This window comes from Nuphar pumila, chromosome 5 (genome assembly GCF_984573655.1).
Source record: "Nuphar pumila chromosome 5, dmNupPumi1.hap1.1, whole genome shotgun sequence".
In the NCBI taxonomy this organism is placed as follows: Eukaryota; Viridiplantae; Streptophyta; class Magnoliopsida; order Nymphaeales; family Nymphaeaceae; genus Nuphar; species Nuphar pumila.
The window spans coordinates 126,835,409-126,907,497 of record NC_143253.1 but is presented as its reverse complement, the minus strand read 5'-3'; the positions used below and the strand labels follow the sequence as shown (position 1 = coordinate 126,907,497).

General features: G+C 36.5%; 1 protein-coding gene across 3 annotated transcripts; it reads left to right on the top strand.

The window, feature by feature from the left end:
• The first annotated feature begins 26,165 nt into the window (after positions 1-26,165).
• On the top strand, positions 26,166-63,543 carry LOC149838603 (uncharacterized). Of its 3 annotated transcripts, none has more exons than XM_090006689.1 (7): positions 26,166-26,273; positions 26,360-26,558; positions 26,918-27,000; positions 27,393-27,560; positions 35,638-35,748; positions 62,886-62,948; positions 63,090-63,543. In XM_090006689.1, the coding sequence occupies exons 2-7, from the start codon at positions 26,438-26,440 to the stop codon at positions 63,165-63,167; spliced, it is 624 nt and encodes a 207-aa protein (XP_089862815.1). In that variant the 5' UTR covers positions 26,166-26,273; positions 26,360-26,437; the 3' UTR covers positions 63,168-63,543. The 3 variants fall into 3 exon arrangements, with proteins under 3 accessions (XP_089862815.1, XP_089862812.1, XP_089862814.1); XM_090006686.1 differs by having other exon boundaries at positions 62,886-62,952; XM_090006688.1 differs by having other exon boundaries at positions 26,180-26,265; positions 62,886-62,952.
• Positions 63,544-72,089: the final 8,546 nt, after the last annotated feature.

Genomic DNA, 72,089 nt, shown 5'->3' with positions numbered 1-72,089 from the left:
TTAAATAAATCAATTCGGCTTGAGCTGAGCCGAGCCATGATCAAGTTCTAACCCGAGCTAAGTTTGTACACAGAGCATTCAAGCTCGGCTCGGATGAGCCAATCTTTTTTTTATGCAAAGCTTGGCTCGAGCCCGGTTTGTGTGCACCCCTAGTGGCATGGAAGGACCATGCATTGCCCCAACTGGATATGGAAGTTGACCACAATCATATTAATACTAATAAAATCCAAACTAAATATGTTCCTGTTATCTAGTGAAAATTTACATATCATTTACATACAATTTCTTGGGCCTGTTTGTTTCATGCAGTTTTCATGGGAAACTGCTTTAAATTCTTTTTTTTTTTACCAAGAATGAAATAAATATTAAATCATCATGGTGGAAAAGTGTCATGCTCAAATCCTTCCATACCTCCTTCCCTATCAAATCTTTCTCGCGAAAAAACTGAGAATAAAACAAAGGAGCCCTAAGAGTTACCTAAAATACGCAATGATTGAGTTAAACATGATAGGACCAGTAACAAGGTGTCTGATCAGGTTTGAATCTTGGGGCTCTGACAAAAAATAAAAAAAGGGTGTCATTGAATTTAGTCGGACAGATATGGGATGCATGATCCATACCCAAATCCAACAGACCATATCAATATGGGATGTGTGATCCATATCCGGATCCAACAAACCATATTAATCAGTTCTTGACTTCTTGTTTGCAGGGACCCCGTTTTTGGCGTGGCCCTATCTAATGTTGACGTGCAGAAATATGATCCAAGGAACCAGATTCTCTAAAATAAAGAACAGCCCACAGTAGCGAGATAAAAGTGAAATGTTGCCAGCTAGCTGGCAATAAGGTATTGTACGGACAGTTGGTGGACACTGTTTTGAGAGCCCGGATCGGGTGCAATATGATTGCACAAAAATTGTGCATTAACCACCGGATAGTACTCTCTTATGGGCAGAGGATTAAAAATCTCAAAGGTTCTCTCCCTTAGCCTAGCAAAAAAAAAAAAAAAACTTTGAAAATTGCATAGTTTGCCTCGTTGTGGGGCCACGTAAGGCAGAGCGGTAGTGGCCCCCATCCAGGGTTTAACTGGTTGATGGTGGGTCCATTAAGTAGCTCGATTGTCAGCGAGGGTTCCTTGTCATAAAAAAAAAAATCATGCAATTAAGCCCTTAACCAAGGTTGTTAAATGCGATGAGGCGAAGGGAGGCGTTGAGCCTGCGCTTCGCCTCTGAGGCGTACGCCTCTCACAACTGGTATGGAAGTGAAGCGGTGGGGGGGGGGAGGCAGTAAGAGAAGGACCACGCGCCCAGCTGGTACGGAAACGAGGGATATGCCGGTCGTCCGGTGGTCGGAGAAGACTGAGCAGCAGCTGCAGCACAGCAACTCCGGTGGTCGGTGGTCACAACTGGTCGGAGGTTGATGAGGGGCGCATCACAGCAACGCCTCAGTACCTTGAGGGTGCGCCTCGCCTCTGAGGCGTACGCTTCAGGTATTGAGGCGTACGCCTCTCACAACACTGCCCTTAACCTTGAGCCCCAGGGTGGGTTGGCTTAGTGGGGTGTGGCCTTGGCTGCTAGACGGGCAATCAAGTTTCGATTCTCATGGGTGTCGCCCCTCTGCGCAAGCCAACGCGTAGCATAGCAGGGGTCCTATCCTCAGAGTTTTATGCAGCGGGCACGATGATCGTAGGTATGGCAGGCTGAGACAGTGTCATCAGGTCTTCCGGATGGGTGCGGTTTCTTCGGGTTATAAAATTAAAAAAAAAAAAAAAAAACCTTAACCATGTTGTGTTGTTCACACTCTTTGTTTATTTTTTCCACTAACCTATTTGTCATTTTGTATCGCACAATGTCCTTTGCATAAGATTTTACTCCTTAATTAATGGTGATAGTCGGACAATGCTTGTGGGAATTTGAAAACAATGGTCATAGATAGTTATTCTTTAATAAAATTAAATAGGACAAAGTAGGTGGTAGAGCTGCAAATGGATACCATATAATTGGATACCTAATTCGAATCCAGCACGTCATTTCATGATTAGATCCTTAAAAATGAGACCCCAATGTGGATTCAGACTTGTTAAGACTTGCTAAATCAGATTTCTTTTGGATATGGATCAGTATTTTAAATGAGATCTAATTCTGATCTGGATGAAAATCTGATCTGTTTTCACTTTTTACATTTAAAAAGGCTTAGTTTTTGTTTTTTTGATTGGATCGTGTATTACCAATATATTTAATATCTGAATTCAACCCTACCACGTCAAATCTTATCAGATCTGAATTTTGATTCGGACCTACATTGTACATTTTTGGATTTAAATTCGGATCTAACAAGATGCAGCCCATATCCATCCATATAAGGATTCAGCTTTCTTTTGAGGTTATGTAATCTCATAATATGTCACCTGGACACGCCATTATTGGTCATGTATTTAGTGACAGATACCCATGACCAGTGCAACAAATGGGCCAATTCGGCAGCTTTTTCTTTCATTCCTCGTGGTATGAATAATAATTTATTATTTTTAATCGTTATTACCAATAATTTCAATAATGAATACATTTTTATGTACTAAGATGTTAAAATTACTTTTTTAATCAATTAAATAATAAAATTGTGTCCTTGATCCTATTTTAAAAAAAAACTACAAATTCATGTCTCGAACTCCTATCAAATACATGTCTCTATTTGGCTTTTCCTTTTTTTGAATTGTGTTCATGTCTCTATGTTATAGAATACATGTCTCTATGACTTAGAATACTTCTCATTTAGGGGTGTCAATGGGTCGGGTTTAGTTCGCACCCAAGTGGGACCAAACCCATATTTGATTTAAGATGCTAGTACAGGGTTCAGACTCGGATCCAATCGGATCTACTATAAAAAAACCATACCCAGACCCTCTATGGATTAGATGAACCAGACCCAGACCATACTCGGTAAAATAATATTTTTTTATCTTTTTTACATTAAAAAGTTACTGATCTTATTCGGAACTCTGGTTGGGCCCAGGTCTGGTATGAAATTTCATAAACCATACCTAGCTCCATATAATAATCAGATCCTTTGAATCTGACCCGAATTCTAATCGGGCCTCTTTATTTATCACCAAACCCAGACCCCATAGGGTTTGGTATGGGTCAGGTTCGGATCAAATGCCCAACCCATTGACACCCCTATTCTCATTGGTCAAGAAATTGTGTGAGCCATTGTGCTCAAATTGAACAAAATTGGACAGCACCTTCAAGCAAGTGCAGCTTATTTTGAAGAGCATATTGGTACGCAAGTTCGAAAATATAACAAATATCATAACCTTCATTTTAGGAACATCTACGTTCATGATATTTGTCATGATTTTCTCTACGCAAACCGGGAACTCGAAACAACGTAAAATGATGTAGCCTGTAAACAATGTAAACAACGTTCTCGATATTTGTCATGATTTTGCCTATGATATAACAGCAAGACTTCTCTGTAATTTGGAAATAGTACGCTGTAGATTTGTTTAAGCGACTCTTTGGCTACGTACATGTAGTCTGTGATGGTATAACCTTAATAAAAAGCTAAGTTACAAGCATGGTTGATATTATAAAATCATCGTGATAGTTTCAAAGGCCTAATGCTAAAAATGTGATATTAGTCTGATAATATTAGTATGATTAAACATTGCAAGATAATATCGATCAGTATGATTAAACATTTTTTGCAATACATATGCTGATATTTTCCTAAAAAAAACAGAATTTTCAAAATATTGCTAGATTTGCTACTGTTTTTAGGTATACATTCTCGGTTTCAGAAAGGTGTCGTACCTAGAGTTGCAAACAGGCCAGATATAGGAAGAGAAATTTGCAAAATAAGGCTGTCCCAGATCCGAACCCGACCCGACTCCACAATGTATTTTGGAATCTGAAACCCGACCAGTTTGCATCCCTAATCGTACCCTTGTCGATCCGAGACAACACTGGTACTAGTATTGGTATTACAAGTTCTAATTGAATCTGCACACAAGGGCTTTAAAGTCCTGGTTAAGTGGATCGGCTTAAGGTGTTCAAGTGGTTCGATGTAGCAAGATATATGTGTCATTTGCCTCAAGGTGGAAACCAATGGAAAACTATCCCCAGTGGTGAGGGGGAGTACTAGCAGAATTTTACACTGCGAACACGGAAACAAGGCCACAATCAACATGGCAATTATTTGCCCCAAACAGTGGACTTTCCATGTCATCGAAAAAAAAGAAAAAAAGAACCCAATTAAATCTAGGTTTAAATTTGCCCAAATCATGCTCTTGTATGTTAACATATATACTTATTTTTAAAAGGGGTAAATATTTGGTACTAATGAAGGTATAGAACTAAAGGTAAATATTTTTTCAATTTTTTGTATATTCGCGAACAAATGTGAACTTGTTCATTAATTTTTAAGCTATGTGATTGCGACATGTAAGCAGGTTTTCCAAAAGCCTCAAAAAGCAATGGTCTATAATACACCAAAATTTTGATGGCTCAAAAAATCACGTTCTTGTATTAAAAAATTATGATTCAAAGTCTGACCTTTAGCAAACAAACCATGTTGAACACATCTATATTGGTCAGTGATTTAGTAGGCACAACTTGTATACGTGAGTTTCACCTCAATAGTTTTGTGTCTTCATTAATATCAAATATTAACCCTTAAAAAAAAGGATATTTTGTACCTACAAATGAGTTGAGATCTCATGATGCAAGTTGTTTTTATTCAAACTGACCTCATAGATGTGTTGAGTATGATCAAATTTGTAAAAATTGACACTTGAATCGTGTTTTTTTTATTAAAAAAAAACCATGTTTTTATAAGTAAAAAAAATGATGCATGTATAGCCATTGATTTTTGGATTGTCGAAAAAACCTGTATCCAGGCCAGATTCTGGCAATGCAGAAACCAGTTCTCACTAATAAAAACATGTAGATTACATCCATGGTGTTAAATGTGAGAAAAAAAATAATGTTGTTCCCTAATTCGATTGTAAGGTTACACATTAACCCCTTAAAAATAGATAAAATAAATTATGTTATATATGAATGAATTGATCATGACCGAAAATCTAATCACATGGTTGTGCCATATCGTTTAGGGGTGTTTGAATCCTTGGGACGCCCGTCTGTGGGATGCCCAGCTTATGGGGCCCACTGTAGGGGCGGGACGAGGCACAATCCGAGCAGAGTAATTAAGTGAAGGCGGTCACTCAGGTGGTAAGGGCAGACATCGGTCAGGGTCTGCTATGGGTTCGGTGGCACCTCTCCTTGAAAGACTCCATCTCATCGTCATTGGTTTTTTCGGCGAACCCAAAACTCTTCATATTTTTTTTCTTTTTTTTGTTTTTCTGATTTAGTATTTTGAGAGTTGGTTATGTTGTTGAGACTGTTGGATTTTAATTCATATGGTTGCACCAACAGAGACTTTAAGATGGTGACCGATTTTAGGGGTTTTGAATTTTAATTCATATTTTTTTATTTATTGATTATATATATATTGAGTGAACTATGCTAAATTCAATATTTTTATAGTGGGCTGATTTTTTAGGGTTTTGTATTTTAATTTAATAACTTTAAAATATAGTAATATTTTCAAAATATAACTATATTGTTGAATAATTGAAACTAGCATGATTTTACTGTGATGTTTATACTTTTAGCAGCAATCTGTTATATTTTGACTTGGGACATCTTTTTTAACCTCACTATTCTTGTTTCTTATATTTTTTATGCGTTAATTGCCTTTTCTTTTTTCAGGATCTGCAGATAAAAACACATGAAAAATAAAGAAAAAAGGTCAAATTATTTTCTTGATTTAAATGTTTGTCAGTAGAATGGGACGTACTTCTGTCCCATCGATTCTTATTACAATATTTATTTCTGTGCATAATAAATCTATAGATATGATTCACACTGACAAGGCTGTCTTAAATGTCGGTATCAAAATTATTGCAATTATCTTTTAGCTAACAAAAAGTATACCAATACCACTTCTCCAAACTAATGATGAGGAAATTAGTTAGGCTACAAACTTTTATGAGGATGAGCAATTTAACTCTCTAGTCTGTACTGCAGTTCTGTACACAAGTCAGTGTGTTTATAATTAATTATTTTTTTTAGGCCATTTACATATGGGCACCTAATGTATGACAAATTTACCTTTATGCATATCATGTTTCAAATATTTAAGATAAATTACTGACTGACCTTTTAAGAAATTCCTCGTATAACAAACTAAATTTCTTTCTATTCACCTACCTCTAGTTACTCCCAGAAAATGAGACTTTTGGCCTTTTTATTGGCAAATAAGATGGTGGTTTTGATGGTTATTTTTTTGAAAAGTTGGTATATAAGTATTGAAAAGTCATTGTACTTTTACAGGTAATTTGACACATTTTTTTAAAAAATCCTATAATTTTTTATATTCTTTTCATATTCAAAATTATAAATATCAAAATTTAAAAAAACCATTTTACCTTTTGCACATACCAACTTCTTCTATATATGTTAACTTTCTCCTAAATGTGACTGTTTTTTGCAAAAAAATCTTTATTCTTATATTTGTATCTCTTCGATAAGATGTCAAAAAACTGTGTTTTTACCATTGTTAAAAAGCTTAGACGCAGACCTATAATTTTTATGTTTTCAAACATAACCGAAAACCCTTCTAGGGTTTTCATTTTTTAGTTTCAAAATCATAATAGAAACATTTTATGCACCCTCTAGGGTTGCGTATTTTTTGTCTATTCTATGCTATTTTTTGACCACCTGTACCAAAATTTAAAAAAAAAAATAAATAGATCGAGACTATTAGCTTTTCACTGCCATCAAAATCACCTTAATCTAATGGATGGTTGAAACAAATATCATCTAAAAGATAAATTGTTTCTCCTAAACATCCAAACAATGAACATATGTGAGAATAAAGAAGTCCACATAAAATATAAGCGAACTTGAAGAATATAGTTTTTCTTGAACAAACCATCTTCTACATGCAAAATATGCTTACCCACAATCATGGTCTAAGGCTACCACGTGGTACCACATGGCACATCCACACAGATTTTTTTCTTTCTTTTTTTTTTATAATGAAGGAACCCTCACCAAGAACCAGGTCACTTAATGAGCCCATCACCCGGCATGGTAAAACTCTGAGTTGAGGACACAACCACACAACCTTAAGCATCCCAACCTTGTTAAAGCAATGGCAGCCCCCATGCACCAGTGGGATTCAATTTACATGGAATTTCATATATATCCTAAACTAGTTCCAATTAATAAATGCACATAAATGCTTGCTAGTCTTGTGGGGCCTTGTGGCTACAATAATTTTGGTTACCTACAGTCTTCAAACAATGCCATAATCAAAGTGGGACAATGGTGTTTGGATGATGCACCTTCCTTTCATTGTAAAGTCTCAACTCCCAATATGACTCGAATCAAATCCATGTGATCCCATAATTTGGATGTTATATTTATATATTGAGATGAGTTTTTGGTCCCCATTACGAAGACCACTGAATCATACAATCATTTTTGTGAGAAATCTCATCTATGAACAGTACTAAGTGGTTAGAAGTTAGGGTTTTAGGGCGGTTGAGTTTTACAAGCTTTATAGGGTGGTTGAGTTTTATAAGTTCTTCAACGTGAGGTAGGACCCATAGGCTTATCGACTCTTCACATGGAACTCCCCATCATGCTGCACGAATTTGTTAGCATTTGCTTCCCAATGAGTTGCACAAGGACAAGGGTTTCATGGTTTTTGACCACGGGACTCAGATGATGCCCCTTTTAATGATTTAAAATGTGCTGACCGTAATTGTTGTAGCCCAATGTGCATATGAGGATGGGCTGCCTCATGTCCCGTGTAAATTAATCACAAAAAAATATTAAATCATAAAAAAACTCTCTCTTCTATTTATTTCAACACCCCAATAAAAGCCTAGGTACTACTACTACAAAACCTTTTGTCTCTTCATTTAGGGCGTGCACATCGTAACACCCCCCTGGAACGGTGGAGATGTAGACAGTATTTACAATTTTTTTTTGAAAAAAAAATAACCACTACAAGAAAATAAGGTTTTACTGGCGCAGTGTTTGCGCCAGTAAATCATACATTCGCCAATAAACCATTTCACTGGCGCAGATTTTGCGCCAGTGAAACTAAATTTGCGCAGGTTTTGCCATTTTCACTGACGCAGCTTTTGCGTTTTGTAAAAGCGGCTTTACGGGCGCAATGTCTGCGCCAGTGAAACCATTGCGCAGTTTTTGCACCCGTAATAGCTGCTTTACTGGCACAATTTCTGCGTCAGTGATACTTTTTTTACTGGCACAAAACGGCGCCAGTGATAATATTTTCACTGCACAGTTTTTGCACCAGTGAAACATTTAAAACTTTTTTTTAAAATTGTAATTGAACAAACCACAATAATCGGTAATTTTATTCTGCAGTAATGAAAAAGAAATTGATTGAACTGCTCAACGTATCAGTTAGACACAGTTAACCACATCAAACTAACCGTATCTAACTAATATGGTTAAGCACATTCATACAGTTAAGTGTATAACTCAAGGAGGAATCAACTGTAAAAATCATATAAATGTGCCTACATTGTAAAAAACAAAAGGATCTTCCCACCTTAACCTCACTTCTACCATCCTGTTTGTCTCTACCAGCAAGCCTTGATGGTTCTTCCCACCTATTTTCTCCCAGAAGAAAGACTCTATGCTCTGAAATCTCAGCTTCCATGTCATCATTATCCTTTATAAGCATTTGCTTAATCTCTGCAACTTCAGTGACAGAAGTGATGGATGCTTGGGCTGATCCATTAATTCCATCGTACCAATACAGATAAATCAAGAATTGTAGACATCATTCAATGTATCTCAATTGTGAAGCACCAAAAAAAGAAAAAAAACCCAAGCAACAGTTTGAAATAAGAGAATATGCAATTCAGACAGCAATGAATCAAAGACACACTAGGAAAACATCTAGAGTATTGACACTTGACAATTTGTTGAAACTTGTTAACATCCAGTTTTTCAAACTAGGGAGCACCCACCAGTGTAACATGAACCCAAAGATCCCTCGATGAAGACTATGCAACTTTATAATTAATCCAACTGGTTCATTCAACCATAAAAAGCCCAAATATGACACAAACTAAAGGTTACATACTGACTGAAACTAGTGCAAAGGTGGAATAAAACAGAGAACAACAATCAGGTCCCCATCAGCTGTACCGTGATGCAATCGACACACCTTCCCAGCAATTAATTTAGTGATTCCTTCCCAGCAATTAAATATGTTATAATCTTTTTAAGGTGCCTTAAGACCACCACAAGTGTACCAAAACAGCAATTTTTAGGATTTCCAACATAAGCATTTGTAGTTCAGCATCTATGAAAGTGAAATACACTAGTCACAACAACATACATGCTGCATATGTAATTAGGTAATTAACTTCAAATTTTAAGCATATCAACTCATATCAAAACAAACTTTTTAAATATTATATATTTTTATTAAAAACATCATCTCGCTCCACACGAGCTCAACTGAGGAATTGAATTTAAAATTTTTTAGTTCTGCAATATTGTAAAAGAAATTGATTAAGTTTCTCAGCATAACAGTTGGATGTAGTTAAGTCTATCAAAACTACTTTGCATAATCTCTAGCAAGCTGAATCGGCTAATGAAATATATGAATAGAAGGCACATGAACCACTTATCTATGTGTGTCCTTTAATGAACTTACCTAGTGTCCCCAATCACAGTCAACTCCTGTTTTCCTTCATGTCCATAGGTATCTTGATCAATCCCTGTACCACCAAAGTCATAGAGAGAGAAAGAGGATCTTGAGAATATGGTGATTTGATAAGAATTTTTTAAAACATCAATTGCTTTGATGTTGGAGTTCTTTCAATAAAGCCAGAAAAGAGAAAAAAAAATGGGAGAAAAATAAAGATACAAAAGAGGAAAAACTAAATACCTGAAAGAGTTGAGACAGCTTGCATCGCCTTCTGCTTTGTCTTGTCATCATGTAAATCCGATTTCACCACTTTCTGCACCAAAACAATACCAATGAATTAAAATTGGCAACCAATGTAATAAATCACTGATACATATAAGAAAAAAGAAACACAAGTTTGTCTAAATCTTCTTGAACACTTTAATATTTAAATTTTGTGATGAAAACCAAGATCCACAAATATAAGAAAGGATTAAAAAATAGAAGAGAACAGGCAGAAACAACGATGATGATGATGAGGGTGGTGGCGGTGATGAGATATGATGATGAAAAGAAGACTTTGGAAGATGCTAACTCTATGGTGATTTGTTACAATTAGCACATTTGAGATGCAGTTAAAAATTCCAAACAATTAAAGATGCAATGTGACCTGAAAAAATTACACTAAGCATGCGATATTTATACAAAGCTAACCACCCACGGAAGTCTCATTTCTTTTTCACCTAAACATTACATCTCTCATAAAACAAAGCCTCAATCTATGATGTTTCTACAACATTTTTCTTTACACATTTCTATAAGAAATGATAAACATGGAAAAAGATGGTTCAAGGACAGCACACACACACACACAAATAAAACGGTTTATTCTAAATTCGGAGAAATAAAAAAGAATCAAGTTAGAACGACCCAAAACAATACTAAGCATGAAGCCTTTTCTAACATGGTTTATTTTTTAAGCATCTAACCCATATGATGAACGAAGTCGGAAGGGGTATACCCTTGACTCCCCCTCATTCATCTCTCTCTCACACACACGTGCTCCTGTCTTTCTCCTCTTCGTCATTTCTCTCTTTCTTTCTTTTTTTATTCTTCTTCTTCTTCTCTCTATCTCTCTGTCTTTGGCGGGTGGGTTTCATTGATTAAAACTTTTGAATTAGGGATTGATTGATTTGAACAAACATGTGTTTTATTTCTGCTGGACAAGTGTTCTGTCTAAACTTAGAGAAGCAATTAAATAGACCCTTAATGCTCACAAATTCTAAAAAAAAAAAAAAGTAATGTTCAAGAAATCTTAACATGGTTTCTTGTTTAGGAATCTATTTCCTATGATGAACCAAATTAAGAAAAACCATGAACATAGACGTCTTTCAATAACTTGTTTTTATTGAATTTTATCACTTCATCATTGATAGTTGTCACGGATTTGGCTTACTTATCAAATAATGCCTTGTGCAAACTATGTTGAATCAAGGTATCTTTAATCCTTCTTTGTTATAACATAAAGTTTTTTTGTCAACCAATTTCTTCATCTCAAATTTAATATTCATCATCTTTGAGGTCATATTGGTCTTCCTTCAAATCACTACTCTGCGAACTAACAGCTATATTAGTTTGTTTGCTTTTTTCTCAAGCATATTACCAAAAATTATAAGAATAAGCCGTAATACACTCTCTCAAACAAGAAGAGATCAACGGTGCAATAGGATGGGAAAGGTGAGGCGACGCCGGAGGGCTCTCCCTGTTGGCTGGAGCAGTGTTGTGAGAGGCGTACGCCTCAGTACTTGAAGCGTACGCCTCACAGGCGAGGCGAACGCTCAAGGTACTGAGGCGCACACTCAGTACTTGAAGCATCGGTGCCTCCTCCGATCTGTGGCTAAAACCGAAAACAATTACACAATGAGCAGAGGAGGATATTCCGGCGAGATTTACGGTGGAATTTCTTCTCTTCGTGGCCTGAAATTGGATTTACTCGCCGGAAAAAAAGCAAAAGCTTCCAGCGAGTTTAACGGACTGAGTTCTTCCGACCGTTGCCATAACCTGCACAGAGTCACAGACCTGTTGGGAAGCAGAGCTGATACCCTCTGACGAGGTTTCCGGTGAGGGGCGGGGGGACTTCTTCTCTCCGCGACCGGAATTGAGACCTACTCTCTTGATCATGAAGCTTACGCTTCAACGCCTCGAGGCTTACGCCTCGCTTCATAACATGTTCAATGCCTCGCTTCGCCTCATCGCATTTAACAACCTTGGGCTGGAGGCCTCTGACTTTCGGTTGACGCTCTAGAGACTCTCCTTTCTCTCCTTCAGGCGGTGCCCTCTCGAAGGACTTACTACATGAGCGTCGCCATTCGGCTCATGAATCGTCAAGGTTCCCTCCTACGTCGTTCTACCGTAGCCTCCCGGTCTATCTTCGCGAGGACATTGAAGTTAAGGTGGAGAGAACGTCCATCTCACTCTTGAAAGTTGCAATGAGGTAGCTCTATCAAAGCTATCCTCGAATTTGAACAAGTGGTCGATCTTGCACTGTCATACTTGGCATTTTTCTAAAATTCAAAATTTAATTTAATAGAAAATTTAATGAGAATTTGGTAATAATTAATTTATTAATATTGTTTAGTTAATATTTTTGAATTAATTAAATTGGATTAGTATACCAAGTTGGATCATGGGAGTGGATCCCATATTGGATCATGGACTTTTAGATATAATCTATAATGTAGGAACCTATTATTTATAGAAATTAATAATTGAATTTAAAAAACAAAATAAAAAAATAGTAATCAAGAAAAAAGTTAATATGATTGACTTGTTTTGAGAGTCTTCTAGAGAGAGGGGGTGTCCCTTAGGGGATGGAAGAGAGGGGTGCCACTAGGTAGTCCGGTTTCCTTAGGAGACCTAAACCCAAATACAGAGGGTGAGTCACCTAGAAAACCTTTAGAGAGAGATTGAGTTTCAACAGGAAACCCAACCCTTCTCTATACAAAGAAGGTTGAGCCTCCTTATTAGAAAATACTTTTCACATTTTTTGAAAAGAGGAGAGACAAAAACACATTTTAGAGAGAAAGAGAGCCAAAGGAGAAGAAGACCAGCCAACCCGAGAGAGCGTTGAAGCCTAGGTAAAATTTATTTTTTGATGTTTTTTGGTGACCTGCTGTAGGAGCTAATCATGCTTGTTTTTCCTTTTATTTTTGTGTGTTTGATCGGATACAAGGTATGTACCTTGACCTTGGATAACAACCACTTGAGTTGGGAAGAGATCTACGATCTCTTTCTTGTTATGATGATGTTTCAGAAAAGCTTTATTGTGTTTTGAGTTTCGTTCATGTGTGCGATAATTTATTCATTTGTATTCACATCAAGGTACAAGATTTTACATTGTTTAGCATGTTTTGAATTTAGTATAGGTCGATCAAGCATGAAATCATGTTTCTACAGTTCGATCTAGGTTGTATTAATTTTTAAAACTCTATTTCTCTTTTGTAGTATTTGTTTTATTTTTTAAGAGCGATTTAACCTATTTTGCAGTGAAAACATTTCAGATTCATATTTAAATTCATGTTATATGTTAGATTTGATGTTTACAATATGCATAAATGTATATATGCATGGATATGATGTGTGTTTGATGAATTAAAAATGTTGGATGTGTTTCTTTATGAAAATCATGAAGTTCTTGATGTGTTTCTTGATAATTGCATGTATGCATAAATGTTATGGGTGCATAGATGCTTTCTAAACTTGATGTTTGATGGATTTATGATTTATTCTTTACTATTGGATAATGTGAGATTTTGTATGAGAACTATGAGTTCTCATCCATTATTTAATATTTTTCATATGATGAGGCCTAGGCTTAATTGAGTGACGTAATGGTGGAACTAGCTTGCTGGAGGTGGCAAAATTTATGATTGATTATTGTGTTTTAAATGTTGAGATTGATTTAAATTTTAAGAACTTAAAGTTAAACTTTATTAACTTTAGTTATGGGTTGAATGATTTCATTTTGAATATGGTTTGATATGAATGGATAGTGTGTTGAAAAGTAAATCTGTGATGGACCCCAGATCCATGAGATGTTTTTCTGCATTAAAAAAAATTGTATTTCATTTTTGTTTTGACAAAGGTCTTGTCTTTGGTGTCTCTTTCATGAACTCAGTTCTAGTGAGCTATTAAATGCTAGCACTTACGCATCAGCTGACTTTGTAGAATTTAGTCTGGTTGGAGTAAGATTATAGATCGATCCTGACATTATTCACTTCCTTAAAAAAATTATGTATTTTTGGGGGTGAATTTGGGGTCATTACATACACCTATCTGGTTGCATGCACTCCATCGACAAGCTCTTATTTTCTTTCTCGGTAGACTTCTTTAGAAGTTTGGTCGGCCTTTTCCAATGGTGTATTTTTGTCAGTTCCATGACCATCCCGTAGGTGGCTAAATTTACCTAAAGCCTGCTTCAGGAGGCGCTTGTCGTTAATGGTATTTCTATCTCCTCTAGGCTACCCTTTTTTGTATTGTCTCAAGTCGAAGAGCTTGAAGAATGGATGATTATCCAGTCCAGGAAAGACAACAAATTGTGTCACCTACTATAAAGAGTCACTCGATCGAGCATTGTTTGGGGTGGCTGGTTTTGCCAATGTTGTGAGTCTATGAACTTTCGATGGCGCTTCAATTGTCTCGGGTGTGCCATATCTCACAGCTCTAATAACCCAAACTTAATGGCGTGTGTGGGCTCCCACCACGCCATCCCCCATCCAGGTCCCCTAACCCTCTTGGAGTGTTGTCGGGGGTCGCAATCTCTTTCAGCCTCCTTGGCACCATGCAAACTGGAGGCGTACACATAATGGGCTCACAGTGGGTGTTGTTGGACCAACATTGCTGCATCACATCATCGAAACCTTCTCTAGCCTAGTCATTGTGGGCTCATGCTTCACCAAAACTCGGATCAGTGCATGCTCAACCCTTGTTGTCATTATTGCCTCCTTTGCCACATCATCGGTTGGAGTTTGCAGTGGTCGAGGATCTAACTGTCGCCCCCGTCAACGAACCATTGCCTTCAGTGGTTAGGGTGATGGCTTGACACAGAACCATATGTGCATTGGACTCGATCGTTGAATAGTCACCCCTAATGATGTGGTCTTTCAAATGCCTCAGTATAGTGCTACTTTTCTTGATAGTGATTGGCCTAATTTTTTAGGACCATTGGGGGATCAAATCAGTCCTCTCGACTTACTACCAGCCAACCACCATGACCTTGATTTTGTGTATGAGGGGGGTTTGTTAACCAACACCACTATCTTGATCCCCTCATCTTCCATAATGCCTTTCTTGCCTCCCTATTTTAGCCCCCAACCGGATCTTGTATGAAGCCAATTCGGACACCCATGACCCAGACCCCTCCCTTGAGACCCACAACATGATTCTTTCTGCCCCCCTCGACAGCACCACGTTTACCCCCCCCCCCCTTTTTTGTGCCCTCTATGCCTTTTGTTCCCTATGTCATACAGGGAGGCTTAGCATCATTTCCTCTTCAATGGGACCTTCAAGTCTTCTGCACTGAGCCTATCCTCCCTCCCCTTGTTTCCCCCCTTTCCTGGCCTCTCTTCATCCCTCCCCCCTTTGCATTGCCATGTATATTGTCACCTCCTCTGAACCCACACTATGTTGTGGACCCTGTGTCCAACTCTACCCTTCCCACTTTCTTTCCTTCTACCCCAAACCCCCTTACACCCATGGCAGTTGGGTCTAATGACCCCCTGATCTGCTTTCTTAGAGGCCCTATTTTTGAGGTCATTACATCTCTCATGTGCCAGCTTCTTCTGGCATAATGGGACATACTTGAATCTGACCTCCAACAGAAGATTGATTCAATGCCCACTTCCCTCAAGAAATCAAGAAGCTTTTACGTTCTATGGGAGCTCCAACGCCAGTTGCCGAGGTGTCACATGCTGCTTATCCAGGTAGGCTTGGTCTCTTTTCTGATGACCATGAAGGTCCTTGTGTGGAATATTAGGGGCCTTGGTGGGCTTGAAAAGCAATTATTTCTCCACAATCTGATTCACGAGGGAGACTTCGACCTTGTTAGCATTGTGAAGATGAAATTGGAATCCATTAAAGTACAACTGGTTTGTGGCATTTGGTGTGATTATGAAGGTTTCCATTTTCTACCATCTTGTGATAGATCTGGTGATATTCTTCTCATGTGGCGGAGAATGGGTCTGTTGATGTCTCTTCATTATGGTCGGTTCCATGTAGTAGCTTATTTTTCTGGAATTTTGAATGGATGCTTGGAGTTTTTGGTGTCATCTATGAGTCAGTCATTGGGGCTCAAAAGGCACTCTTTTGGACAAAGTTAAAATCGTTCATCGGATCTTTGTTAGGACGAGACTCTATCTCAGTCATGATAATGTCTATCATGACTGAGATAAGGATAAGCACTGAGTGGGGATAACCTTATCATTATCCTCAACTAATTTTGTGGATTTAGACTCTATGTATTTGTATAAATATGGCTCTTGTGTATCTGTTTTAGTAATTGGAATAAAATGTGATTCCTTCTTTCAGTTTGCATTACTTTTTCTTCTAAGACGTCTTCTTCAAATAGCATTATCGATTTTAATATGGTATCAGAGCTTCAAGTCTGATCCACCTTTGGGTTTTTTTCTACTGTAGCATATTATCTGCAGAAGAAAGATTAGTAGTACTACTTTTGTATCCTTGTCTACAGCAGTCGCAGGTTCACTTCTATTTTGTCTTACTTCTCTCCAGCTCCTGCACACCTTCTTTTGTCATGTTATTGTGGCTTCCATTTGCATGTTCAGACCTGCCCTACTATTCATGTTTCTTTGCAGTGCTTGCACATCTTCTTTTGTTGTGTTACTATGGCTGTAGTTTGTAGACATTGCACTTGCAATCGCAGTCACGCATGTAGAACTCTCTATAGCCAACCCTCCCTGCGTAAGTGCTCTTCTCTGCGCCAAAGTCTGCATGACCCTGCATGCTTACTCTTTCACACCGCATGTCAACGTCTGCACACTTCTGTTCGTCGAGGCCATAGCACACTCGCTTCCTATTTTCATTTTTTTGGGGGCACTTCAAACCCTTTTGGATTCTTCTTCTACACATTTTTTCTCCCATTAGCACTCGCCAAAAAAAAAAGCCGATCACTCTCTCCGCCTTATTGTTAGCTCATGGCTGCAAAAACTCCGAGATCCTCCAATACCGAAGGAGATTTGTTGATGGAGTCTATTGTTAGCCCATACTTTTTATATCACTCTCACAATCCAGGAACGGTACTAGTATCCCAAGTTTTAACTGGGGAAATTTATTCCACATGGAAACGGGTCATGTGCATGGCCCTAAGTGCCAAAAATAAGCCAGGGTTCATTGATGGAACAATTTCAAAATGAGACATTCACTCTACCTTATTTGTCGGATGACAAAGATACAATGACATGGTTCTTTCATGGATCTTAAACTCGATTCATAAGGACTTGTCTTCATGTGTTATATATTTTGACACAGCTTTTAATGTTTGAAATGAGCTTCATGAGTGATTCTATCAATCAAAATATACCACGCATTTTTCAAATCCAATTTGATATAATCAATCACAAACAACATCATTCATCCATTGTCGTTTATTATATAAAGCTTAAAGGAATGTGAGATGATTAGCTTCATGTCTCATACTCGAATTGCTCTTGTGGAGCAATAAAAGTAATCTAAGATATGCAACAAAGAGACTGCCTTATGCAATTTTTGATGGGGCTCAATGATGGTTATAGCTCTATCCAAAGTCAAATCCTCTTGATCGAACCTATGCCTTTTGTCTCGAAAGAATATGCTCTCATCATTCAAGAAGAAAGGCAGAGAGATATGCAAGTTCTTCCTCCATCATCAAATAAACACCACATGTTGGCTGCCACTATTGAGCGTAAGGATAATAAGAGTGTGAATTCAAGAGTTTCTCAACCAAGATTGCATCCAAATCACCCAAGACCCAAGTGTGACTATTGTGGTAAGTTGGGTCACGTCAAGGCTAAATGCTACCAACTTCATGGTTACCCAAATTCAAGTGCAAGGGTGAATTCGACAATGCCAAGAGAAGAGGCTGCCCCACCACCGCTCACACCTGAACAATATAAACATCTCATAACCCTCATGTCATAAGGTAAATCGGAACCCCAAGCCAATCTAGCAGGTAAAACTCTAGCTTTTCTATCTTCTTCTTTCTGTTGAATAATAGATACTGGAGCTACTGACCACATAGCTTCTAGCCTGAATTTACTATATTCTCTACAATCTATCATTTGTCAACTAATAGGATTACCCACCAGACTATCTGTTTCAGTCACTCACATAGGAAGTGCAAACATAAATCCATAAATATCTCTCATTGATATCTTATGTGTTCCCAGTTTTAAGTACAATTTGATATCTATTAGAAAGTTGACCAAAGATTTACAGTGTGATGTCATTTTCACTAATGACTCTTGTACTTTTCAGGACCATTGCTCGATGCAGACGATTGGAGTTGGTAAGATGAAAAATAAACTTTATATGATTGAAGCCCAGCGTGGAGTCGCTCTTTCTAATTTCAGTCTTGCTCATCTTTGGCATTATCAACTTGGGCATATTTTAAGTTCCTATTTTTAATATCTCATTAATTCTAATAAATTGAATTCTTGCAAATTTGATGGAATATGCTCAATTTATCCTTTGGCTAAACAATCACTTTTTTCTTTTCTGAACGGAACCATTAATTCAACATCAACTTTTGAACTCATCCATATTGATTCATGGGCCGGATATCTAACTCCATTCCTATCTAGTGCACATTATTTTCTAACCATCATAGATGATTATTCTTGCTCTACTTAGGTATACTTCATGCGTTATAAATTTGAAACATTTTTCCTTATCCAAGATTTTTTTCCATGATTAAAACTCAATTCAAAACTCAAATCCAAAAGGTTAGAAGTAATAATGTGAGTGATTTTTTTTCAACCAATATGCAGACATTCTTTCGAAATCAGGGTATAGTTCACCAACACAGTTGTATATATACTCCTCAACAAAATAGAGTGGTGGAATGCAAGCACCGAGATCTTCTTAATATGGCTTGGGCCTTGCGCATTCAAGCCAATCTCCCTATAAAATTCTGGGGGGAATGTATTATGATTGCCGCATACCTCTAAATAATGCTTTTCGTATCAAGGATCTCAGAGTACTCAAATATTTCTTGGTAATCGAAGTTGCAATATCCAGTAAAGGCATTTTCTTATCACAACACAAACGCATTGGACATCATTGGAGATCACGGGTACTTAGGGGCAAAGCCATCAATTTTTTCTATGGAGCAATACAAAAAACTTAATTCAAAGGAAGAAGAGCCATTGAATGATCCAACTTATTATTGAAGACTAGTGGGTCGATTGATATATCTCACCATTACAAGGCCTGGCATAGCCTATTGTGTCAATATTTTAAGCCAATTTATCCATACACCAAGGAGGCCACATCTTAAAGCTGCACATAGGATTTTGCGCTATCTTAAGTTCACGCCAGGTCAAGGCATACTGTTGTCATCTGATAGCAAACCTCAACTATTTGTCTATTGTGATTCAAATTGGGCATCATGTTCAGAAACTCGAAGATCTACCTCAGGTTATTGTACCGTGTTGAGAAAGAGTCTAATATCTTGGAAAATAAAGAAGCAAACAACAATATCAAGATCGTCAGCTGAAGCAGAATATAGATCGATGGCACTTACAAGTTGTGAATTAACATGGTTAAAATATTTATTGCCAGATTTATGAATCAGGCATCCCCAGCCTATGTTGATGTTCAGTGACAACCAGGTAGCATTGCATATTGCGGCAAATCTGGTGTTCCACTAAGGCACTAAACATATAGAGATCAATTGTATGTTATAAGGGAAAAGATTCAAAACGGTTCAATCAGAACTCAATTTGTTTCGACAAACTTGCAGTGCACAAATATGTTTACCAAGCCGTTAGGACGAGATCAATTTCTTCAACTCAAGAGCAAGTTGGGCATCATCAATCTCCATGCTCCAACTTGAGGGGGAGCATGTTAGAACGAGACTCTATCTCAGTCACGATAATGTCTATCGTGACTAAGATAAGGATAAGCACTAGGTGGGGATAACCTTATCGTTATCCTCAACTAATTTTGTAGATTTAGACTCTATGTATTTGTATAAATATGGCTCTTGTGTATTTGTGCAAGTAATTTTGGAGAGTATGATGGACTCGCTCCTTTATGACAATTTATCGACCTTACCCAATCAAACACCTTTCCATAAGAAAAGCCTAAAGTTTGAAAGTTTTGACAAAAACTTAATTTCTCTTCGAAAGTTTGTTTTATAAACACCTCCTCTTTAGGGAAGAGAGGAGTATCTTTTTTTATTATCCGTTCAGGTAAGGGTCAAGCCTGAGTCTCTCATTTAGAGAAAGGAGAGAAGAATTTAGTCACGGATATATCAATCGGATGTCAAGCAATCTCTTTCACCAAAGATTTCAGAAACATTTTGCCAATTTGCTATTAAAAATAGTTGTTCATCACAAAATTTTATTGCACAAAGAATTATCTCATATTACCTTCAGTATTTTTTTTCAAAAAAATAAGACTTTTGCGAAGAAAGAAGAAAATTCAAACTCTTTTCTGTTGGTCAACCAAAAGGATGAAAGAAAAATCCTCGATGTAACCGGTAAAAGAAAATTCAATGATGTTGAAAAGTTATAAGTGAATTGGTATTGATCATAGCTATGACATATTTTTAAAGACAGTTCTTTGGTAATAAATCAGTAAAAATATCTCGAGCATAAAAAGAATCCACTCAACCTCAATATCTCTTCAAACATTCAAGTTGTCATTAACTATCTGCAAAAGGTATCTCTCAATCATCATCAAGTTGAAGACTGGTGGATGAGTTAGACCCCCGGTGCCAAAGAAGACTCGAAACGTCTTCAAGTTGAAGCAGCATGTGACGTGCCCTTCCAGAAAAAGTTCAAATCATCGTCAAGTTGAAGGCTGCTGCAGTAAACCTCCCACCAATCCCTAAAAGATACTTGATTTATGTTATCATAAAAAGATTTCCAACCAAAGAGACAATATAATCAATCTAATTCTTGGGACTAAAGAAGACTCCAATCATCTCCAAGTTGAAGGAGTATGTGATGTGCCCTTCCAAGAAAAATCAGAACATCACCAAGTTGAAGGTTGATGTGATAAAATTCTCGCTAAATCCCAAGAGAACTCAATTTTTATGTCTCAAAAGAATGCAAAAGATCATAAAGAGATTTCAATCAAAAAGACCATATTATCAATATAATTATGGGAACCAAAGAAGACTTAGATCATCTCCAAGTTGAAAGAGCATATGACGTGCCCTTTAAGAGAAAATCAGAACATCGCCGAGTTGAAAGCTGATGTGATGAAATTCTCTCTAAACCCCAAGAAAGCTCAATCCCCATATCTCAAAAGTATGTTTACTCTCTCAATGAATTTTACCTTATTTAAAAAAAGGACAAAAGGTGTGAAGAATTGAGAGAAAGGGGGAGAAAGAACCCACAAATTTGAATTATTTTTTCTGTTTTGGCATAGGGATGTCAACAAATTGGATTTTATCTGATATTCAGACCGAACCCATCTATGTTTAATCAGATCCAGGAAAAGTGGTGGTTGCTTACCACTTTTCCAGCCTACCCGCTAGCTTACCACAAGTAAAGGGGTATTTTTGAGTTGTTTTTCACAAATCTGACTTTGCAAATGTATTCAACGTGGTCAATTTGCAAGGAAACAACACTTGGATCATATTTTTTATAATTAAAAAATATGATTCTTTAGGCTTGAATATTTATGAAATCTTAGACCGTTGATTTTTAAACCTTATAAAAACTTGCCTGTGTGTTAGAATTAGATGTTCTAACGGTTGATTCCAATAAAATCAAACATGAAGAATGTACACTCATTTTTAAGGAAAACATAGAGAAACCCTTTGAAAGTTGGATAGGCTAGTTGTCGGCTAGGTATTGTTGGATATTTGAAACTTTTCTGCTCTAATCAATGGGATAGAAGGACAAAGGCACGCATCAATGACAATTTCTTAAAAGCATCAGTTTGCCCCACTAAGATTGAACCCAGGTACAGTAAAGCTGAACACAACCTTGCTTCTGGGATACAATCAAACCTACACCTCTCGTGCAATACTAACCAACCCTAGCACTAAGTGGGCTAGTCACCATGCCACAACTATCCAAAACAACTTCTCAGATAGAGAAAGAAAGAGAGAGGAAAAAGAAAGTTGCCTTATAGATAACATGTGGTAGCTAAGGTTTATATTGACCCAAGGTGCATGGATCCATAAAGGCTCATAATGGGTAAAACAGGCAACATGCACCCATTAAGGTCCAAACAGCTTCATGCGCCTTTAACATCTTATCATGGGCACCATGAGCGTTGCTATCATCCCATCATGGGCACCATGAGTCACTAATGTCCCACTATAATTAGACACGTTAAGGCTAGGTGTCACCTCCTAGAGAGGTCATAAAAGATCTTTGACTGCCTTGGTCAATCATCAAAACATTTTTTGAAAAAAAATTTAAAGAGAAGATTTTATAAAGTATGAAAATGTCCAAAATGAGTGATAAAAGGATTGGTCGAAGTCAAACCATGACCAAAATTTAATTGAATTGAATCGGGCCGAATCCGAATTTAAATCTAAGTCCAAAGCCAAATCCAATGTTTAATGTTTAAAGTTTATTTGGCAAGCCCAAGATCCAAGTCTCTTGAAGGTCTTACCCTCTAAGCCAACTCTTCATATATTTAACTCAAGGAGTTTTTCAAAGCTGATAAATGTGAGATTAAACATTTTTCATAAAGTAGATTTTTCTCCTCCAAAATGCTTTCTCAAATAACTAGGCGAAAGAAATGATTATTTGGTTGAATAACAACACTAGTTAAAACCATATTCAATTAGAATAAAATGTAGATACATTTTGATTTCTTGATATAGAATTGGATGAATATTCAAATTCGTTTATATGTAAACTAGATTTAATATCACTTTCCACTATCCAGATTATGAGTTTAGTTCGAATTTGTTTACCAAACATCCAATTAGTTGGATATGTCATTGGCTACATTCGACCCAAATGCTCGTGAATCTAGATTCGACCCCATAAAAAACACAAATTTAGTTAGATCCTTAAACCCACATTATGAAATATGACCATTGATTGAGCCTAATGTTGTCAAAATTGGTACCGACCTTAAATCAATTTTCAAAACAATTCAAGTAGTACAAGAAAAACCTCTTTTACTGGTGCAACCCCCTTGGTGCTCTAGTAAAATAGCATATTTGCTGGTGCTATTTTACTTAGCGCCAGTAAAAAAGTGAGTTATATTGGCGCTAATTGTACTGTCCTAGTATAATAAAAAAAATTTGGTGCACAAAAAAAGTGTGCCGATATAAATAAATTTTTTTGGCACAATGAAGAAGTGTGATAGAAAAAAAGAGTTTTTTGTGGCACACATAAAAGGTGCATCAGTAATTCGACATTTCAAAAAAACTTCTTTCCACTCTTTGGTGGGCTCTCTCTTATGCTAAAAATCTCCTCTTTCACTGCCGCCATTTTACTTAGTGCCAGTAAAAAAGGGTTTTTTCTTATGCACAAATAAAGTGCACCAACAAAAAGACAGATTAATAAAAAAATGAGTTTCACGTTGGCTCTCTATGTTCATTGGCGACCACCACCACCCTCTCTCTACCTCTCTCTTATCCGCTCTCTGTGTTCATCAGCCACCACTGCCACTCTCTCTCCCTCCCTCTCTACATTGAGAGCTGGATGGTGCTCGGCCTTGGTACGAGCTCCATCGCCACCTTCATGGTGGCAAAGCTCGACGACCTCCTCTCTCACAATGAGCTCACCGACATCGTCGACATCTCACCTCAAAGTGCACCGCTGAGCAGACCGCCTCCCTTGGCATCCCCCTCTTCGTCCTCTATGACTACCCTAACCTCGACCTCACCATCGATGGTTCATACGAGGTTGACCCCAAGCTCAATCTCTTCAAGGGTTGCGGCGACACCCTTCTCCACGAGAAGATGGTCAAGGCCACCTCTGACAGCTCCGTCGATGATGACAATGACTCAGAGCTCGTCGATGACCTCGACAACAACTGCCATATCATCCTCATTGAGGTCGTCCCCCTTCAACTGGCGCTACAACCTCAATTGGCTCAAGAAGATCTTCAAGGAGGAGGATTGTGAGGCCAAACTGAGAATGTCTGAATCAAGAGACGAGAATCCCTATTTGACCAATAATTCGGACTACATTGTCGATCTCTTATTCAAGATGCCCATCCGTGACCCCCACGTCGCCACTGCGGGGATCGATGGGCTTGAGAGCATTGTCAAGAATGGGTTCTTCATCGACATGGCCACCGCTATCATCATTGCAGGGGTCATTGGGGTTTCTGTCAAGACCAAGTGAGAATGGTGAGGAATTTGATTCGAGTAATGCCCATTTTCTCATTTTTCTTCAATGTTATTGTCTTGGTTCTGTTGTTTTTCTGGGGTTTCAGTTTAATTGAGAAAGGTGGGAGTGATTGGAAAGAATTGAATCAATGGGGGAAATTGGGTTGTGTATCCTTGACATTGTGTTCTAGTGGCAATGTTTGTAATTTAGCAAGGGAATTGGGTATTGCCATTTACCTGACATTTTTCTTTATCAGTTTGTGTATTTCACAATTGTTTAGGGGTTTTTTATTTTAGAGGATTTTTTTTCAAGTATGTTTTTGAAGTTTTTGATAAATTTGAGCTTTAAATATACTACTATATTATAGTATATATTTTTTCTATTAGCCACTATGCACTTTTTTAGTGCACCAATAAAAATTATTTTACTAGTGCTAATGTAGCGCCAATAAATGTATTTTCATTGGAGCTATGCATTAGCATTTGTAAATGCATTACCGATGACACTTTTACTAACGAAGACTTTTACTGATGCTAATTTAGCGCCAATAAAGGTTTGATTTTTTTTTATAAGGAATCAATAAATTCTGATTCTAAACCAAATCAAACTAAATATTGAGGCTGAGTAAGGGTTTTAGGGGCAAAGCTAGGGCTTTGTTATTGGACACGAAGACCGTCTCTTTCCTTTGGCTTCACTTGACTGACTTACGTGCTTCTTGAACCTTTATAACCAGAGGAAAGCAACCAGCCCGGAGTCCGTACTTCTTTGGTATGCCTTGAAGTGAGGATTCTCTTCTGCATCGATGGATACGTCGATCTTCACTTTGTACTTGTATTTTTTTATGACATTCTTGTGTACTCTAGGACTTGGGAGGGAAATTTGGATCAATGTAAGACATTTATTGGGGGAGCACTAATTGTACTTATTGGGGGAGGGACTTGGGCGCATTAATTTGGATCAATGTAAGACAAAAATTTGGATCAATGTTAGGGCCAAGCTTCAGCTCAATTTATAGGCCCAAGCCCGACCTGAGGCAGGCTGGGCCGGGACAGCCCACGAGCCGTTGTTAACCAGCAGATGACACACCACAAAAACAATACAATAATATATATATATATATATATATATATATTTTAAGAATATTGTTAACCATTTAAAAAAACAAAAAATTGAATCATCTCGGTTTTTAGCGGATATGATAGGAATTGGCTGATTCACGACTTTACTGGCAACATTGCCTGCGCCAAATTTTGGAAAATGGTTCAACTTCATGTAGAGACCCGAATTGAGTCTGGTTTCCCTAAGGATGGGCCCGGCTCAGCCCAGGCCCATTTTGAACTCGGCTTCTCAGGTTTTAAGTGCGTCCCAACTTGGAGATGACCCGGTCCTTAACGGGCTTGGGTTTGAAGAGCAACCCTTGACCTGACCCATTGGCTCAATGGGCCAATGTTCAGCGGGTCAGTTCAACCAGATTAAAAAATATATGTAGGTTATTTTTCATAAATTAATTCTTATAATAACAAAAACAATGAATTAAATAAAAGATTAATTCCCTTATCTAATTATTTTTCTATTTCTTATATAATCAGTAGCAACTAATTAGGTAAATAGCATTAATTACTATGCCATCAACTACTAAAAATTAATTAAGTACTAAAAATCAATTAACTACTAAAAATTAATTAGGTAACTCAGGCACATCGGGTCAGCTCGGTAGCCCGTGGGCCAACTCGGACCTGGTTTCAGTGCGGTAGCTAATGAGTTACAGCCTAAAACTTTAAACCAAATTCGGCCTATGGTGGGTCGGGTTGGCTTCGGCCACCGGCCCGTTGCCCACCCCTATGTTCCTCCCTTTTTCTTGCATCCTCTGGGGCCCGGTAGGCAAAAACCCAGCGTTCTTCTTCGGTACCTTCATTCCACTCAAAAACCCTAAACTCCGCTGAAGAACCCTTTTGCCCTATGCACCTCTGATTCGATCCTCACCATTCTTGTAACACTGTACAATCAATGGTTTTTAGTCATTCTGATCTTGTTGCTTGACATCCCTGTATCACAAATAACTCACTCTCTCTTTCTATCTGTAGGTGGGTCTAAGTACCATCACTCCCTGATGAAACCTGCTGACTACTGATCCTTTGCACATCTTCACTTCTTCCACAATCATGGTGGGTTGGTATAGGCATCTGCACGCCCTCCTGCGTCAGTTTTCCAACCGATCTGTGCATAAATTCCAGCCCCCCAGCAACCCTTTTGCTGAATCTGCAAGATGCTCTCCTTTGCTAGGTAACGAAAAATCATTTGGATGTTGGGCCACTGAATCTTTCTTTGTCACTTGTTCCCTGTTCAAACTTGGTGGTTGATGACTCTCTGTTTTGGTTTGTTGGTATTTGCACTTATGACCTATTTAAAATTGGTGGGTGCTGAATCTGTCGATTTTGGTTTGTTGGTAGTCGCCTGAATTGCAGTATTGTTTGAATGGCATCCCATAGTTTGGTCGGAACAGCTGAAGCAGCGCGCTAGGCACTGCTTCTGGTTGTGACAAAACGTCTCCCCATCGTATCATTTTTGTCATGGATCAAGCCAAGTTGATACTATAGTTGGTGCGTGGTAATCTGTTGTTTAAAGGAGATGTTTTTTGGCAGGGCATACTTCGTCTCTTCAGGGCGCTTTGGCTTTTCCTTCCGGGCGGATCCAGCAACCGTTTTATTACTATCTGCATCACTTGGTAATCCTCTGGCTTCTCTTATTTCTGTTAGGAGGGAAAATTTGGTTCATGTATTCATGTATACGATCTCTAGATGCTGCCTATGGTTGCTGTTGCGTGCCCATGTTCTTGATTATTGTGCCAAGAACATGGTGAATGGTGTGAAACAAATGGCTTGTGCTGTCTTGGGTGGTGAAAATCTATGATCGGTATTCTGGGTTTTATGCTGTCGTAGTGGCTAGATTGTGAATCTTGATCCACCTTGTTGAATTTCTATAGCAATCGCTATATTTTCACTTCTTCCATTTTAAGATTTACTCCCCTTTCATCATATATGTATAGGCTTATGTGCATCTGTATATATGCTGCATATTTACTGGTAGTGATGGATTGACCTTGTTTTTAAAATTAAGGGAATTTCCAGCTCTAGGCAATTGCGGGCTGAGGCATCAGCCGATGTAAATGTACAACCTGTCCCTTCCCCTTTAACACCATTATTGGGGTCAGGTGGGAAAACCAAAAGTGATGCCGTGGTTACCAAACCTAGTAGAGTGCAAGCAGTTTGTAAAGGAATTAAGCAGGTAAACCTGTCCCTTTTTGCTTTTATTTTATTGGCATCATCATCACTTTTTCGGAAAGCAAGTGTTTGTCATGTTTATGCTCATTATGAGAACATTGAGGACTTGGCATTTATATAATTTGGTTTTGCTATATGTTTATATTTTTTTGATTGATCTGCTTTGCCTGTATATTATAGTTCTATATGATTTTTCTAGTTTCTACTTCTTTCTTCGATCTTTCTCTGGTTTATGTCCATTAAGAGTTGTGTTTGCATTTAAGGTAGATAAGTGCATTGTTGTGTGTAAAACTGCATATGAAGGTGTATCTTTTTCTTCTTCTATTTGGGAGTATGTCTTAATTTATTGAAGTTTGATTGAGTTAATTAGAAATGTGTCATAAAGCTTCAAGAATTTCAACTAAGAGTCATATGGATTCCAACTTCAAATTTTCATGAGACTAATTTCAAGAAGATGCTGCTTATTCAATTTACTGTTAAGTGGTAATTAAAACATTTAGAATACAAAAATCAGAAATATGGTTGGAGGACAGAATATAAAGGTGTTCTATAGGAGTAAGTTCAGAGAAAATACTTGATAAAACCCAATTAGGATATAAATGAATTGAGAATATATCCAGCATGTAGCAGATGGGAATGCTTATAGATAGCAGCTTCCTGCATGTAGTGCCCACAATTTTGTTTACTGGGAAACAACTATTTGTTACAGAATATGTTGACAAGTGAATTAATCAGAAAATCTGTGATCTTGATAAGAGATATGAGGCACATGTAATATAGTATTTTCCGTAGTATGCCCATTTGTTCTCGTAAGAATCTGATTTCTAAAAGGAATGTGAAGAAGAAAGTTGACGAGAATTCCATGATTTAAAAAGGGGACTTTTGCAAATTTTTGAACCATTGATCTCCACTCTACCCTCTCTTCTCTTCATCTGACCTTAGTACCTTAATTTCAACAAGAAACTGGATTTTCAGTAATTTGAATCCACTGAGGATGCAATAGATATTTGTGATCAATCAAATTCAAGTATGACCGAGGTCTTTCTATCTGCGTCCAAAATTATTACAGAAGGTGGTGGTTGGTTCGACCCAAATGGATCTTGTTCTTTCTCAATTAGATATATATTGAAATCCAGCTTCCTGTTGAAATTCCAGTACTAAGGTCTGACAAAGAGGAGAAATAGAGGGTGGAGTGGGGATATGTTGTTTAATGATTTGCAAAACTCCCCTTTCTAAATCATGGAATTCTCATAAACTTTCTTCTTCACTCCTTTTAAAAATAAAAAACCCTTGCGAAAAAGTTAGTACACCCATGCTTCTTTTATTGAAAACAAACCTAACTTTCCTGAGTGTAACTCCCCAAAATCCTTAACCCGAAAATACGTGAGCTTTTTTTGTAATAAAGCAAATAGCGAAAAACATTCTTTAAAAATCTTGGGTTAATAGATCTTGAGAAACTCACACATTGATATGGACTGGATCCAAAGCCTTTTGGGCTTGGGTCCAAGCTTACACACAAATATTCAAAACATGAATTTGATATTCGAATTTCATTAATTTTCAAACACATTCAAACCATAATTGAGATATATTTAATCAAACTTTAAGTGTTAAACATTCCCACATATCAACAGAGTTTAACGAGTCCAAGAAACAAAAGATAGAAGTGTGGTTCAGTGACTCGTCGTCCATCTGCTCATCCCCTGAAACTGGCTAATCATCACCTAAAAATGGTAAAATAAAAGGGGTTTAGACTCATCAATTCTGGTAGGTTAACAATAACCCCACAATACTTGCAAATAACTAAAACATACATAACAACATCTATGTTCGTTCTGTCATATCATGTACATGTTTATGCAAACGTAGCATCTATTTATGAGATACAATCATAGACATGATATACAATTCCAGTTCAATAATAACGAGCATGTTGTGATATCTCTGGCCAATGTCAAACTATAATTCACCAATCATCTCAAAAGGATATTTATTATTTAATAACATGCAATACTCCTAAGTTGTGCAAATAACAAATCTGAAGTGTTTGCATTATTAGGGCATGTTTTCAGTTTAGCAGAAAGAAAACTGATCTTTGTCTAAGGTCTTTGTTTCACTCATTCCATCGAGCACTCGTGGAACTACTCGAGGCAGAAGAGTTGAACATCAGGTGTTTATGATGTTATTATTTTATCTTTCTCGAATGTGTAACTGAATAAAAAACCAATGCGGTTGGTTAGTGACCGGGGAGAATCCTCACATAGGTATCTTACAATAAGGATGCATCACATGCTAACTACAGTAGTCGTAGGAATCTACCACCTAGGACAATATTCAGTAATTTCGGGTCTCCTACCTCTCAAGGACAAGAGACTAAGTGAGCTGCGATTCAACAATACTCTCACTTAATATATTAAAAACGGGGTCACTCAGGGCTGTATCACCTGCCCTCTCCAAGGTAAACCGTAGATCCGAATGAGTTATTGGGACCTCTTTATTACAGGGTTTATATTCCACCAAGTGTGCCCAATCCCAATAGGTCACACCCACACTATCCATTTCAGGTAGATACATTATTCATTATTTTGATATGTTCATAACCCATTCAATGCGCTCTGGTGCTTTTAACCATTCAAGCAGTTCACCCGTGAAGGTGAATCAAATAATTTATGTGTGCATGTATTATTAGTGGTGCATTATTCACACCTCTTGGGTCCTCATCAACCCTAACCCACCCAAGAGCAACATGTATAATTAAATCACATGCCACACATTTATATAAACATTAAGGCACCGCACAAGCTCTAATATGAGCAATCAAATAGTGTATGCATACATTTCATGCCTTATAGCACTATGAATCAACAAATAATATCATCATGCAGTATTCTAACATATCATGATAGCATATAAGAGCACACTTGTCATCATAGTCATAATTCAATAATATAACCACATATAATCATCATGCTTCATATGTATTCATTTCAAGCATGATATTAAAATCAGATTTGCCATACATACACATGACATAAAAAAATGACTTCGTGTATTAAATTCAATGCATATACATAAGGCACTATATTCATTCATAAAAATTCAAATTTTAAGTGCTCATATACCCATCACCCATTACTCACCACAAATCTGATTTTTGTGTGCTTAATACTTAGCACCAATACTTACCAAAATTCTGATTTTCATGTGCTCAATACCTAGCACCAACACTTACCAATTTTGAATTTAAAGTACCCATGTACATGACATACATATTCACAAATCTGAATTTAAGTGTCCATGTACATGACACAAACATATTCACAATTCTGAATTTAAAGTGTTCATGTACATGACACAAACATTCACAATTCTGAATTTAAAATGTTCAAGGACATGACACAACCATATTCATAAATATGAATTTAAAGGGTTCATGTACATCACACATATATTCACAAATCTGAATTTGAAGTGTTCATGTACATGACACAATCATGTTCATCTAATCTTAATTTAAGTTATACATGTACATGACACAATCATGTTCATCAAATTTGAATTTAAAGTGTACAAATACATGACACCAATACATTATCAAAAATCTGAATTTAAAGTATTCACGTACACGACACAATTGTATTCATAAATCTGAAATTAATGTGCCCATGTACCTGACACGAACACATTCATAAACATGAAATTAAAGTGTTCATGTACATGACACAATCACATTCATAAATCTGAAATTGAAGTGTTCATCTACATGAGACAATCATGTTCATAAATCTGAGATTAATGTGTCCATGTACATGATACACTGACATTCATAAATCTGAAATTAATGTGTCCATGTACATGACACAAAGGCTCTTACACTAAATCTGTTTTTTAAAATACACATTCTATTCTTGCATCGAAATTTCAGATTTGTGTAAGAAGATCATTTACTCATGAATATCAACGTGAATGTGTATACATATATGTATTTTCAAATAAACACATGCGTTTCCAAATTTCTCAGTTCATCAAAAATGTATATACATATATGCATCTCCAGATTTCTCAATTCATCAAGAAGGCGTATTCATATATGTATTTCCGAAATTCCAAATGAACACATGCATTTTCAGATTTCTCAGTTCATAAAAAATGCATACACATGCATTTTCAAATTTCGAAAATTATCAAGAATGCATGTACATTATATTTCGAAAATTACACATGCATTCACATGTATTATAAGATCAATAAGAATTCATGTAAATGATCATATTTTCAAAATTACACATGCATTTTTAGGTTTATAAAATCAACAAGAATGCATGTACAGGATCATATTTCTAAAATTACACATGCACTCACATGCATTTCTAGATTTATAAAATCAATAAGAATGCATGTACATGATCATATTTCTAAAATTACACATGCATTTCCAGATTTATAAGATCCACAAGAATGCATGTACATGATCATATTTCTAAAATTACACATGTACTTACATGCATTTATAGATTTATAAAATCAACAAGAATGCATGTACATGATCAAATTACACATGCATTTCCAGATTTATAAGATCCACAAGATTGCATGTACATGATCATATTTCAAAAATTACATATGCATTCACATGCATTATAGTATATATTACATGTAAACAAATACATAACATGCATACTTATACATTTTTGGGCAATTTCCCCAATTCTAACATGTTTAAGAAAACATCTAACAAGCATGTTCTAGGTCTCTACCATAATTATGAAGTTAAAGTGTGTCCCCTACCTTATACAACAACAACAACAACAACAACAACTACGCCTTCATCCCAAAACAGTTGGGGTCGGCGATATGAACCAACAAAGAAAATCATTCTGGGTCTTCCACAAGAATCCTTCTCCTCCATTCATTTCTATCCAATGCCATGTCCTCGGTGAGGTTCAAAGCATTCATATCCTTTCCTATCACCTCCATCCATGTCTTCCTAGGCCTACCCCGACCTCTTTTAACTAATATATTTTCCCATTTCTCCATCCTTCTAACTGGAGCATCATTAGGCCTTCGTCGAATATGTCCAAACCACCGTAAACGATTCTCTCTCATCTTATTTTCAATGGGTGCAACGCCTACCTTCTTACGTATCTCCTTGTTCCGAATCTTATCTTTTATTGTATTTCCACACATCCATCTCAGCATACGCATCTTAGCTACACTCATTTTTTGAATATGATGTCTCTTGGCAGCCCAACATTCCGTACCATATAGTAAAGCAGACCTAATAGTCGTCCTATAAAACTTTCCCTTCAACCGCAATGGCATTCTACGATCGCACAACACTCCAGTTGCACTCTTCCATTTCATCCACCCAACCTTTATCCTATGATTTACATCTCCATCAATTTCCCCATACTTTTGAATGATAGATCCCAAATATTTGAATGAATCATCCACCGGTATTTCTTGCTCACCAAGCTTCACTACACTCCCATCTCTATTTCGTTGCTTACTAAATCGACATTCCATGTATTCTGTCTTACTCTTACTCAACTTAAAACCTCTTGCTTCCAATGTCTGTCTCCATAATTCTAACTTAGCATTAACCCCAGCTCTAGACTCATCAATCAAAACAATATCATCAGCAAACAACATACACCACAACACATTTTCTTGAATTGATCTCGTAAGCTCATCCATCCCCTACCTTATAGAAATAGGAAAATATGAATCCGGATTAGTAGAGAGAAAGAGATCCCCCTTGAGAAGCTTCAGCCGTGTAGGATGTTTCTCCAAAGTCGTAGAGTGTGAGGAAGAAGGGAGCTCCAACCGTGAGCTCCAAGAATACTTAAAAAAATGTGTAGGCTTGCTCTTTCCTCAAATCCAAAAAATGAGGGAGTGAGAGTGAGTGCAAGGAGATATTCTTCTCCCAAAAATCCGAGAATGAGGGGAAGAGTGTCTTGAGAGCCTCCTTGCAAGAACCGAGTTAGGGAATGCAACTCCTCCTCCAAAACCGAAGAGAGAGAGAGAGAGAGAGAGAGAGAGAGAGAGAGAGAGAGAGAGAGAGAGAGAGAGAGAGAGAGAGAGAGAGAGAGAGAGAGAGAGAGAGAGAGAGAGAGAGAGAGACTCCTTCCAAAACTCGTGGAGAAGGGAAGAGAGAGAGCAAAAGGGTGGGATGAGAATGAGGGGGGGGGGGGGAGGGTGAGGGTGAGGGTGAAGGTGAGGGTGAGGGCACTGAGGGGCTATTTATAGCCCCTAGTGAGTGAAGGAGGGAATCTTCTAGAACATTCTAGAAGATTCCACTCTTTTAAGGGAGTTGTTCTAACCCTTGTGGTCCCCACCTTAGCCACCCTTCAACAAGGGAGGTCGATAGGGGGAGGGAAGAGGAGGGAGTCTTCTAGAAGCTTCCTTCCCTCCACCATCCCACTACTCTCACTAGTTGGCCAAGTGGGTGGTTCTTCTTTGACTTTTCCCACCCACTTTACCCACTACCTTTGATGCTCTTTCTAGAACCTTCTATAAGGTTCCTCCCTAAGGTCGACCCCCACTTAGGTCCCCCATTGGGTCCAAGTCCATATGGACCCAATAATCCAATCCAAACCCCAAATGCCCAATAAATTCCAACTATAATTAATTAAATGCACAATTATATGCTAATTAAATATATGGACAACTAAATGCCAATTAAATCTAATTAGCAATTTAGTGCCAATTAAATATAATTAGCAAATAATGCCGATTAAATATAATTAACAAGAAAATGCCAATATAATTAACAAGTAAATGCTAATTTAAATATAATCAACTAGTAAATGGCATTATACCAATAATTAACCAATAATGCCAATTTAAATATATTCAACAATTAAATGCCACAAAATAACTTAAATGCACTTTAAATATCAATAAATTGCCAACCATATTTGGGTAGAAATTCCACTTTTATTTATGAATAATCATGGAAATTCTTAGAAAATTCATGGATTTTACACCGAGTGTCTGTGTGTAATGTGTATGCATGCACTTGACACACTCTGCCACTAGTGCTACTACTATTATAACAGTAGGCCAGAACCATGAAGTTATTAGATATTTTATTAATTTCTAACATGCACCATCATGCTTGTGATGAATATAAGTAAAACGAAATGCTTGTTTAAACTGGGACACCTACCAAGGGAGGAGCACTTTTGCATATCAAATGATGACTTTGCACGAGGCTAGTGCATTTATCAGGTTGTGTTTTGACTTTTGATTGATGTTTGACTAATGGTCCATGTTGGGACATGTATTTTAAGCGCTATGCTTGTGCATTCATGGTCTAACGGACATCTGGTATGTCTGCATTGGTATAAATTCTTGATTAACTTTGTAATTGGTTTTGAAAGGCAATAAAGGTTAGTATACATCACTTCCACTGCATCCATTTCCGATTCGGATTGCAGTTGAGAACAGATAATCTGATAAAATTTAAGTAATAAAAAAATCAGGAAATATGGCAAACACGGGACATGTAGAAGATAATGCAAGAATTCATGGATGAGAAGCGGAATATTCTCTTCTGTACGTCTGATAGAATTGATTTATAGGAGCTTATTGTGATTGTGCACTGTGAAACTGAAATCTCATTCTTCTTGTATCATTTTGTTCATTTTGTATGGAAACAAATTGAAATATGAATGCTAAGTAACCCAAGAAAGGATGCTTTTGGGGATGTGCACTGTAATTGTGATAAAACCTTTCACCGGGTGCTACTGTTTTAAGCTTCCATTGGATTACTGCTATTTGGATATTGTATATAGCAAAATGTTCATTTTTTAACCTCTCCTCATGGCTGTCATATAACCCACTGCTGTTTTCTATTGACATTTGCTATAAATTATGGAAAAAAATTAGCATCTTTACAATTTTTGTCTAGAGGGAAGACATGTATGTTGTTTTATTATTTCTGAATGCCCCAGGAATTGATTAAAATTAGTTGCTCTTGTTAATGTCCACCATTCTCCTAATTCACGCATTTGAAACTTTTCACGAACTTTCTGGCCATACTGTGGCTGAATAAATGTTTTGCGTGGTGGCTGTAGAGTCCAAAGAAAGTAAATTTGGTGGCAGCTTTAGTTCGAGGTATGCGTGTGGAAGATGCACTGTTGCAGTTGCAAGTAACGGTAAAGCGATCTGCTAAGACTGTCTATCAGGTACCACTTTGTTAGTATCTGCAAGTGCGAGAACCCATTGAATCTAAGTTAAAATACCAGATATGTTAAGCCAAGATGAAAAACTCGAGTGCTTGAATATGAACTACTTTTCCATTGTGAACACAAATCAATCCATTACTGCTATTTTTCCATTATGCTTTTCTCTTATAATAATATCATCTTGATGTCATTTAATTCATTATCACATGGATGTTCTACATATGCAAGTCAGCTTCCCTAGGTCAAAAATCTCTCACGTGAAGGACAATTTGACTTGTCTTGTGGGCTGCCTTCTTTCAGATGAGGTTTCCCTTCTCTCTATCTTGTTGTCTTAGCTTTTGACCTCAATTGCCATTTAATGACTTAGGTACTAATGGAGCATTTTGTTAGCATTTTGGTTTGCATTTTTATGAAATTTTGTATGTTTTTTGCTTTTCACATCTCGTCTAAACGTTTGTTTCTTATTAGATCTCTCTATGTGTGTTATTTGAAAAATAATATGACACATATCCTTTCACAACATAATTAAGTTTAGGTTTGGGAACCTTCCTCAACCTGGTTTTAACAAGAAAAACAAAGGTTTGGGAAATTTATGATTATTCCTTAGTTATGAGCTGCGAGTTAGACCCTCCTCAAGATCCGGTTTTGAAGGTTCGAAACTTGGACTTAAAGGGAGCTTCGGGCTAATAAGAAATGGATACTCTAGTTGGAGCTCAACGGAAGTGATAAAATCATGCATGTAGTTTCGAACTCTCTGGGTCTATGGTTGACGTGTTAGGGGTGCTTACCCTAGTTGACACAGTGTGGTAAGGGTTTCAGGTCTCTAATAGTGACGTATTAGGAGGTACGGGAAGCTACGAGGTCAGAATGGCTAAATCGGGTAGGACAAAACTAGGCCCGGTATGTGAATCAAGAAGAGATTCTGGTACAGATCTGAAAGGACCTGGTCCAGGGATTTTAGAGGAACCTAGGGTCGTGTGTTGGGGTCTGAGAGGTCAAGTGGGGCATTGGAGAGGCAGGTGAGGTCAAAATTATGCGTTCTGTCGAATCAACAATGTGCAATTTTGGAGTTTCGGGTCCCAGACGTGGATAGGGTTTTAGCTAAGACTGAGATCAGTTCCAAAGGTTGTGTAGCAAGTATAGGGAGGTCTTAAGGGGGTCTACACGTTCAGGTATAATCAGGGTATGCACAATAGATTAAAAAAGGCAAAACAACCAGCAGAACGGGAATGCACTGCTCATTTGGGTGCAGTCTTGGCTTAGGGGATTATACAACTTTAGGAAAGGCAAGAGCTAGTGATAGGAGATTGAGAGAGGTTCATGTAACGACCCCAACTCATACCCCTTGAAAATGCAATTTTTTTTTAAACCATTGCGAAAATCTTCCCAGAGACTCGGGGCCCTTACAGTTCCACTCCCAATTGGATAAAACAACCAACCACAAGAGACCTTATATTTATCATTCATACAAAACCAAACCAAACTTTTATTGAATAATTAATGATAGTCTCAAGACAATTGCATAAGGAAATTCAGAGTGCATAGATAATTAAATGTAAAAGAAAAATAATGAAAAGCAGAGTCATGTTATTCATCTGTGAAGCTGTCTAGCAAATGTGTAGCACTCGTATCTCTCCCAGAAGCGAGTTGCTTTACTGATCTCTTGAGGCTGTGAAAAACAATAAAAGTAGGGTGTCAGAAATCCGAGAAATTTTGCTTACGAATCTCTCTAAAGAAATAAATAAGCATAAAGAACACAAATAAGATTCATACAATAACTTAAAATTATGCAATTATGATAAATTCATAATTCGATTAAGCATTCATGTATTAAAGACAATTATTAAGCATGAAGGAACATTTAAGATATAACATAAATCACAAATTTAGCCACATAATCATTTAAAATGCATTAGGAAACGACATCATGCATTTACCAACAATGTAACAATTTAGGGAACAGGTAAATATGCATGATCTAATGCAATAGCAAGAATATGCATGAGTAAATTGTTATCTTTCATTATAGTTTTTATTTCATATACATGTCCTTATTAAATGCACACAATTAAGTTCCTCTTATTAATTCTCGTTGCCTGCGGATACAATAAACGAGTAGAATTTTCTGAGGTCAAGTAGGGTTCTCAGGATAACTTAGTACACACGTTATATTTTATTACTGTGTTCCAAACTTAGCCCTCAACTGAATCACCTTCGGAACATTAGACCTTCACATCTAATGTCGGGACACTAAGGACCTCCATATCCAATAGTGACACTTTCTTGGTATACCAAAACAAAAACTGCCTCTACACACCACCCTAGGTAAAGTGATAGACTCTACCTAAAATCGTGGCCAGGAGAAAGAACCTCAATATCGGGTTTAGGAGTAATCAATAGTGCACACCGAGTTTTTGTATCCTCGAGGTCCCCCAAAATCTAAACTCTAAGATTCTCATTCTTTCAATGAGAGATTTCAGAACGTATATTACACTGTTCTTCTATTTTTATTTGATTATTATTATCTTATTTTTTTAATTTGCAATTCAACATGCAAACAAAGCTAATAACTCACATATTTTCTTTCGAGAACCATTACGGGACCACTAACCATTACGGGACCACTCCCGCAGAAAAGCATAGAACAACGTATACAGTGCAATAACATTAATGTGATTTTTGCGATGCATGTAAATTAAATAAAGAAGGAGCAAACTAAAGCTCGAGACCCACAATGATTCATTTCGATCATCGATGTACCTTATGCAAAAACCATAACATGTCATATATGAAATAAATCACATACTTTCTAAATGCATATTCATATATGCGATTTTCAACTATGCGTAGGGAACAAGAATATTTAGAAGCATGTTTATATACAGTTCATATGATAGCGACATGTGCACGCTTTCACGTAATGCACATATTCAAGTCAATTGCATGCTTTCATTTCTTACGCATAATCATGTCAATTGCATATTTTCATCGTATGCATATTTAAGTCAAATGCATGTTATTCATGTAAATGCATATTCCCATCAAGTGTGTATGTTTATGTCAATTACATGATCTCAATAAATTAGCATATACACATCAGTGCATGCTTTCATTAACTTTGCATATACACAGCAACAAAGCATGTTCTCACTTAATTGTATATTTTTTTATCACGTGTACACATAACCGTCAATGCACTGTTTCTCTTTGGGGCAACCTGAACACATCAAATGCATGTTTTATCAATACTTACATAACTGTAAATGCACTGTTCCTTTTTGAGATTACCACATACACCTAAATGCATATTTTTATCAAGTGTATACTTAGCTTTGATTACACTGTGTCTCTTTGGAATTAATGCATAAATTTCTTTTTTTCCAAGTGTGTACATAACAGTACCTCTAATGCATCTCTTTGAAACAACATACACAGCACATGATAAAATTTTCTTTTGTAAAACAAGAATCAAACACCCCGATATATAAATTTTTTTTATACATGACCCAGCCGACCCAGTTGGCTGGGGCTGACTGCCCACGGCTCAGTCGACTGCAGGTCGGCTGGGCCCAATAGTTAACAAACTTTTTTTTTTGAATGCACAGTCGGCTGGGTCAGCCTTAGCTCAGCCGACTCATTCGGCTTGAGCCGACTGCCCCACAACAACTAATATACGAATCCTTTTTTTTTTAAACTATGCGTGAACTATGCATAGTTACATGAATGAGAAAAAGAAAAAAAACATGTTATAAACATGATCGCGTTCACATGTGCTTGCAAAACGAAATAAAACCTATACATGTTCAAAAATATCACATGAACAATAAGCTTTCTTGAAGATACTTATTCAATAATGCATATATATTCAATGTTTTCAATAAGTACACCATTGCACACTTTTTATGAAAAATACATGCATACTACATGATTTCAACATATATTATCATGCACAACTCAGTCCATATCAAGATCCATCCGTAGAAATCGATATTCACCGAATAGGGTTCTAAAAGAACCACTCCTACCTCAATAAAAATTCTGTTATAACATGTACATAAATTTTTTTCCATGAAAAAGGTGAAAGAACAACCGGAATTCAGCCACTTCCATGTGTTTTTGAGGAATCAGCCATATAAACGTTTTCCCATGGATTTTCATCCAAGATATTGCATAAAATCGAACCAACATTCGATTTCTCACTTGTATTCAAAAGAGAAGACCCGTACCTTTGTAAAAATTGAAAATAATGAAAAACAATGGTGAAAAAGGGGCTGGATGGTTGGAGAAGAAGGTCTTCCTTCTTCTTCTTCCTTCCTCTCCTTCCTTTTTTCTCTCTCTCTCTCTCTTCTTTCCCTCTTTCTTTCTCTTTTTTTTGTTTTAAATATATAAAGAGGGTGGGAGGGGGTGACGCCCCCCTTCTCCTAGCCCTCTTTAGTATACATGTTCAAAAATATCACATGAACAATAAGCTTTCTTGAAGATACTTATTCAATAATGCATATATATTCAATGTTTTCAATAAGTACACCATTGCACACACGTTTTATGAAAAATACATGCATACTACATGATTTCAACATATATTATCATGCACAACTCCAGTCCATATCAAGATCCATCCGTAGACTCCGATATTCACTGAATAGGGTTCTAAAAGAACCACTCCTACCTCAATCAAAATTCTGTTATAACATGTACATAAATTTTTTCCATGAAAAAGATGAAAGAACAACCGGAATTCAGCCATGGAGGAAGATCCATGGATCATCCTCCATGTGTTTTTGAGGAATCAACCATATAAACGTTTTCCCATGGATTTTCCATCCAAGATATTGCATAAAATCGAACCGACATTCGATTTCTCACTTGTATTCAAAAGAGAAGACCCGTACCTTTGTAAAAATTGAAAATAATGGAAAACAATGGTGGAAAAGGGGCTGAATGGTTGGAGAAAAAGGTCTTCCTTCTTCTTCCTCCTTCCTTTTTCTCTCTCTCTTCTTTCCCTCTTTCTTTCTCTTTTTTTTGTTTTAAATATATAAAGAGGGTGAGAGGGGGTGACGCCCCCCTTCTCCTAGCCCTCTTTAGATGGCTGGAGAAGGGAGTTTCCAAAAATGGAACCTTCCCTATTTTCATTTTTTTTGAAACTCCTTAAAAGTTGACTTTTCCACATTTGGTATTTTTTCTATCTTTCCACTTCTTTTAAAACTCTCTCTTAACCACTCTTAAGCAAGAATAAGGACTCTTTTAAGAAGTCCTCAGCCTAAAATAAAATTTGGAATTAATATAATATAATATAATAAATTAATTATTAACTATTAATTAATTAAAAATGATCTAAATACTTTCAAAAATAGATAATTTAACCTAGAAGGTTTCTTAACCTTATTAAACTCCAATTTAAAGTTTTTTATTGAATTTAAAGCTAGAAAAACGTTGGGCTTGGATTTGGATTCGGATCCGGATCCAAGATCTAAATCCATCTCTAAAGATCCAAATAGATTTTGGACTGGATCAAATCCAGATTAATAATGGATGGAGTCCAGATCCATATTAATTTGGATCAAAACCACTGGATCCTGTCTGATCTAAATTCGGATCCAAACCAACAAATTGCTCAATTTTTGGAAAAACACGATTTTTGGACCAATCATAGCTCGAATCTGGGAAAATAAAATATTGTTGCGTTCAGAATTCTGAGACGCATCCAATGACATATTACACTAATATCAAATTTCGCCTGAAAATAACTTGAATTTCACTTGAATTTAAAGGTCAAAATTAAAACTTTTTCTCATGCTTCGATTGGCTCGCCTCGACCTTGTCGACAAGACCTGGATCAAGCCCAGACTCATAGACATCAGTCTAAAAATCGAGCCTCAAACGATTTTTCTCCCAGACTTAGCCAAATTTTCGAAAATCTCATAAAATGACTAAGTACAAAAGTACGCGATATTACATCCTTACTCCCTTAAAAGAATTTTGTCCTCGAAATTAGAACATACCGAATAAGTGGGTAGTGTCGACGCATATCCGCTTCAGGTTTCCAAGTGCACTCATCTAGCCCGTGATGCTGCCAACGCACCTTCACGAACGGAATCGTTCTACTACGTAGTGTCTTCTCTTGATGGTCCACAATCTCAACAGGCCTCTCCTCTGTCGTCAAGTCAGGCTGTACCTCGATCACCTCATAGTGAATCACATGTGAGGGGTCAGATACATACTTCCTTAACATCGAGACATAAAAAACATCGTAAATCTGTGAAAATTGAAGAGAAAGTGCTACTCGGTACGTGGTCTCTCAAACTCAACCAAGAACCTCAAAGGGTTCAACATACCAAGGACTCAACAACAACATTAAAATAATCATCAATAAAAAAAGATATAATTACAAAAAAATCATCAATATAGAAAAAAGCACCTGTCTGCAGGGAGAGAGAGAGAGAGAGAGAGAGAGAGAGAGAGAGAGTCGAGCTCGAGTTCTTCTTCCTCTTCCTCTTCCTCCTCTTCTTAGAGACGAGACTCGAGAGAGAGAGAGAGGAACAGACAACATGTGAGAGAGAAGAGCGAGAGAGAGGTAGCGTGAGTCAAGAGGCGAGATGCAAACAAAGAGGAGAGACAAGAGGCGAGAAAGAAGATGGAGCGACGAGAGGGTGAGGCGACAAAGAGAGAGAAGAGGAAGAGTCGAGAGAGATAGAGAGTGAGTCGAGAGGAAAAAAAGGAGAGGCGAGAGTCCCGACCCTATTTAGGGTCAGGATCATCCCTAAATTTTGGTCAAATGGGGGCTTTGACCCTTATTTGACCTGTGTTGAGGCTCGTCTCGCCCTGAGGTGCACGCCTCATAACCCATGGGATGTGCGTCTTAGGGATTTTATGCTATTTGCATGCGCCTCAAGGCAAAAAGGGCCTCGCCTTGTGGCGAGGCACACTTTTTTGCTCATTGAGGCACGCTTTTAACAACACTAACCAAGGCAGATGGGTCAATTGAAAGATATAAGGCAAGATTAGTAGCAAAGGGTTATAGTCAGTGATTTGAAATTGATTTCGCTGAAAATTTCGCTCTAGTAGCTCATATGACCACTATTCGTACATTACTTGTTGTGGTTGTAGTACGACAATGAAACTTAGATCTGAGGTAGTTGGATGTCAAAAATGCCTTCTTGAATGGAGACCTGAAAGAGGAAGTGTATATGGAGCTGTCACAGGGATATTCAGATCTAGAGGGTAGAGTTTGTAGATTTTGTAGAGCACTACATGGACTCAAGCACGCACCAAGAGCTTGGTTTGATAAGTTTAGCTCAACAGTAAAATCTCTTGAATTTGAGGAGAGCCACCATGATCCTGCCTTGTTTGTGTCTTTATCTAAGAATGTGAAATGTATATTACTTCTCTATATAGATGATATGATTCTCATAGGAGATGACTTGGAGAGAGTTGATGAGACCAAGAAGAAGCTAGCTAGCATGTTTGAGGTCAAGGACTTGGGGCGTCTGGAATATTTTCTTGGTCTAGAGATAACATACTCACCAAGGGGATAGTACTTGTCCCAACATAAATATGAAATAGATTTGGTGGTAAGGGCAAGACTGGCTGATGATTCAAGGAGAGTTAACTCTCCTATGGAAGTAAATTTGAAGATGGAAGTCAAATGACGTAGAAATAGAGAACCCTGCAATATACATGCAACTAGTTGGGAGCCTTATTTACTTGACCATATCTAAGCCATATATTGCTTATTAGTTAGTCAATTTATGAGTTCTTCCATGACAGTTCATTTTGTTGAAGTACTCAGGATTATTAGATATGTAAGAGGCACTATGCACTATGGTATGTTATTTTCATAGTCATCTGCCACAACTGAGAGCATTTCGTGATGCTGATTTTGGAGGCTCTACTCGGAATCGTCTCTCTACTACAAGTTTCTGTATTTTTCTTGGAAGCTCTTTGATCTCATAGAAAAGCAAGAAGCAGTAGAGGGTTGCCACAACGGAAGCTGAATATCGAGCTATGACTCAAGTCACTGTAGAAATTATTTGGATACAGTGGTTATTGGGTGAGTTGGGAATTTCCATTATGAACAAGACTCATTTGTATTGTGACAATATGAGTGATAATTCATATTGCAAAGAATCTAAAATTTCATAATCAAACCAAACACATCGAAATAGATTGTCACTACACAAGGAATGCTTATGAAGACGGGGTCATTGCCTTAGAGCATGCAAGATCAATAAATGATTCCTTTTATAGCCTTGGTTATTTTTATGGATGTATTTACTAAGAGTCTTAATCCTCACTTCAATTTATTCATGTCCAAACTTGGAATGATTCCTTTGCATTATCCCAAGTTTGAAGGAGAGTGTTAAGAAATGTGTAAAATTTTGTCTCACTAGTTATGTGCTACCCTATTCATTTACTATTCTTTTATACATTATAATATATTCAGGGATAGTTTTGTCATATAAAATTTCTTTTTCTTTTGTCTTGTTTTGTACCAAGAGGGATTCAACCCTTAAGGACTCACCTTCTCCTTTACGCATGTAATATCTTGTAATTTCCCTATATTTTCAAGTTTATAAATACAATTTTTAAATAAATAATTATATTTTTTATCTCCGAAATTAAAAATAATATAAAAGACATATATATGGGCTGACGTTAAGTGGATATGGACCTGGTCCCAGACCCGCTGATGAGATCTATATATATGGGCTGCAATATGGATTTGGATTCAGTCCAAGATCCATATTGACTAAGACCCATGTATATATATATAGGTGCTGATGTCAATATGGATCTTGACATGGTCTAGGATCCATATTGACTAGTACCCATGAATGAATATGTATATATGTATGGGCTGAAATCCAAATGGATTTGGATTTGGGTCATGGGTTCAACCCAAACTCATAATCCATCTATAAATCTTTAAAAATAAAAAGGAATTTAAAATATATATATATATATATATATATATATATATATATTAAAAGTAGTTTAGGAAGAGGGAGTCTCACCTAGTAACATTTAAAAGTGGGGTTAATACGAGTCAGATGGATTTTTTCCTACTTAGAAAGAGAGATAGGGGTTGTTGCATCGATTGTAAGGTTATACCGGGAGAAAGTGTAGCTACACAACATAGAGTCTTAATTTTAGATCTTAGAATTAGAAAATGCCGCAAAAGGGATAGACATAGGATAGATCCTAGAATTAAGTGGTGGGCATTGAAAGGAGCTAAACAAGGAATGTGTGTAGAGCAGGTAGTTAAGGAAGCTGATTGATGTCTCGAGGAGGATTCAGAATCAATGTGGAATAAGATAGCGGGTGGCATGAGAAAGGTGGTTAAGGAGGTATTGGGTAAGTCTAAAGGCGGTGCACCGCTAGGTAAGGATACATCATGGTGGAACGAGGATGTCAAATTAGCTATTAAGGTTAAAAGAGAGTGTTATAGAAATCTAAGAGTCGTGATAATGAGAATTTGGAGAAGTATATGATAGCAAAGAATAAAGCTAAAAAAGTAGTTCGAAACGCGAAGGATAAGGTATATAAGGAGGTTTATGACAAGTTGGATACCAAAGAGGGCGAGAAGGATATTTATAGGCTTGCAAAGATGAGAGATAGGAAATCAAGGGATCTGGGTATGGTTAGATGTATCAAAGATAAAACGCAAAGGGTTTTAGTCAAAGATGGGGAGATTAAGGAGATATGGAAAAATTATTTTGATAAGCTATTTAATGGATGTCATGCTCAGGATCTTGAAGACTTCTCCATTCCTTTTCATGAGATGAATCGTGACTTCATGCGCAAGATTCAAAAGAAAGAAATTGCAGAGGCTTTGAAGAAAATGAAATCAAGAAGGGCAGTTGGTGTTAAAATGTATCATTCAACCTTTATAATATTATATATATTATATATATATAAAGGATAATACATATTCATATATTGTATATATGCATATGTATTATCCTAATTATATATATAAAATATATATTTTTCTATTTATAGGCATAGGGGTAGTTTAGACATTTCCAGTTTTACGCATATTCCATTCGGAATATGTTTGTAATTTAATTTTATTTTTTCTTTATTTTTTCTATTTTTTTTGGGTTTGCGCCACCTAGGGAGGCTCCCCAAAGAGTCGTTGGGGAGCCCCCAACGGTCACAAATGTGACCGTTGGGGGCTCCCAACGACTCCTTTGGGAGCCCCCTTTGTGGCTCCTCTCTTGTGTTATAAATAGGGGTCTCCCCCTTGTATTTCTTAGAGATTTGGAGGAGCTCTTGCTCCATTGTAAGGGGTTTTTCCCCTCTTCTCCCTTTCTTTCAATAATATTCAACTTATGACTTTAAGTCATATTTTTTGTCCCTTGTGTGGGTTTATGTGTTAGCACATTATGTGCTTATGTTGTTCCCTTTAATGGGTTTATTCGCACTTCATGTGCATGTATGAGTTCATTATTGAACCTAATGTATTCAAAGTCACTTTCTAACATGGTATCAGAGCCCGGTTACGATGAGATTGTCTCTTGGCGCAACGGAAAGCGTGGTGCTCAAGAAATGGTGAAGTATTCATTGTTCTTTTTTTATTAGAAGTTTTTCGGTATGTATCTCTTTTCTTAACATATTATGCATTATGAAACTATCTTTCTTGCACATTTAGTGTTTTTAGTTGAATCATTCCTTTCACTTTTTCGCGTGTTCGTATATCTACTTTTAAATTTGGTAAACTTGTTTATTGTTCAAAAATATAATTCTTGGTTATATAGTTATCGATTTCTCATCACATATAATAGTAATTTATGTTTCGCAAAATTATTTTTCAATTATGTGAGATTTATGATTTTTCATAAGAATTTCGCGATTAACCTATAAATTAACTTTTTAAATACGATTTCTTGCTAAATTAATGATCTTTGCTTAAAAACTCTTGTGTTTGGTTTTTTTGGTAAATCTTTTTGTAACTTATATAATTCTTGTATAAGTTAATGTTCTTCGCTATATTCTTTGATTTTCTTATCTAAATCTTTGTAGCTTACCTCTTTATGAATCCTAAGTAGTTCTTGTTAATGATAAGAACTCCTAAAGATGTTTCAATGATTTTGGTTTATTTAAAGGATTTTTTGTGATAAATAGGTTGTTCGAACCATTGTAAAAGCTTTTTTAAAAGAATTTCCCACACTATATAGAATGCATAGTGTGTCTATTACATCTTTTTGGTATAAAAGATTTCGTTAATTTTATTGATACAACTTTACAAACTTGTTGGTTTGTATTTTTCACATAAGATTTCAAAACCTCTTGTTTATATCTCTAAAGATGTCTATGTTGACCATCATATGGTCCTCTTTGTCCTAAATTACATTTATCAAGCATATGATTGCATAATTAAAAGTTTGAGAAATCTCAATGATTGCTCTTTTTATAAAGTGCATACTTGCTCCCTTTTGTGTGTTTTTTGTATTTTGTATACATTTGTTTCTCAAATAGTTGCGCTTGTATGCATTTCCTCTTTTCTATGAAATACATGCCTTAGTGCATGTTTGTTTACACCTTGGTGTGTATTTGTTCAAATATTGTATGAGTGCCCTCGTGCACATCTTTTTGTGCTTGCATATGTATTGTCTCTTCGTAGACATTTCTTACATTATGAAGCTTTTATGCACATTTCTTTTTGTGAAAAATATAATGAATTTAGATATTGACCCCTTTTTTTAAATCATTATAAAACATGATAAGTACTTATAGCACTTTGTACGTTTCCGCATATCTCATCACAATCAAAGGATATTTAAAACTTGTTGTATGGGATTTTTATCCCAAGTCTATAAATTTTCAAGTACTATTGAATATTCTTTCTTTGAGTTTTGAGTTAAAACTCTCTTTGTGAACCATTACGGTTCTTGTGATTCCTTTGATTAAAAAGCTTGATTGTCTTGATTATCCTAAGATGTATTCTTCATGTCATTATGTTTGTTGCCAAGGTATTCTTTTGATTTTTAATGGCACTTATTTTATCCATCACATGTCATATGATGCATCAATTCTTTTATGGCCCTATTGTTATATTAGAGATTTTTGAGGTGAGTTATGGCACCTCGTGTTATATCATTCTAGATTGTCCACTTGCCATATTATAGATGGTGATTGAGGTGAGTTATGGGCACCTTAGGACTCTAGAATGATTTGGTATATGATCTCTAATTATGAGTGTGACACTCATTGTTATGTCATTTTAGTTTGTTCACTTACCATATTATAGATGGTGGTTGAGGTGAGTTATGAGCACCTTGGGACTCTAGAATGATTTGGTATATGAGTGTGTCACTAGTTTAATGTTGGCCATTGATTTTATGGATGCTCTTATTTATATATAAATATGATGAATATATAATGTTTAAAACCTTAAATGTTTTAAGGTATATTAAAATCAAGGTTTTGGATTTTTTTTTTGCCCAACCTTTTATTGTTTATGAATCATATGAGTGCATTTGCACATTTATGTTTTGTGCTCTTATGCACAAGTATTCTTGGTGTGTGTATATTCACACATTTTATTTCAAAATGATATTGTTATGAGTATTCTTTTTTTGAAGAATATTGTTTCAAGGTTTTATTTATATGTTTGTCATTACAAGTTTTATTGCCTCAAAAGTCTTCTCATTTTATGCCCCTTATCTAAGTGTCATCATATGTAGACAAGAATTTTACTACACCTTCGTGTGTTGGTAGCCCTTTGTTGGCTTTTGCTCTCTTGGTATAGTAGCTGAACACACTTGTCTTGAGTGTTATTTTATGTAGACAAGGCACGTTGATTCACACCATGGTGTGTGATTTTAGTCCATGTTGGCGTTTGTGTCATTGTTCTAGTCGCTGAGATGTAGGCCCATGGTTGACTTATTTCATTCATTTCAAGTGCCATCTTATGTAGACAAGAGATGTATTGTGTTTTAGCTCATGGTTGGCTTGTTACTCTTGTTCTAGTAGCTGAACATACTTGTTTTGAGTGTATTTTTACGTTGACAAGAGATGCTTTTGGTCCATGTTGGCGTGTATTCTCTTGTTCTTGTCGTAGATGCACTCATTTCAAGTATTATTATATGTAGACAAGAGGTTCTTTTGCACACCTTTGTGTGTGTCTTTGGCCTTTGATGGCATTATATTTATATTCTTGATCTAATATCTAATACGACTAATGAGGTAGTGATTTGTAATGGATGAACTATTGTTGAAATTTGCAAAATTTCATTCATGACTTGTGTTTTAAGATATTCAAGTGAATCATATTTTTGATATGCATATTTTAAAAATCAAGTTGATTTTTTGGCATATATTAAATGCTTATGGTTCTTTGGCCACTTTTTTATGCAAAATGTGTTTTTGTCAATTGAGTGAGATTTTCCTAAATGGGTAAGATTCTCTACTCAAATAACACTCTTCGTTTTGCCTCGTAAATGGATTTAAAACCTTGTGAACTCTTGTGTTTATTTTGTCTAAAGTATGCTTGGAGACGTCGTTTCTCTTGTTTAGCACTTCATTACATGTTTGAAGCATGTTCATTAATGATTCCTTTAAGTATTAATTCATTTCATGATAATATATGCATAGGCTCTTTATGGCTTTTTAGGATCTCATTCAATAAAGCATATGTAACTTATGCCTCTTCGTAGGCTTACTATGGTGTCCCTTAGGGGACCATTGGGTTATTCTCCATTATGGGGTTATGTTTGTCCAATGTTGGACCTTATGAATGAATTATGCATTCTTGCAATTCATTTCCGCATAATTTGCTTCCGCTTACCATTTAACATGATATATGATTTTGAAATCTTGTTTTTTCTAAATTTTCCTCATGCTAAAGTAATTATTTTATCATGTGATCTTGCATAAATATAATTTTGCACCTTGTTAGGAAAGTTCCATTTGAGTAAAGTGCAAAGATATTTTTTACTTGTTCTTTGTTGTTGTTCCACAGGATCTTGAAGATAAGTGGAAAAGGAAGTACCTTGGATAGATCATGGAAGGTGCTCATCGTTAAAGACGTTGGAGGAAGACATTTACATTTTCAATGGCATTCGTTCTAAAGGCTCTTGAAGCCTTGAGATTCTTCCTCTTGCTTTCTTCAATCTTTTCGTTCCCCCACGCAAAGTTTGAGGGGGGGTGTTAAAATGTATCATTCAACCTTTGTAATATTATATATATTATATATATATAAAAGATAATACATATTCATATATTGTATATATGCATATGTATTATCCTAATTATATATATAAAATATATATTTTTCTATTTATAGGCATAGGGGTAGAAGATTCAAAAGAAAGAAATTGCAGAGGCTTTGAAGAAAATGAAATCAAGAAGGGCAGTTGGCCCAAATGGTATACCTAGCGAGGCTTGAAAATGCTTGGGTGAGAAAGGTTTAGAATGGTTGACAAATCTTTTTAACAAGATTTGGCGGACAAATAAGATGCCTAATGAGTGGAGGAAGAGTACTTTGGTGCCTCTATATAAGAATAAGGGTGATATACAAAATTGCACAAACTATCGTGGTATAAAACTCATGAGTCATACTATGAAACTTTGGGAGAGGGTGATTGAGTATAGGTTGAGTAATGTTGTCATGATATCAGAGAATCAATTTGGTTTTATGCCTGGAAGATCAATTATGGAAGCTATACATTTTCTTAGACAACTTATTGAGAGATATAGAGAGAGGAACAAAGATTTGCATATAGTTTTTATTGATTTGGAGAAGGCATACGATAGAGTACCAAGGGATGTTCTCTAGTAGACAATGATGAAGAAATGTGTTTCTCTCAAGTACATTAGTATAATTAAAGATATGTACGAAGGAGTAGTAACCAATGTCTGCACTTGTTGAGGGATGACAACCAATTTTCCTATAACGGTTGGGTTACATCTGTTAAATTATGTATATATAAATATATATATACATATACTTATATATACATTAGTATATATATATAAGTATATATACGTATATATGTATATATACATAATTATATTTTCTTTTTCTGTTTTGTATAAACCAAAAACCCGATAGGGGTATTTTGGTAATTCCCAAATGTACCTTTTTCTTTTTCACCTTTTTCTCTTTTACCCTTTTTTCTTTTTCCTTTTTTATTTTGTCTTTTTGCTTTTTGGAATCATAAAGGGGCCCCACCCATCTAGTCGTTGGGGCCCCAACAGTCATATTTATGACCGTTGGGGCTCCCAACGACTAGAAGGGAGCCCCCTTTATGGGTCCTCTTTAGTGCTTCCCTCCTCTATATAAAGAGGAGGTTCCCCCTTGTAAATGTATGGGTTTTTACACCTTTCTCTTCCTTTCTTCAATAAATCCAACTTATGACTTTAAGTCATTTCCTATATTTGTGAGTTTTGTGTGTGCACATTTGGTGTTTGTGTTCTTGGCTCTTGTAGTCACTCTTAAGGAGTGACTTTTTGCTCTATTGGTGCTTCCGCCTCTTCTCATTACATGGTATCAGAGCTCGGTTGGTGATTGGGCTTCTCTTTTGTCATCTTGGAAAGCGTGCCTCTCAAAGTTTTGAAGAAAGGAAGTATATTTGGTGCCGATGGAACGTGACTCTAAAGTGGAGCTCTCTTTCAAGCTAAATGGGTCCAACTATCTCATGTGGGCCTCCGCTATGGAAAATCATCTAAGAGGTAAGAAACTTTGGGGTTTTGTTATTGGGACTACTCCCGAACCCTCTCTTGTTCTTACCAAAATTGAAAATGAAGTTGAAAAGGCTTTAGATGGCGATGAGCGCATCAAAGCCATTAATGAACATCAATCCAAAATCGAGGATTGGGAAAGTAACCATGCCAAAATCTTGGCATGGTTTATGAACAATGTAGATCTTAAAAATTGTGCCAATATTGCCAAGTTTAGAAGGGCCAATGAGGCTTGGTTTTTCCTTAAGGGTATGTATACCCAAAAGGATCTTGCTCGGCAATTCTTTTGCCAAGAAAAAATTTGTTCCACCAAACAAATGGATATGAGTGTCCGGGACTATTTTAGCTCTCTAACTCTTCTTTGGGATGAGCTTGCCCTTCTTGAGCCCAAATGGGTTGCTCCACAAGACATTGAATTAAGAAGGGAACAAATTGAAAAGGAGCACTTTTTTCAATTCCTTCATGGACTTCGCCCGGAATTTGAACAAGTGAGGGCATCTCTTCTCCATAGAAGCAAAGCCCTACCTATTGAAGATGCTCTTGCCGAGGTATGTCAAGAAGAAACTCGACTTGGCTTGAGCATTAAGAATGATGAGGTTTTGGCCGTTAATAGGCCCGGTTCAAATGTTAAAGCATATAGACCTCCCCACTTTAACAAAAATATCAATGGGCCTAGAAAGGGAATCATATGCCACTATTGTAATGAACCGGGACACATTAGACCGGTTTGTCCTAAGCTTAAAGGAAAGGTTGCCGCGGTTGGAGAAAATTCTCCAAAGAAGGAAGAAAGTACCAAAGAAGGAGATATCAAAGAAACTCTTAATCATATCTCCGAAGTTCTCCAACACCTTCTCAAGTCTTCTCCTTCAACATCCGGAGCCGCCATCGCCTACTCTTCATCACCTCCAGGTATGTGGATACTAGACTCTGGTGCTTCTTTCCATATGACATCTCATAAAAACTCCCTTTTCAATGTTTTTTCCGAACCTATGTCCTCCTATGTCTCAACGGCCGATGGAACGTCTTTAAAAATTGAAAGTATTGGAACACTTGACTTCAAAAATTCTCAAAACTTTTTTGTTCCTAAAGTAAGAGTTGTTCCAAAAATTAATTTAAATCTTTTTTCCGTTTCCCAAATCACCGACCATGGATGCCAAGTCTCTTTCTCACCTAAAGATTGCATCGTGCAGTATCTCCAGTCAGGGAAGCTGATTGGGCAAGGCCATAGAAGGGGTGATCTCTATTTTATGGACTTTTTGACGCTTCCATCTAAGTCATCTTGCAATCTTGTCAAAGACAAAAGTATTGGAATTTGGCATGAGAGACTTGGTCATCCAAATTTTGTAAAAATGTCTCTTTTCCCTTTTTTGAACAATACTTGTAAAGACAATCACATGACTTGTAAAGATTGCATTTTTGGGAAATCCAAAGCTACTCCGTTTCCTCAAAGAAGTTATTTTGCCACTCGGCCATTTGAACTTGTTCATTCCGATGTGTGGGGACCTTCCCCAATTTTATCTAAAGAAGTTTTTTCGTATTATGTGGTCTTTATTGATGACTACACTAGATTTACGTGGATATACTTCTTAAGTCGCAAATCTGAAGTCTTCTCGTTCTTTAAAGAATTTCATGCAATGGTTAAAAATCAATTTTTGGGAAATCTATCTATTCTTAGGTCCGATTCGGGAGGTGAATATATGTCTAATGATTTTCAAAATTACTTAAAAGAAAATGGAATTTGTCATCAACGTTCTTGTCCCAACACTCCGCAACAAAATGGTCTTGCGGAAAGAAAGCATAGGCACATAATAGAAACTACAAGAACATTATTGATTTCAAAAAATATCCTAAAATCCTTTTGGGCCGAAGCGGTTCTAACTTCAACATATCTCATCAATAGAATCCCTTCATCCTCTTTGAAAAATCTTTCTCCATTTGAAAAACTTTACAATATGTCTCCCGATTATAAAAGATTAAGAATTTTTGGATGTAAATGCTTTGTTTTAACTCGCAAAAATGATAAACTTTCTCCTAGGGCTATTGAATGTATTTTTTTGGGATATGACGAAAAACAAAAGGATATCGATGTTTTGACATCCTTAATAATAAACTTTATATCTCAAAAGATGTCACATTCCTCGAAGAAGAAAATGGTTTTTCGCATCAACCAAATGAAAATATTGACTATTCCTTTTTATTTGACTTGTTACCTCAAGAAAACATCATAGATGATCATATTGATCTTAATGAACCTCTTGAAGATCTTGTTGAACATCCAAATAATGATCAAAACTTAGAAGAAAATGCTTCAAGACAAATACAAGTCTACTCTAGAAGGAATGAAAGAAATCCTCCATGTGCCCTTGAAAGATTTTCTCAAAATGAGTCGATAGAAGAAACCTCTCAAAGAAGATCAAATCGCATTCCTAAGATTCCAAATAGATTTGTTTCTTATGACTCTTTTTCCCCTAATTATCGAGCATGTCTTCTTGCTCTTCACTCCTTTCATGAACCATCACATTACAATGATGCTAAACAATATGATCATTGGAATGAAGCTATGGAGCTTGAATTTAGTGCCCTTAAAAAGGCACAAACTTGGGAAATCATTGATCCTCCCAATGACAAGAAACCCATTGGATGTAGATGGGTTTTTAAAGTAAAAACTAAGAGTGATGGTTCATTGGAAAGATATAAGGCTAGGTTGGTAGCCAAAGGTTATGCCCAAGAGTATGAGGTAGACTATGATGAAACTTTTGCCCCAGTTGCTCGAATGACTAGTGTTTGAGCCCTTATTGCTATAGCTTCTGTCAAAAAATGGCCCATCTTTCAACTTGATGTTAAAAATGCTTTCTTGAATGATAATTTAAATGAAGAAGTTTATATGGAACCACCTCCAGGTATGAATTTAAATGGAAAAGTTTTAAAATTAAAAAAGGCTTTATATGGACTTAAGCAAGCTCCTAAAGCTTGGAATGACAGGTTTAGTAATGTATTAATCAATTTAGGTTTTTCTTCTTGTTATACTGACACCGCTCTTTTTGTCAAAAGAACAGGTGACTCCATTATTATGCTTCTGCTGTATGTTGATGATATGATCATCACTGAGAATGACAAAAATGGAGTAAATGATGTTAAGTCTATATTAAAAGATACTTTTGATATGTCTGACCTTGGTTATTTGAGATATTTTTTAGGAATTGAAGTGGCCTATTCAGCGCGTGGGTACATCTTATCTCAAATGAAGTTAGCTGCGGAAATTTGTACCAAATCAGGAATATCTGATGAAAAGAAAGTGGAGACTCCTGAAGTTATCAATGCGAAACTAAGACTTGAAGATGGTGTTCTTCTTGAAGATCCAACCCCCTACCGCCAATTAATTGGATCCCTCACCTATCTATCCATCACACGTCTAGATATAGCTCATGCGGTTCATGCAGCGAGCCAATTTCAGCACGCTCCTACTACGGTTCATATGGCGGTTGTAATGAGAATTGTGCGATATATCAAAAATACCATCTCCAAGGGACTTTTCTTATCCTCTTCCTCATCTCTTGAATTAACTGCTTTTACTGATGCTGACTGGGGAGGAAATCCCAATGATCGGATCTCAATTACGGGTCTTTGCATTTTTTTAGGTGAATCTCTCATCTCGTGGAGATGCAAGAAGCAACAGAAGGTCTCCTTATCATCTACTGAAGCTGAATATCGGGCTATGGCGATGACAACTATGGAGATTGTGTGGCTCAGAAGTCTTCTTAGTGACATGGGCGTTAACATTTCCACTCCCACCAAGCTCTGTTGTGATAACAAAAGTGCGATATACATTGCCAGCAATCACACCTTTCATGAGCGGACCAAGCATATCGAAATGGATTGCCATTATGTTCGAGACAAATATCTCAAAGGGACCATCACATTGCCATATGTCACTTCAGAGTATCAACTAGCTAACTTCTTCACCAAGGCGCTCCCAACTCCACGATTCATGTTTCTTCTTGGCAAACTTTCGGTCTTCTCCCCGTAAAGTTTGAGGGGGCATGTTAAATTATGTATATATAAATATATATATACATATACTTATATATATATACATTAGTATATATATATAAGTATATATATGTATATATGTATATATACATAATTATATTTTCTTTTTCTGTTTTGTATAAACCAAAAACCCGATAGGGGTATTTTGGTAATTCCCAAATGTACCTTTTTCTTTTTCACCTTTTTCTCTTTTTCCTTTTTTTCTTTTTCCTTTTTTATTTTGTCTTTTTGCTTTTTGGAATCATAAAGGGGCCCCACCCATCTAGTCGTTGGGGCCCCAACAGTCATATTTATGACCGTTGGGGCTCCCAACGACTAGAAGGGAGCCCCCTTTATGGGTCCTCTTTAGTGCTTCCCTCCTCTATATAAAGAGGAGGTTCCCCCTTGTAAATGTATGGATTTTTACACCCTTCTCTTCCTTTCTTCAATAAATCCAACTTATGACTTTAAGTCATTTCCTATATTTGTGAGTTTTGTGTGTGCACATTTGGTGTTTGTGTTCTTGGCTCTTGTAGTCACTCTTAAGGAGTGACTTTTTGCTCTATTGGTGCTTCCGCCTCTTCTCATTACAACATCAAGGATCTGCATTAAGCCCTTTCCTATTTGCTATAGTGATGGATGAATTTACGAGATCAATTCAAGAAAATGTGTCGTGGTGTATGTTGTTTGCTGATGATATTGTTTTGATTGATGAGTCTAGATCTGGGGTTAATGCTAAGTTAGAATTATGGAGACAGACATTGGAAGCAAGAGGTTTTAAGTTGAGTAAGAGTAAGACAAAATATATGGAATGTCGGTTTTGTAAGCAACAAAGTAGTGATGGGAGTGTAGTGAAGCTTGGTGAGCAAGAAATACCGGTGGATGACTGTTTCAAATATTTGGGATCTATCATTCAAAAGTATGGAGAAATTGATGGAGATGTAAATCATAAGATAAAGGTTGGGTGGATGAAATGGAAAAGTGCAACTGGAGTGTTGTGCGATCGTAGAATGCCATTGCGGTTGAAGGGAAAGTTTTATAGGACGACAATTAGGCCCGCTTTACTATATGGTACAAAATGTTGGGCTGCCAAGAGATATCATATTCAAAAAACGAGTGTAACTGAGATGCGTATGCTTAGATGGATGTGTGAAAATACAATAAAAGATAAGATTCGAAACGACGAGATACTAAGAAGGTAGGCGTTGCATCCATTGAAAATAAGATGAAAGAGAATCGTTTACGGTGGTTTGGACATATTCGGCGAAGGCCTAATGATGCTCCAGTTAGAAGGATGGAGAAATGGGAAAATATATTAGTTAAAAGAGGTCGGGGTAGCCCTAAGAAGACTTGGATGGAGATGATAGGAAAGGATATGAATGCTTTGAACCTCACCAAGGACATGGCATTGGATAGAAATGATTGGAGGAGAAGGATTCATGTGGAAGACCCAGAATGATTTTCTTTTTTGGTTCATATCGCCGACCCCAATTGTTTTGGGATGAAGGCATTGTTGTTGTTGTTGTATATATTAAAAGTAGTCATGATAGAGTAGAGTTCTACCTTTAGTAGAACTCTATATCCCAAGTTTATCTAGAAGGGGGCGTCACCCTCTAAGAAGAAATCTCTTGAAATATAAGAGGTTAAACATCTCTCACAAAAACGTCAAGAGAGAGAGAGAGAGGAAAAGAGAAAAGGAAAGAGAGAAAAAGGAAGAGAGAAAGAGAGATAAATAGTGAGAGAAAGAACATCTACAACATCTTCTTCCTCGTTTTCACAAATCTGAAAGCAAGGTACGAGATCCTCTTGCTTGATTCGATAAGTGAAGGAGGATCGCATGGGTTAAATCATACATTGTTTGATGGCTGTTGATCATGTCCAGCCCATCGAAACCTGTGTTTTTTTTTCCTGTGGTTACGTGTCCAGTTCGATAGATTTTGTGGTGCATGCTGTGTGCACATGAGAATCAGGCCAATGGTGTGTGCTGTGCACATGCGTAACCCTGTTTTTTTTTTGTGTTGAAATTAATAGTTCAATCAATTATTAGAAGTCGTGCTATGTGGGTCTTATTAGCCGATTCTAACTGAGTCCATATTTGTTATAATCAAATTGTTTTTTTAAGTCAAGCTGTTAATATGGTACTCATGAACCAGATTGGCTGCATGTTTAAAAGTTATCGCAAATCCTAGAGTGATGTCTAATTCATGTTTTGATGATTCTTGATTCATAACATGGTTTAAATTGTGTTTATGCTGTATATTTAAACCAGGTTCTGGATTTATGAAATTGGAAAAAATCTGTAATGCACGTTAAATTTGAAATTCTGATTGAAGTGGACAACCTGGATTTTGATGCATTAAATCTGATCTGGAATTTTCAGATAAAGAGAATCTGTATAGCTTTACATTGGGTAGATGACATAAGAAAATCTGGGTTTTCTTTTGTAGTATTTATACAGAGGGTCACGCCATTAAGCATGGTGTTAGTTCTTTACTGTGCATATTGTTAAAATGTAAACTTGTAAACATATGTATATATATATATAATATTATTACATTATTATATATATATATATATAATATTTTTTCTTTTTCTGTATTTTTTCTTTTTCTGTTTTTTGTATTTTGTCATCTAGTTCAATTTGAACTAGAATGGCATAACTAGTCAAGTCTTAGTTAAGACTTGACTAGCAATAGAGTAGAGTCCAACGGCTCTATTTAGAGCCGTAAGTCCAACGACTATTGAGTCCCTCATTCTCTCCCTCTCTCATACTGTGTATATATAGGGGTACAACCCCTCTTGTAATGTTTGTAAAATGCTTCTTAAGCATTGCTTTCTCCTTGTTCAATAAAAGGATATTTTTATTCCTTTTTGTTTCCTTTTATACCCTTCTTAAGGGTTATGCTTAAATGTCTTGTTAAGACATCATTTCGAATTTCAGTTCGTGTTTGGAAGATCATCATCTCATTTCACATATTATGCTGATTAGTTCTTTACTGTGCATACTATGCTGTTAGTTCTTTACTGTGCCGGTTATTGCATCAAGCTTTTGGGTTCTTGATTATCTTGATCATCTATTTTGTTTGGGCTTGATGAATCAGAATATATATATATATATATATATATATATATATATATATATATATATATATATATATATTCACTTGTTCCAGTGATTAAATCTGTCTATGGTTTAGTCTGTGCCTTCTTCTCTGAATGAAGTTCACGCAGAAAGGAACCTGATCTGTTTGGATCGGTGATTCTGTCCATAATCAGATTTAGTTACACGGTTCAACTAGTATATATTATATAAAGTGCTGCAGTCAATACATTCACGTAATCTTTTGATGTCTGATTCTTTATCCAATGTTTTGGTTATGCATACCATGTTTAACTTCCTGTTGTAGTCTAGGTTGCGTGCACAAATTCAATTATGTGGATTACTATGTTGCAAATCTGATTTCAGTGTTTTGTTTGTCATGCCTTTAGAAATATGATTATAGAAATTGTGGCATTGCATACATGAGATTGGTTTTATGTATAGGGTTTGCTTTCTTAAATATGAGTAAACCGTTTTTTTAAATGGATTTTAATTCAGATTTGAAAGGGTGTTTGAAAAACTGAAATTTTATTTATGTTATCCCTAAAATCGATATTTTATTGAATCTGAACCTAATGAGTGCCGAAATTGGTCGGTCTCAAAAAGTTTGGATTCTAGACCAACATGATAAATCTAATTGTGCTTTATAAAGTTTGCATTCGCTCACTAGCCATGAATATGCTTTGGTATCATGTCTTGTGAACTGTGAACATTAAATTATTTTCGTCTACGGATGATTGTTGTTACTGTGAGATCTGTAATGCTATTTAATTTACATAGTGGTTATGTGCGAACCACATATGGGCATTTGGAGGCCAATAGCATGTGTTGCTTATGCAGTGGTAAATTGTAAAATGCATTGCAAAACTATTTTGTTATTGCTTTTAAATTAATTACATTGCAAAACTATTTTGTTATTGCTTTTAAATTAATTACATTGTTGAATTGCTAAAGGTCCCGAATTTGTTATTACATGTTGATTTGCATAATTGTTATTATGTAAAAAACTCTTAATTAAGATAGTAAAAGAGATTAAACAGTGTAATAATTTTCTTCTCTGGTGTTCCTCTGAAGGGTGAGAACCTTGGATGACAGTCATTTAAGACCGTGAGGATACTAAACAGTATGTGCATCCAAGAACCCGATGTGTGGTGCATGTTCCTGGCCATGGTTGTAGAGAACTTTCAGTCACTTTGTCTGAGGGTGATGTTGTTGACTCAACTGTAGTTATTAGTATACCAAGAAAGTGACGTCAATGCATATTGATTTTCTTGATGTCCCGACATTAGGTGATAATTTCTAATGTTTTGATTGATGGTGATGATTCATGATATCGGTCACGGAATAAGTGTATAACTCAATAATTAAAATACAAATTGTGTTAAGGTATGATTAAGAACTGCCTTCAGCCTCGAAAACTTTTCAATAATTAAAATACAAATTGTGTTAAGGTATGATTAAGCACTGCCTTCAGCCTCGAAAACTTTGTCATTTTTTAGTATCCGCGAGTTTGTAAGAAAGTGAAAATTAAATTTTTGTGCATTAAATATTAGCATGCATGCAAAAGCAATTCAGATAATTTAACTTAAAAAGTTATTCATAAATGTTGCATTGATTCATGCATCCCTAAATGTTTAGCATTGATTTTATGCATCCCTAAATATTTAATTTAGTATAAAATTATTGATTACTTGCTTGAATTGCTTAAATTGTAAATTTGTTCTGAATATGTGTTGTTGTAGAGCCCTTTTAAACTTATGTTTGATTTGATCTATGTTAAATTCATTACTGTTGGATTTTAAGAGGGTCTCGTACTAGAGCTTCGGTTCTTACCCGATTTCTAAAAAATATTTTTCAGGTACTGAGGCACCATAATGGAGAGACCAGTTGACTGGAGGACTCGAGGGTTATGAATCTGATGGCACGAGTTCTGATGATTATGGATGTTTTTGTTTTTGTGTTTTGGAAACAATGTGAAACTTCATTAAGACTATTCAATTAAGTTTAATTCAATTTCAGTTCATGGTTTAAAGTTATTCTATGTCAAATGGTTGATGAGTTGTGAATATTAAATCTGTAATGTGCCCCTTGTCCTTGGGAGTTTTTTCGTAATTGTTTAAAAAAATTGTATTTTTTAGGGCAGTTTGGGGTCGTTACAATGCAACTAATGAATTTTAGTTTTCCTTGTACAATACGGTACGATACATGCATGTATCAATTTGAACTAATGTTGTTCGTATCGTAATCGTACGATACATGCATGTATCATATTGTATTGTACGATACAAGGTGTATCGTACCATACACCTTTGGCACATTTTAAAAAGGCCTGAATTGTATTTTTTGGGGGGTTTCAAAGATCTCTTGAGGGTCAATTCCCTCATTTGTGTAGAGGTCATTAGAGAGGTATCCACACACCCTAGATGTCGTGAGAGTGATTTGTTGGCCGATCTGTGTGCAAGGGAGAGGGATTTTGCGATTTCATCAAAAGTGCATTTTTATCAAATTTTCACTCAAAGAAGTGGGTTAAGGTAAAAAAACCCTATTCTTTGCTTCTTATTGAGTTTTTTTTGGGAAAAGATGACATCAAATGATCGGTCATGGCAATGGGGCACTCGAGTAATGAGTAAAAACATTTTGTGCATTTCATCATTGTTTTGTGTGATGATTTTTTAGAATTTTTACTATTTTTTATTTTGTTAGATTTTTTTTTTTAAATTACAAATTTTTATGATACGATATGATACATATCTTATTTCGGGCCCGACCGATACAACTTACATGATACTAACCTTGAACAACACATACATATATACACGTATCAATTTGAACAACACACACACACACACACATATATATATATAAGGTTAAAGTTTGTTACAGTCATTTGTATGTGCAAGTGACACAGCAAGTTTATTTTTTTATTCCTTTTATCTTTTTTGCTTTTTTTGGTCCAAATGACCCCATGGATGTGATCTACGTGCTAGTTTTAGTGGGAAGCGACTTTTGAATCGCTGGAATCCTACCTGTGTACAGCTTTTCCTGGTGATGCAAAAATGGATAGTTGTAAATGCATTGATTTTTCCAACTTAAAAAATCATGTATTTTCATCTTAAAAACATGTTTAAAGGCCCGTTTCTCACTAAATAGAGTATGGTGAACACCTCTATGAGATTAGATTGAGTCAAAATCAAAACAACTTGCATCGTGAGATTCCAACTAGATTGTACCTACAATCGACTGTATTAAATATAAACCCATATATGTATATATAATCTTTGTGCATTTGCATGTATTATTGATTTGATGTCATGATTTAGCCCTTTGTCCACCCTCTCTCTCTCTCTCTTTGTAGGGCCCATTTCGAATTCCTTTTTCCCCCTTTCTTTCCTTTCCTTTCTTTTCTACCAATGTATAGGTATACTTTTGGTTCCGTTTGTTGCATTATCTTGAAAATTGTCTTTTGCCTTTCTTATTTAGCATCATTGGTGATACGATCTGGTAAAAGTTGTTTATGGATGGAATCTCCATGAAACTGTCTGACATAATGGCACTGTTGGACCTTTAATAATTTATTATTTTTTTATTAGCCCACTTTTTCTTTTGCTTGGATTGTCGTTACCGTGTTTCTCAGTCTCAAAGGTACTATTATTCATCATATCACTTACTCTCTGTAATATGTTACCAAACGCTGAATCAACTCTTTTAGCTGCATCACTAAATTACTGGCATAGGGATCTGCTATTTTTCACAGTAATATTACATTCCACTAATTGTGTCATCACCAAGACTTCTCTCATCTAAGTGCAATGCTTTTTCCTGATCTGATTTGTTCATTCATGTGAACCTACCGGTAATCCCCCACAGTATTTCACCGTATTACCTCTTGATACATTACATCAGACCATTTTTGCTCCTGTTTTTTTGTAGTTCAGTCTGCATCAATTCACACAATAAGCTCAAACTTTGAAAGCTTTGTAAATCTAAAATTTAAGTAAAATATCCAGAACTTCAACTTGGAGTTGTCCTCAGCCAAACTAATGACTGTCTGTGGTTGACTTGGTGAGGCCTAAAAATATCGAAAATTGGCATAAAAGTGGTTGATTTGGATGTACTACCTTCAGTCGATTGAGACTTCGGAATCAGGTAAAAATGTTCAAGCCAGTCAATTCACCAAGTCAAGTCCAAGTGTATGGTTTGGGCTCCTTGTCATAGACCCTTGCCTAGGACAAGACTTGGGGTTCTCTTTGTTCAGGCCTGCTTTTCAAGACTAGGATGATTTGTTTGTCTAATGGGTAATGATAAAAAATCTCTAGTGCAGGTTGTACGTTCAGCCCGTGCAAATGCAACACATAACCATGGTCTAGATCCAGATCGCCTTCTAGTAGGTAACAGTTGTTTTTTGGTAGTTTGCATTACTGAGTGCCATTCAAATCTCCATTTCGTGAATTGATACTACTTTATGTATGGCCTTTTTTTTTCCATTAAGATGTTAAGATGTTCCCTCTGCTCGTGTGTTGGACAGCTGAAGCATTTGTCGGTAAAGGGTTCTACAAGAAGAGGGTATCTTACCATTCCAAAGGTAGATCTGGAATTAAAGTGAGACCAGAGTGTAGATTGACTGTGGTGGTGAGAGAAATCAGCCCTGAAGAGGAGGCTGAGATAGCCAGGCTACGGGTCAGTAATTTCCGGAAGCTGACAAAACGTGAGAGGCAGCTTGTTCCTCATAAACTTATAGAGACAACCCCAAGATGGCATCATAAGCGCAAAGATGGTGAGCCAGCTTGACACATCATGGCTTAATTGCATAGCTTGCTGCTTACTGTGGAAAATTACTAGTGGTTTCTTTTCCACTGTAGTACTTTTCTTTTTTTCTCAACTAATTTCGAGGATGTGTCCCATTGTTTTCTTAAATTTTTCTTGAGAAAACAGTTTTTTGATCAACCGACAGATTAAGAAAAGACACTGATATGCTATAACTCCGTTTGTTGGTTAATGTTGGAAGCACTGTGTATGTTTGAATACCCCAGTTCACAGAACAAGGGTATGATTCGAATTCATTATTTTGAGATTCAGGGATTTTCAGTCAAGGATCTCTGCCCCCAGCCCCTTCCATCTGGCCAGAAATCCTTGATTTAGGGGGCGTTTTTAAATCTGAATCCCCTGTTTGTGTAAGGTTCAGATCTGGTGTGGGCTCCATGCGAGATCCAACACTGAACTTGCTGCCTGGGGTATTCAAACGCCCCCTAATAGATTCACTGCTGCGCCTGTTTCAATGCCCTTTGGCGTTCATGTCATATTAGATCATCTCTAGTTTGGTAAGACTGTTATTGAAGACTGTGAGTGTGTGTGAGGCTTGGTCACACTAAGTGCATTGACATCGAGCAGCTTGATATTACTGTTATTGCTTCAGCTTACTTGGGTATAAGATAACCCGTTAGCCAGAATGCTATCTCTGACCTCAATCAATGCTGTATGTTTAGGGCTCTTATTCTAGTGAGGCTGGCCAGGAATTCAGCGATTTGCAGTTTGGTAGTAATTTTTTTCACAAGAACATTTCTTTAATTATATCATGCCTCTAATCTCAAGGGCTTGTGATTCCTTGTGGGCTCATAGTGTAGCAAGATAAGTACCTATCTGTCAAAGCGTTCTAACAGGTTTGCCTTCCTATGAATTGCCATAAGGCTTGATTTTCATTTACTATAGTAAAGGCTGAGTGCTAATATATGTTAAACTTTAGTTGGTTAAATAGCCCTGGTTAGGTGGCTTGACTCGAAAGCGTCCAAGTTGATGTGCATCCTTTGCTGCAAGGTCGAAGCTGAGAGTACTGCTGAGGGGTGGTGGTGGGCCTCGCTTTACAGAAAAAAGGCCAAGATGGGGGATATCTTTGTGAGATTTATCACAAATCTTTTTAATGACACCATCTATACAAGAATATGTTCACGATTAACAAAGGCTAAAGCGATTAGCCTGATATTGAGTTGAATTGGTAATAAATTTTCTGGAGCTGGCTTGTCGCCCTCTGACTTGTTTTTTCTGATCTATAATCTTGGTGAATAGATCATCCACTCCCCTTTCCTTGGTTTGATTGATTCATCATCGTCATGATCATCATTCTGTCTCAAATCTAAATTTCAAATGAACACTTGATGGGCGGCTCATCATGCATAAACATAAGCTCATTGCTATTTATAGGTTAAACAAGTCACTATCCACTTTTTAATGGCTGTATCAGGCCTCTAAATAAGATAGTCAATGACAATAGGCTAATTTCATCAACATCATAGTTCTGGGGGTGCATATGGCTGTGACCAAGATCTGGAACTTCTATTATGGAAGAAAAGACCTGGAATTGGCTTTCAAAGTTTATTTCTTTAGTGAGAAATAGCTGGATTTGAACCTACAAAGAATTGGATTTACCTTGAACTGGCTTGGAAGTTTCAGTTTTACATTCCTGATATTTTTGGGGGGTCTAACTTTGCGCGGTTTAATCACCTTAAGGCTTGTAGATTCACTCCTTAGGTGCTGAGCTTGGAATTTGGCTCACCATTTTGAACTCAATGGCCATTATATCGCAAGTCCTTGGATGCTGAGCTTGGGTTCTTCCAAATGCTTTCTAGATTCTTTTTGATATTTACATAGAGAAACCGCCCTTAGAAACAGAGACCTACCCGTGCTGGCTCAGCCTGCCATATTTAGTCACTGTCCTGGCAGCGTAAAACTCTGTGAGCTTAGCCGTTGCCCTCAGGGAGTCATCACGCTTTGGCTTGCACAAGGGGTGACGGTCATTAGATTTGAACTTAGACCGCCTGCCTAGCAGCCTAGGCCCCATCCCACTATGCCAAACCCCTTTGGGGCAATGCTTTCTAGATTCATGTGTTATCTTTAAGAAATGTTGTTGCTCTCTTCCACAATCAAAAGACCAACCTTTGAGTTGTGGGTTTCATCTCTCTTTTTTTCTCTATTTTTTTTTTATATTTACACGGAGAAACCACTCTCAGGATCAGATACCTAGCCATGCTGGCTCTGCCTGCCATACGGCTTATCCCTTGCCCCCAGGGAGTTGCCACGCTTCGGCTTGCGCATTGGGTGATGTCCATGGGATTTGAACCTAGACCACCTGCCTAGCGGCCTAGGTCTCATCCCACTACGCCAGACCCTTTTAGGGCCTCTCTCTCTCCCTTTGCATGTACATCTATACCAATGTTTTTGCTAAGTTGGACTCTTGATGTCATTCAACTTGAACTTTTTAAGCCGACCCATCTAGCCACAACTCGGGCTTTTGCTAAAAAAAAAAGGAACTGGGTCCTGGACCAGGTTAATTATAGTTGCTCCGGGTGAGATCCTGACTTGGTCTTTGGAGGCATGTGTCCAGTCCAGCTGAATACACCCAACAAATTTTACATGTAAATTTGGGAGAAAGCACTGTTTCTCTTGTCCTTATAAATTGCGTTTTGGCAAATTTAGTTCGGGTGTGGTTTTTGTCTAACCGAATAACATAGGGATGTATACGGGTCAGACTTGGTTCTGGTCAATGGCTGAATCTGACCTAATAGGGACTGGATTCGGAGTTGAATGAGAAAAAGGCAATACAGAACCTAGATCCAATTAGCTAATAGATGTATTTTATATGTAATTGGGCTGGATTAGATGTCGGATTAGGATTTGGATGCAAATTTGCATGCCCAACCCAAATTTGATTGTTAATTGAAATCTATTTGCATAACCAAATCTGACTAATCGGATTGGAATTCGGTTGGGTATCCGACCAAAACCTAATCCATTGACATTGCTACGTTGGCATTCAAAGAATCCAGATACGGTTGGATCGGATGCCCAATTCTGATCAGGACCAGGTTCTTAGTGCAGGTTCTATTTATGCTATGTAACCTCAGTTTGATTGGTGACCCAATAATCTCACATTTCACGCCACCAACATTGAAAACCATCAATCTAGAAGAGTGTGGGGACCCACATTTCTTTGGGACCCATGGACCTGAAAAATAAGGAAACGAATTGGACACAGTCAAAAACATAAATTTGAATCCAAATCCAAAATTTAAACATCAAATAGGAATGGGAATTCATATTCAAACTAGCGGTGATATAGTAGAGTTGAATCTGGATTTATATGGCACAAGTAGATCCCATGAAAAGAAAGGTTTGAATCAAGAGCTTCAAACGTAACAGAACCTAACATGAATCCAATGGAAAACATCGATCTGAATCCCAATCTAGATCTAGAAAGCTCAATTATCTAATTTCGAGACTAATCCGATTTTGTATGTGAATCTTATTTTAAGATCCATATCCTAAAACAGTTTATCTGTTTGGATCCATCCACAACCCCAAACATTGAAAACCAATAATCCTACCTACTCTGTCTTTTCTCAAACACAAAAAAGGGCAGATTACAAAAGGAAGGAAGAATATAAGGACTAGGGCTCGGTTCAGATCATACAAATCTTTGACCCAACAACCTTCATCTTTGAAGCTTGAAGTTCCCTTTTTCAGTAGGACAAGTTGTGTGTCCATGTTGGACCATGCTTATGTCACGGGACACACCATTTTTGTGTACTTTCCCACTAAGAATAGAGTATAACAGGGTGTTTGATTGTGCGGACAGCAGCATCTACAAGTCGCTGCTGTCTGCACCCAACACAAACATTGGATGCTTAGGACAACTAGAACATGGTGTCCAGTGTTCCACCCAATGTTGTCAGTATCGGCCCTGAATCGTTGGGCCACTGATTCAGCTGTGATATCGCAAAAATAATTGAAAATTTATCATGTGTCAATCATGACACCTGTTAAAACCATTAAAATAATATTTTAATTTTTTTTTTTGGATTTTTTTTACAATTATTAAAAAATAGCCGATTTAGTCCTGCAGCATATCGAATTTCTGCCGATGTGTATCGGTCGATACACACCGATACTGGTAACATTGGTTCCACTGAAGTAGTGGCAGCCAGAAGGCCTGGGATAAAATATTAAAATATCAAAGTAAAATTAAAAAAATATTGCCAAAATGTTTTACTGAAAATGGAAGAAACACCACCGGGTCGCCCGCGTGGACAGTCGGGTGGTTGTGGGGATAAAGGCATCATATCAAACCCCATTGGGGCACATAAGGCAGGGTGATCGTGGAGCTCCACCCGGTGGTTGTGAGGGTGCTGAGATAAAGACATCAGATCAAACCCCACTGGGCCACGGAAGGCAGGGTGGTCGTGGAGCTCCACCCGGTGTTTTCCTCACTCTGGCGAGGGTTTCTTATTATAAAAAAACAAAAGAAAAAGAAAATCGAAGACACCTCCCTCTTGTGCAACTCTTTTGAAAATTCTCTCTCCCTCTCCATAAGTCAAGCACATTAAGATGGTGCATTATTAACTATTCCAAGAAGGAAGAAAGCGTCATTAGGATATGACTTAATATGTTGCTGATGTCTTCCAATTCTCCTGTTCTTTGTGCACCTCAAAAAGATCAAGAATCTGTGTTTTGACTGGTTATCAGGAATATTCCTTGTTACCAATTATAGCGACAAATATCACTTTATTTTTTCATTTGTCGAAAAAAATATCACTTTATTTTTCTAAAATATTGTGAAATTTTGTCACCAGTTTAAATGGCCAAGATGCCAAGCTTTCTTAACGAAAATATCGGGACTTTAACCTGTATTTGGAAAGAAACTCGAGAAATGATGGGTTATATATATATATATACATACTTTTCAAATGTTTATTTCTTCTTACTTATCTTTCTCTTAGAATTTTAATTTATTTATTTTGCTGACATTTTGTAAATAAAAAAACAAGAAATATAAAAAATAAGGAAAATGTTCATACTGTACAGAAAGAATGATGCATTTCTCGAAATGCCTCACAATTTCTAGTATTCTTCCCATGTCCAAAATTGTAAATATCTTGTTTTAAAAGTCCTTTTTACCTTTTGCACATGCCAACTTCCTAAATATATATGAATTTTTTCTCATGATATGAGACTATTTTATGTAGAATAGTCTTTATTCTCAATATGTATCTGGCAAAAAAACTTGCATTTTTACCGTCGTTTACAGGCCTATAACTTTTATGTTTTGAGTAAGAACCAAAAACACATCTAAGGTTCTCACTCATGAGTTCTAAAACTAGAATAGAAGCATGCTCTACATACTAAAATAACTGAGCAATCACTTTCAGAGGATGTTTTGACCTAAAAACTAAAGAATTTCAGAAAAATACAGAAAAGAACAAAAAAACTAGACATAAATACTTTTTCAACGACACTTGATTTGCTAGAAACCGATGAACGGACATTGACATACAATCCCGAGAGTGTTCCTAAAATAAAAAATGGGCATGCATGGATGTGCCTTTTTTGCCTATTCTATACTATTTTTTGGCTTGACTGTTTTCTGTACAAGTCTCTATCTCAAATTTGTATCTCTCCGATCTAACATAAAAAACTTACAATTTTACAGGCTTATAGTTTTCCTACTTTAAGTCAGAACAAAAAACCCCTTTAGAGTTCTCATTTCTGAGTTCTAAAACTAGAATAAAAGCATGATCTACTGAATAGTTTATCTTTCAGAGGACGTCTTGACCCAAAAAATAAAAGATTAAAAAAATATAAAAAAGAAGAAAGAAACTAGACAAAAATACCTTTCCAACAATACTAAATTTAATGAAAAATAATGAATGAGAACTGAGATACAACCCCAACAACATTCCTAAAACAAGAAACATTGTTGTATTTTTTTGTCTATTGTATGCTATTTTCCAGCTACTTGCACCAAAAATTTTAAAAAAATAAAAAAAAGTACAGAGATAGGTAGAGAAGTTAGCTTTCTAATGCCACCAAGATTACCTTGATTTGATAAATGGTTGAGGAGAAACTTCTTTTAAAAGATAGACTATTTGACAAATTTTGAAAAAAAATTACATATTTGAGAGAAAGTCTCCACACACACACACACACACACACACATATATATATATTTATATATATATAAAGTCTGTATATTTTTTAAGGAGTCTGTATGGTAACATATGCAGATTTTCTTATACATATTTAGGAGGAAGTCTGCATGATAAAATATGTACATTTTCTTATATATATATATATATATATATATATATATATATATATATATATATATATATATATATATATATATATATATATATATATATATATATATATATATGCGAATGTCCACCCAAATATTCTATTCTCATATATATCATGCGCATGATGGAGGGTCACTGTGTAAAAAACATGAAAAGTGCAAAATTTGACATTTTGTGGGGCTTTCAAAGCGTCACTAAAGGTCCTAGTTTTGTTGGGACCTTTAGTGGTGCTTTAAAACACCCATAATGGCCTCAGGGGGACACACTTGACATTTTTTATTTTATTTTTACCGATACTTTTGAGCTTCGTTGAAGGTTTCAACAAAATTCTGACCTTTAGTAGCATTTTGAAAATGCCACTAGATTTTATTTTTTGCATTTATATATAAGGAAATATATATATATATATATATATATATATATATATATATATATATATATATATATATATATATATATATATATATAAAAGGAAGTTCACATATTTTACCATATAGACTTTGTTGGATTTTGGCTCAAAACTATCTTTTAGTTTTCTCTCTATTTTTTTTTATTTCCTAAGTTTGTAGGTAGTGGGTTTTCTACAAAAGTTTAGTCTCACATTGAAGGATTTTGAGAAACCTATTGTCCTTATATAGACGGGTGGTGTCTTAATGGACAAGGCCCTCAAAGGCATTAGATCTTGGGCTTGTGCATCTCTTTATTCTTGGATCTTTAACTTTGAACATTGGACATTAGACTTAGATTCGGATTCGGCCCAGCCCGATCTAGTCTGACTTGGCTTGACATTATTATTCGAATCCTTTTGGATCTTATATGGATCTGTTAGATAATGTCCAATGTTTTTGCATGGGGTGTTAATGGTCTTAAGAGTCCATAATCACCCTTTATTTTGACCATTGGGTTTTTGACATAGTCGACCATTCCAAGGTCATTTTTGGCCTATTTTGGTGCCTAACTGTTTAGGCCATTATAGCTAACCATTTTGGCCAACCATTAAGTTGGTCATTTTTACCTCTTTAAGACCCTTTATGGCCTTAATGATGGCCTAGGGGTTAGGGCTTATATAAACCCCAACCCTCTCCCATTTCTCTTATCCCAATCTCTCTTATCCTCTCTCTCTCATGAGTGCTCTTTCTCTCTCTTTTATTTTGTCTTGGAGTTTCAAGTTCAGATCCTTTTTAAGATTCTGGTCCGATAGTACTTCAGATCCAGATCCAATTAATGTTCAGATCTGGTTGTTGTTCAAATTTATTACTAAGATCCATATCCAGTTGTTGTTTAGATTCATATCCAGTTCAAGTTTGGATCTATATCCAGTTCTAGTTCAAATTCATACCCACTTGTATTCAGAATTCATACTCATACCCAGGACCCAAACCCAAATCAAACCTAGATCTTTATACCCTAATCAAGAGGTTATTTAAGATGGTTTGTATCGAGGTTATCGGTCTCACTGAGTGCAAGGCGTAGACTGATTTTTTGTGAGTAGGCGAAAGCTCGGTTGTATCCTAGGAGCATAGTTGTATAAGTAGCCATTGCATCGAGAACTTGATTCTAAGTGGGACAACTATCACTTAAAAAATAGCATGTATATGCTTGTATACGAGTATACCTGGTTCAAGCTCAGTTGTGTGACCCACTAAATTAAGTAAAAATTTAAACAATTTTCAAGCAATACTCTTGCAAAATGGTGATTGTAAAGGTTGAAAACCAAGAGCCGCCCAAGCTATCCCAGTTTGATTTCACCAACTTCAAATGATGGCAACACAAGATGTGCATCTTCCTCACGATTGCAAATGTGGTGTACATGCTCACAGAGGATTGTCCTGAAGAATGGGAGGATGAAACCATTGTTGAAAACCACAAGTGATGAAAGTGAAAGCATGATGACTTTGTGTGTTGTGAGTACATACTGAATGCATTCTTTGACACCTTGTTCGAGCTCTACTTGAAAGTCACTATGACAAAGAAATTATGAAAACCCCTTGAAAGCAAGTACAAAACAAAGGATGTAGAAAATCGTAAGTTTTTTTGTTAATAAGTATAAAAATTTCAAATTCTTCGATGATAAGCCACTGCTAGCTCAAGTCCATGAGATGCAGATCTTGGCTAATCAAATCAAGTATATGGGTATGAACCTTGATGAATCATTCCAAATAGATGCAATCATTGAAAGATTATCCCTATCTTGGAAAGATTATCAAAATGAATTAAAATATAAGAATGAAAGAGTTTACCTTAAAACAACTTCATCATCAACTTAGAATCAAGGAAGAAGTTCGATCTTGAGATAAGAAAGCTAGAGTAAAATAAGTTCAAGCTAAGGTAAACATGGTTGAATGCAAACCAAAGTTTAAACCCAAACTTAGGAATAAGAACAATAAATCTAAATTCAT

Excerpts from the sequence above, each read along its gene's own strand:
- LOC149838603 (XM_090006686.1), top strand. The coding sequence starts at position 26,438 with ATGGTGGGTTGGTATAGGCATCTGCACGCCCTCCTGCGTCAGTTTTCC. Across the intron at positions 27,561-35,637 it reads TTTGTAAAGGAATTAAGCAG|AGTCCAAAGAAAGTAAATTT; the intron begins GTAAACCTGTCC and ends TGGTGGCTGTAG. Across the intron at positions 35,749-62,885 it reads CTGCTAAGACTGTCTATCAG|GTTGTACGTTCAGCCCGTGC; the intron begins GTACCACTTTGT and ends TCTCTAGTGCAG.